General features: G+C 49.2%; 5 protein-coding genes and 1 non-coding gene across 7 annotated transcripts; 2 read left to right on the top strand and 4 right to left on the bottom strand.

Moving 5' to 3' along the window:
• Positions 1 to 10,675: 10,675 nt before the first annotated feature.
• Positions 10,676 to 12,124, bottom strand: LOC124517944 (zymogen granule membrane protein 16). The gene is made up of 3 exons (XM_047087699.1): positions 12,070 to 12,124; positions 11,753 to 11,885; positions 10,676 to 11,080 (listed from the first exon to the last, which is right to left on the bottom strand). Exons 1-3 carry the CDS (start codon positions 12,122 to 12,124, stop codon positions 10,765 to 10,767), a joined length of 504 nt encoding a protein of 167 aa, XP_046943655.1. The 3' UTR covers positions 10,676 to 10,764.
• A 10,787-nt stretch (positions 12,125 to 22,911) lies between these two features.
• TRNAK-CUU (transfer RNA lysine (anticodon CUU)) lies at positions 22,912 to 22,984 on the bottom strand. The gene has a single exon. It is a non-coding gene; the product is annotated as a tRNA-Lys (tRNA).
• A 1,698-nt stretch (positions 22,985 to 24,682) lies between these two features.
• Positions 24,683 to 27,392, top strand: CUNH16orf54 (chromosome unknown C16orf54 homolog). 2 transcript variants are annotated; one of them, XM_047087558.1, is made up of 2 exons: positions 24,683 to 24,749; positions 25,450 to 27,392. In XM_047087558.1, the coding sequence occupies exon 2, from the start codon at positions 25,450 to 25,452 to the stop codon at positions 26,122 to 26,124; it is 675 nt and encodes a 224-aa protein (XP_046943514.1). In that variant the 5' UTR covers positions 24,683 to 24,749; the 3' UTR covers positions 26,125 to 27,392. The 2 variants fall into 2 exon arrangements, with proteins under 2 accessions (XP_046943514.1, XP_046943515.1); XM_047087559.1 differs by lacking the exon at positions 24,683 to 24,749 and adding an exon at positions 24,756 to 24,979.
• Positions 27,393 to 41,041: 13,649 nt separating this feature from the next.
• Positions 41,042 to 56,537, bottom strand: QPRT (quinolinate phosphoribosyltransferase). Its single transcript, XM_047087698.1, has 4 exons — positions 56,441 to 56,537; positions 41,956 to 42,491; positions 41,523 to 41,654; positions 41,042 to 41,437 (listed from the first exon to the last, which is right to left on the bottom strand). Exons 1-4 carry the CDS (start codon positions 56,451 to 56,453, stop codon positions 41,219 to 41,221), a joined length of 900 nt encoding a protein of 299 aa, XP_046943654.1. The 5' UTR covers positions 56,454 to 56,537; the 3' UTR covers positions 41,042 to 41,218.
• On the top strand, positions 47,593 to 53,859 carry LOC124517810 (40S ribosomal protein S27-like). Its single transcript, XM_047087393.1, has 2 exons — positions 47,593 to 47,637; positions 53,620 to 53,859. Exons 1-2 carry the CDS (start codon positions 47,593 to 47,595, stop codon positions 53,857 to 53,859), a joined length of 285 nt encoding a protein of 94 aa, XP_046943349.1.
• Positions 56,538 to 60,551: 4,014 nt separating the features above from the next.
• SPN (sialophorin) lies at positions 60,552 to 63,299 on the bottom strand. Its single transcript, XM_047087476.1, has 2 exons — positions 63,211 to 63,299; positions 60,552 to 62,819 (listed from the first exon to the last, which is right to left on the bottom strand). The coding sequence occupies exon 2, from the start codon at positions 62,789 to 62,791 to the stop codon at positions 61,421 to 61,423; it is 1,371 nt and encodes a 456-aa protein (XP_046943432.1). The 5' UTR covers positions 62,792 to 62,819; positions 63,211 to 63,299; the 3' UTR covers positions 60,552 to 61,420.
• Positions 63,300 to 69,076: the final 5,777 nt, after the last annotated feature.

The raw sequence follows: 69,076 nt of genomic DNA, 5'->3' as shown, positions 1-69,076 counted from the left end.
TCTGTAGTTCTCCTTTTTAGTGGGATCTTTGGTTTTGGAAGCAAGGTAGTGCTGGCTTCATAGAAAGAGTTTGGAAGTTGTCCTTCCATTTCTATCTTTTTGGAACAGCTTCAAGAGAATAGGTCTTAACTCTTCTTTAAATGTTTGGTAGAATTCCCCTGGAAAGCCATCTGGCCCTGGACTCTTGTTTTTTGGGACATTTTTGATTTCTAATTCTGTTTTTGTTTTTTTTTTTTTTTTTTTCTGGTCATGAGTCTGTTCACATTTTCTATTTCTTCCTGTTTCAGTTTTGGTAGTGTATATGTTTCTAGGAATTTGTCCATTTCTTCCAGGTTGCCCATTTTATTGGTATATGATTGTTCATAATATTCTCTTATTATTGTTTTTATTTCTGCTGTGTTGGTTGTGATCTCTCCTCTTTCATTCTTGATTTTATTTATTTGGGTCCTTTCCTTTTTCTTTTTGACCCAACTGGCTAGTGGTTTATCAATTTTTAAAATTCTTTCAAAGAACCAGCTTCTGGTTTCATTGATTGGTTCTACTGGGTTTTTTGTTTTGTTTTTTGTTTTGGTTTCAATAGCATTTATTTCTGCTCTAACCTTTATTATTTCCTGTCTTCTGCTGGTTGTGGTTTTTATTTGCTGTTCTTTTTCCAGCTCCTTAAGGTGCAAGGTTAGGTTGTGTATCTGAGATCTTTCTTCCTTCTTTAGGAAAGCCTGGATATACTTTCTCTTATGACCACCTTTCCTGCATCCCAGAGGTTTTGGGTTGTGGTGTTCTCATTTTCATTGGCTTCCATGAACTTTTTAATTTCTTCTTTAACTTCTTGCTTAGCCCATTCATTCTTTAGTAGGATATTGTTTAGTCTCCAAGTATTTGTTACCCTTCTACATGTTTTCTTGTGGTTGATTTCGAGTTTCATAGCGTTGTGGTCTGAAAATATGCACAGTATAATCTCGATCTTTTTGTACTTGTTGAGGGCTGATTTGTGTCCCAGCATGTGGTCTATTCTGGAGAACGTTCCATGTGCACTGGAGAAGAATGTATATTCCACTGCTTTAGGATGAAATGTTCTGAATATATCTGTTATATCCATCTGGTCCAGCGTGTCATTCAAAGCTATTGTTTCCTGGTTGATTTTTTGATTAGGTGATCTGTCCATTGCTGTGAGTGGGATGTTGAAGTCTCCTACTATTATGGTATTACTATCAGTGAGGCCCTTTATGTTTGTGATTAATTGATTTATATATTTGGGTGCTCACACATTTGGCACATAAATGTTTACAGTTGTTAGGTCTTCTTGGTGGATAGACCCCTTATGTATGATATAATGCCCTTCTTCATCTCTTGATACAGTCTTTATTTTAAAGTCTAGATTGTCTGATATAAGTATGGCTACTCTGGCTTTCTTTTGTTGACCATTAGCATGATACATGGTTCTCCATCCCCTTACTTTCAATCTGAAGGTGTCTTTAGGTCTAAAGTGGGTCTCTTGTAAGCAGCATATAGATGGATCTTGTTTTCTTAATCCATTCTGTTACCCTGTGTCTTTTGATTGGAGCATTTAGTCCATTGACATTTAGAGTGAGTACTGAAAGATATGAATTTATTGCCATTATGTTGTTTGTGGAGTTGGAGTGTCTGGTGGTGTTCTCTGGTCCTTTCTAGTCTTTGCTGCTTTTGGTCTTTATTTATTTATTTGTGTTTTTTGTTTCATCTTTTCTCCCCTCAGAGAGTCCCCCTTAAAATTTCTTGCAGGGCTGGTTTAGTGGTCACAAACTCCTTTAATTTTTGTTTGTCTGGGAAACTTTTCATGTCTCCTTCTATTTTGAAAGACAGCCTTGCTGGATAAAGAATTCTTGGGTGCATATTTTTCCAATTCAGCACATTGACTCTATCCTGCCACTCCTTTCTGGCCTGCCAAGTTTCTGTGGATAGGTCTGCTGCAAACCTGATCTGTCTTCCCTTGTAGGTTAAGGACTCTTTTTCCCTTGCTGCTTTCATGATTCTCTCCTTGTCGGAGTATTTTGTGAATTTCACTCTGATATGCCTTGTTGATGGTCGGTTTTGTTGAATCTAATGGGGACCTCTGTGCTTCCTGGATTTTTATGTCTGTGTCTTTCCCCAGGTTAGGAAAGTTTCCCGCTATGATTTGCTCACATAACCCTTCTACCCCTATTTCTCTCCCTTCCTCTTCTGGGACCCCTATGATTCTGATGTTGTTCCTTTTTAATGAGTCACTGATTTCTCTAGTTCTTAAATTGTGCCCTTTTCCCTTAATCTCCCTCTTTTTCTCTGCTTCATTATTCTCCATAAGTTTGTCCTCTATGTCACAGATTCTCTGTTCTGTCTCATCCATCCTTGCTGCTGTGGCTTCCATTCGAGATTGCAGCTCAGTTATAGCATTTTTTATTTCATCCTGACTAGATTTTACTTCTTTTATCTTCCCAGAAAGGGATTCTAATCTATTTTCAACTCCAGCTAGTATTCTTATTATCATGATTCTAAATTCTGGTTCAGACAGCTTGCTTGTTTCTGTGTTGGATAAGTCCCTGGCTGTCTTTTCTTCCTGCTCTTTCTTTTGGGTTGAATTCCTTCGTTTCATCATTTTGAAGGGAGAAAAAGAATGAATGAGGTAAAAGAATAAAATTTTAAAAATACTAAAATTAAAAAATATTAAACTTAAAAAATTAAAAACGAAGACACACACACACACACAAAATCGAATAAATGATCCAAGATCCTAGGTGTGTTTTGGTAAGGGAGTTGAAAGGGGCTTGATAGATTAGAGAAAAAAGGGGAAAGGAAAAAAAAAGGAAATCATTTGAAAATTTGAAAAAATGAATACACTGAAGTAGACTAAAATGAAATGATGGAAGTAAAATAGAATTTGAAAAAAATACAGAAAATTAAAAAATATAGTAGAAAAATTAAAGAAAAATATTTTAATAAAAATTGAAAATAAATGATTTTTATTTTTTTTCTGTATTCAAGAAAAAGAAGCGAAAAAGAGAAGAAGAAAGGGAAAAAAAGAAAGAAAATTGAACAGATGGAATGGTGAGCAGACTGAAATACGACTGAAATTATTTCGTTTTCTCCTAGTAGTCAAACTATGAAGTACTTTATAGTCCGTAAACTAAGCAGTCTTCTGTTCCTGAAGAGCGAGGTTGGCCCAGTTGGGCGGAACTTAGTGTAATGGCTCCGTTCTCCACTAGATGGCACTGCTTAGCTTGCTGGGTGGACGGTTGTGGCGCTTGTAGGTGTATATGTGCATGCGCGGGAGTGGTGAAAATGGCGTCACCCAGTCACCCAGTCTCTAGTATCAGAACTCTGTTCTCCCTGATCAGCAATCACACACCCGTCCTTTGTATTCGGCTTCCATCCACTCCCCGCTTTTATGCAGTGGGTGACCAAGCCCCAGGCAGCACCTCCCTCCTGAGTTTTGTCTCTGATGCGGCTGTTTTTCTGGCCCCTTACTTCTGAGGGACTGGGGCTTTGACCCGTTCTGCCCCTCTGTGGAGGGCCTCACCAAACAATGGCCTGGTGCCGGCCACACTCAGGAACGTTTGAGAGACTGTGCTGCTGCCGATGCCCAGAGACTGCGGCCGGGTGCCAGCCTGCCCTAGAAAAAGTTCACACGATAGTGTAGCAGCAGCATTTCAGGGACTATGGAAAATCACAACACGTGTCTGGCACCAGGCTTTACCCCCAACAACCCTGCTCCAGTACCTGCGAATGTGGTTGTTTTCCCGGGTCCACTGGGGCCTTGCCTTTGGGGAACCACACAGGTGTCCTCCCAGCAGGGGAACCGCCTCTCCCATGTGGCCTGAAGAACCCCGGACGCCACTCTGCTCCTGGGGATTTGCCCTTCCCACCAGAGCACCGCCAGGTATCAGCTGCGGAGTTTCAGCCTCTGCACTCCCTCTGTTTGTAGAGTCTTAATGGAATTTAAACCCTCTCCTTTCTCCTTCTCCTTTTTTAGTTCATTCCCTGTGGCTGTTTACACTTTTCCACTTTTTCTCCAGCTGCTTTTGAGGGGGGTGCTTTTCACCTCCTCCCCCCACCCCCACGTCTCCATCCTCTCTCCACACACAAAAGTGGGTCCCTACCCTCCTTGGCTTCTCTACCTTCCAGTTCATCTCTCTGTGCTGCGTGCCTGCTGAATTCTGTGGTTCAGGTTGTGCACATTGTTGTGTTAAGCCTCAGGTCAGTTTTCTAGGTGTGCAGGATGGTTTAGTGTTGGTCTGGCTGTATTTCATGGATGCGAGACACACAAAAAACTTCCATGCTGTTCTGCCATCTTGGCTCCTCCCCACCATAGGTCCGAAAGGAAGTTTTTTTAAATGAAAAATGCATCAGTGTGCTGTGGGATGACCTCAAGTGGCCTAGTGTGTGAATGATTGGAGTTGAAGGAGAGGAGAGACAGAGAGATGGAAAAATATTTTAAGAACTAATGGCTGAATAATTTCCAAGCTTGATGAAAATTATAAACCTACAGATACAAGAAGCTCAACAAATCTCACCCACAGGAATCTCCACTGAGGCACTCCCAAAGGGGCACCTGGCTGGCTTCATCAGTAAATCACGCACCTCTTGGGCTTGGGGTTGTGAGTTCAAGCCCGAAGCCCCACATTGAGTATGGAGATTATTTAAAAACTAAAATCTTTAGGGGCGCCTGGGTGGGTGGCTCAGTTGGTTAAGTTCCAACTTTGGCTCAGGTCATGATGTCACAGTTCATGAGTTCAAGCCCCAAGTCCAGCTCCATGCTGATGGTGAGGAGCCTCCTTGGGATTGTCTCTCTCTCTCCTCCTCTCTCTGCCCTTTCCCTATGTTCTCCCTCTCTCAACAGTAAGTAACCTTTAAAATAAACAAAAGTAAATCTTTAACGGGGTTAAGATGGTTAAGTGTCCAACTCAGTGGTTAAGCATCCAACTCCTGATCTTAGCTCGGATCTTGATCTTGGGGTCGTGAGTTCAAGCTTTATGTTGGGCTCCGTGGTGGGCGTGAAGCTTACTTAAAATAAATACATAAGTAAATAAAATTTTAAAAAAAGCAAAGCCCAAATTCATAGATCCTGAGAACAGATTGGTGAGTGAAAGGGGTCAAAAGGTACAAAGTAGGGGCGCCTGGGTGGCGCAGTCGGTTGAGTGTCCGACTTCAGCCTGGTCACGATCTCACGGTCCGTGGGTTCGAGCCCCGCGTCGGGCTCTGGGCTGATGGCCCAGAGCCTGGAGCCTGTTTCCGATTCTGTGTCTCCCTCTCTCTCTGCCCCTCCCCCGTTCATGCTCTGTCTCGCTCTGTCCCAAAAAAAAAAAAAAAAAAGTTGAAAAAAAAAAGAAAAAAAAAAAAGGTACAAAGTAGAGTCATAAAATAAATAAGTCCTGAGGATGTAATGTACCGTGTGGTGCCTATAGTTAACAATATTGTAATCTATACTGGAAAGTTGCTAAGAGAGTAGATCTTAAAAGTTGTCATCACAAGAAAAGAAAACTGTGACTATGTATGAAGATGGATGTTAACTAGACTTCTTGTGGTAATCATTGTGCAATATACACAGATATCAAATCACCACATTACACATTTCAACTAATATAATGTTGTATGTCAATTACATCTCAATTCAAAAAAAGTGAAGGCAAAAAAGAGACATTTTCAGATTTACAAATGCTGAACCAAAAGACCCACACCCAATGAAATTGTAAAATGACATCCTTTGAGCAGCAGAAAAATAATCCTAGAAGAAATCTGGATTCACAAAAGGAATGAGGAGCATCAGAAATAGTAGAAATTGTAGGGGCGCCTGGGTGGCTCAGTCAGGCGTCCAACTCTTGGTTCCAGCTCAGGTCATGATCTCACGGCTCGTCAGTTTGAGCCCACATCAGGCTCCATGCTCACAGCACAGAGCCTGCCTGAGATTCTCTCTCTCCCTCTCTCTCTCTGCCCCTCCTCTGCTCTTCCTGTCTCTCAAAATAAATAAACTTAGATATAGGGGCACTTGGCTGGCTCAGTCAGTAGACCACGTGACTCTTGATCTCTGGGTTGTGAGACCGAGCCACACGTTGGATATGGAGATTATATAAAAATTTAAAAATTTAAAAAAATAGTAGAAAAATGGATATATATGTGTGTGTATATATATATATATATATATATGACTTATTTTCTTATTATTTAAGTAGCTTTCAAAGATAATTGATTTTTTTCAAATAAAAGAATAGTATACTGTGGAGGTTACAATATATATAAAAGTTAAATACATCACAATGATAGCATAGAGGCCAGGAGAGGTGAAATGGAAGTCTACAGTTGCAAGGTTTTTATACTATGTATGATGTGGTGTAATGCTTCTCAGAAGCAGACTGAGAGAGGTTAAAGCTGAATGCTATAAACCCTAAAGCAACTACACACACACACTGAAAGAGGTATAGCTCATAAGTCAACAAAGGAGAAAAAAAAGCATTAAAAAATACCTCCAACAACAGGCATAAGAAGGGACGCCGGGGTGGCTCAGTCAATTAAGCGTCTGACTTCAGCTCAGGTCATGCTCTCAAGTTCATGAGTTCAATCCCCATGTCTGGCTCTGTGCTGACAGCTCAGAGCCTGAAGCCCACTTAGGGTTCTGTCTCCCTCACTCTGCTCCTCCCCAACTCACGCTTGCTAGTGTGTGCACTCTCTCTCTGTCTCTCACTCTCTCTCTCTCTCAAAATAAACATACAATATTTAAATAAATAAATAACCTTAAAGTGGCACCTGGGTGGCCCCTTCGGTTAAGCATCCAAATTCAGCTCAGGTCATGATGTTGCGGTTCACGAGTTCAAGCCCTAGTCGGCTCTGTGCTGACAGCTGGAGCCTGCTTCGGATTCTGTCTTTCTCTTTCTCTCTCTCTCTGCTGCTCCTCCTCCTGTGCTCTTCCTTTCTCCCTCTCTCACAAAAATAAAGCATTTAAATAAATAAAATGAAATGAAATCTTAAAAGAAAAAAACTCTTTATGTATATATGTTCGTATGTCTCCTGCTGGCTTTCCTCTGGAAGAATGTGACTCATACAACAGGCAGGTTTACTTATGCAACCAAACAAGTCAAGGTTGGGTATTAATTCCCTCAAGGTTTGCTCCATACCCACTCCCTCTACAAACTAACCTGTACCTTCACTCATCTTCATTTTCTTCTTTCTTAAGGTTTCCTGCCCCAACAGCTACGTAAAACATCCCCCCAATCTCCTGCGAGACCTTGTTCCATCAGTTCCCTCCTCTTTCCTGAATCCTCAGCCTCTTCCTCCCTCTGACTCCTTCTTCGTCATATAAACATGCTCACGTCTCCCCTGTCTAGGAAAAAAACCCAATCTCTCTTTCCTTACATCCCCCATAACTGTGACTAGCCTATTTTCTGGCTTTCTGGAGCCAGACATCTTGGAATATTCAAGTCTTGCTGCCTGTATTTCCTCATTTCTCATTCATTCTTTAGCCAACTGCAGCCTGGTTTCAGCTTCCCCCAATCCCCCAAAGCTCTTTCGGGATTATTCATGACGGTCTGATTGCCAAAGGCAAAGAATCTCAAGTCCGTCTTTTTCTTGCTTAGGTGGCAATAACCGCTCCATGAAATTTCTCTCTTGCCCCTGAGTGCGTTCCCTCCCCGGCCCCTCCCGTCTCTTTTCTCTAACCAATTCCTCTTTGGTATTCTCCAGTCCTCTGACGCCAGCCTTCTTCTCATTTTATATGCCCACAGTTTCCCACGTGACTTCTTCCACATCCATCACTGGAAGTCCATTGTCTCTGTGCTTGTGACTCCTGAATCTAAGGCTTACCTGAAAGCTGTATCCAAGCCTTTATTGCTAAATAGTCCTCTGTGTAATGTTGGGTCTCCATCAGGATATGCCACAGATATGTCAAAATGCAACAGGTCCTTGGGGCAGCTGTCTGGCTCAGTCAGTTAAGCGTCTGACTCTTGATTTCGGCTCGGGTCATGATCTCAGGTTTGTGAGATCGAGCCTTGCATAAAGCTCTGCACTAGTGGCACGGACCCTGGTTGGGTCTCTCTCTCTCTCTGTCGCTTGCTTACCCGCTGCTGCACTCTCTTGCTCTCTTTCTCTCTCTTCCTCCCTCTCAAAATAAATAAGTATTATTTAAAAATGCAACAGGTCCAAAAGCTAATTTCTTCTCCTGTAGTCCTCATCTTGGAGAGGATCTCTCTCTTCCCAGTTGCCCATACTAGACATGATAGTTCTTCTAGACTCTCCTCTTTCACTCACCCTCATGTGTTCTTTTATCAAGTTTTTCTGAGTCTTCAAATCTCTCAAATCTCTCAAATCCCTCCCTCTCTTTTTTTCATCACATCACTGCCTTTGTTCAAACATCCATCATTTCTGATCTAGACCTAGTCTCTTAACTATTATCTCATCCTGCTTCACCATCAATCCATTTTCCCCACTTATACCAGAAAAGATGATTTTCGTATAAATCTTATCAATCCCCTGGGTGAAATCTTGGTTCAGTGGCTTCTTGTAGCCCATAAAATAAAGTTTCAACAGTTTAGCATGACATGCATGGTCCCTGCCTTTCCATGAGGCTTCATCTTTACCCAGTAGAACTTTGCATTTTAACTGTGCGATTGTGATTTTAATGTGTTCATATTTCTGCATAGGCTGTGGCCTGAGCCCAGTACTGTGCCCCTATCACACACGCACATGCGTACGCTCACACACACACACACACACACAGCCCTTCCTTCACCAAGTCTTCCCTTTGACTAGAGGAAAAGAAACAATTCTTCAGTGGTCTTTGTATTCCCAAGCACCTAGCAGAGAGCATTTGATAAACGTATGATTAGCTCAATTTAATAATTTTAGAACTTTATAAGGAAAGGAAAATTTTCTTTAAATAAAATCTTTTACAAAAGCCTAATATGTCGACTACACAAAAGCCGGGAATCCCATGACATCGTCCTCTTCTGCGGCAGCTGCCTGTCAGGTGCCAGCGACTTCACTGGCCCAGGGTGAGACCCGCTGGTGCAAAGCTGATCCTGAAGTTGACCAGGTATCTGATGTGTCAGATTCAGCCGCACAAGGGAACGAAGTCCTGACACGTGCTACCACGTGGATGATCCTTGAAAATACACTAAATGGGAGAAGCCAGACACAAAAGACCACACTGCTGTACAATTCCATCTACATGAAATGCCCGGAACAGGGAAATCCATAGAGACAGAAAGTAGATGGGTGGTTACGAGGGGCTGGGGGAGAGGAATGGGGAGCGACTGCTTAATGGGGATGGGATTTCTTTCTGAGCTGATGACGAAATTCTGGCATTAGTGGTGATGGTTGCACAATCTGTGGATACTAAAAACGACGGAAATGGCACACTTTAAAAGGTCGAATATTGGGGCACCCGGATGGCTCAGTCAGTGAAGTGGCTGACTCTGGGTTTCAGCTCAGGTTATGATCTCACGGTTGTGAGATCGAGCCCCGCTTTGGGCTCCGCACTGAGTGTGGAGGCTGTTTGGGATTCTCTCTGTCTCTGTCTCTCTTCTCTCTGCCCCTCCACCGCTCATGCTCTCTCTCAAATAAACTTAAATAAATAAATAAATAAATGGGTGAATTTTATGTACTTTATATCTCAAAACAAATTAATCTGACATGATACTCCATCCCATGGAATTCTTTGAGAGAAATAAAGGAATTGTTCTAAAAAGTATCTAGGCATGAGTTTGTTTCTGTAATGTTAATATTTCTTCCTCAAATTACATGTAAACAATGCTATCTTTGTCTCATTGGGAAGAGATGTGACTCTGGCATTCCCCATGATGTGAATAAATCTTTGGGGAGCAATGAGTGACTTCCCTCACCCCCAACCACCACCACCAAAAGGCAAAAACAAAACACTGTGGTAAGTTTAGGACTGGGCACTAGAGTCCCAAGAATTATTTCCAAAGCAACTTTATATCCTTGCTGAATCTATCCAACCACTCTGTTGCTTCCCCTGAATGGTAACCAACCCCCGACGTTCATGGAAACCCACCATGGACATCTATCCCTCTTGGAATGTCCATTTTTGAGGATGGTATTGGCAGAGTAGAAGCTGTTGAGGAGGTAGCGGCTTCCTAGGGAAAGAAGCCCAATTCTGAGCGAGCTGAGCTAAGCAGGGAGCATCAGTGCTTATGGGCAAAGGTGGGGAGGATCCAGGCTGGAGTAAGAGACAGATTTCTTGACACAAACGTGGGCCAAGCTTCGGGAGTCGGGTGGATTCTGAGAAAGCACGAAGGAAAATGGCCCAGGCCACCCAGAGACAGCAAGTGGGTTAATGCCAAGAGAGCCAGGTGACAGCCTTTTGGTGGGGAGACACTATCTCAAGGGAGACATGGTCTAGAGAGTTGGACATCTGGGGTTTGGGCAGTAAGTTAGGCTGCACTCTCAGGCTTGGAACCCCAGTTTGGATAAACTAGTGTCAGGAGCTATCCTTGAAAAAAAAAGAGTTGGAGCAAGACAGAATCTTTCCTCTTCTCGATAAACTATGAAGAAAAGCCCAAGACATTACACCTCTCTCTCTCCCTCCCACTCTTCACCAGAAAGACGTCCAACAGATAGCCAGAAAGGAGATTCACACATCCACAGCCAGAGTCAGGAGGCGGGTCCCAGCTGCACACACCCACATACACTCCAGCGTCAGCTATGTCCTTTTATTATTATTTTTATGGAACCCTGTAGGTGGGGTGGTGGTAAGGTAGTTCTCACAGCCCCACTGCAGTGCCTGGCCCAGGGCAAGGCTGCGGTTCAGCAACTGCCACAGTCGCTGGGATAGACGTCCCAGTGCAGGCCGATGGCATTGATGAGGGCACCAGATCGGCCGCTGATGAAGCGTAGCACGGTGTTGGGGTACAAGGGGGCAGCATTGAAACTCGTGCCTGTGTCTTTCCCAAAAGGCAGGTACCGGCCCTTGTCAGTCACGAAGACGAGCTTCCTCAGGTAGTACTTGTACTTGCCAGACACCTGGATCACTGACTCCCCGGGGTGCAGGAAAATCTCCTCCAGGTCTCCCTGGGTGCCACCCACATAGTCGCTCCACACCTTGCCATAGCGCACCTGGAGGCTGGGGGGAGGGAGGTGGTGAGGGAGGGAAGACTGAGCAGGGTGATTGGAATTCAGGACCTCTTGGCCTACAAGCTGAGAGACCTGCAAACTGGTGGCAGAGATGACAGGTCCTCTGCCAGTCCCAAGGTGTGTGAGGGATGAGGGAGCCCTTGAGGTCCTACTGGGAAATTCAACTCCTTTTGCCGACAGGCTCAGAGAGGATAAGTAGCTTGGCTGGAGCCCCCCGGACAGTGGTAGAGCTTCACTTTGAAATCTAGGTTCCGGCTGTGCCCCCAACCCCTACGTGAAAGAAGTAGATGGGCCTTTCTGGATGGCTTTCATGAGGGAAGAGACTCTGTTGCCCCAGGATCAGAAGGATACATGTTTTGGGGAGAGACATCAGCCAAGATGGAGGATGCCCAAGGGGATCTACACCTCAGGTGGGGCCAAAGTAGCCAGCTTCCCAGCGCCTCAGTGGCTGTGCTACAGATTTGCCCAAGACGTGCACGCTGGGGGGCTGTAGGGCTGTAGCAGCACTGGCCTCAGACCCCAGCCTCCTGATACCTTTCACATCCCAAGTTATGCCTGGGACTTGTTGACTGAAACAGATGTGACCCAAAGTGACTGAGAACTTTCCAGTGTGGTAAGATCGGAGAGGATCCCCAAACCACAGACACACAAAGAATCTTACCCTACGATGTAGTATCTGTTGACCCGGATACGGATGGCAGTGATGGGACCCTCCAGCTGGTAACCAGAATGGGAGAATCGCTCACCTCCACCACCTCCATACTCTCCATTGTAGGAGGAGGACCTAGCCTGAACTGGAGGGGACAGTAGGTGTCAGAAGGAGAGATCTCAAGAGCTCCAGTCCCTCCTCACCACTCCTACACCTCCCACAACTCAACGCCCACCACCCCAAGCCAGCCCCTGTGAGCCTTGGCCACTGGCAGAGCAGGAAGCTGTCTTTCATTGATGCTAATACTGGTCTCCTGGCCTCTCACTTACTGGCATTGGCTGAGGCTGATGCGCAGACAAGGGCAAGAAGAGTAATGGTCAACATTCTGGGGCTGGAGGGGAAAGAAAGGAGAATGTCAAGGTTCATTCACCCTGTTTCCTTTGGACTTCATTTACCCAGGCTTCCCTGGTTTAGACCTCCAATTGAGACTCGGCCCTCTTTGTCCCTCAACTCAGACCTAACTGACCCAGTCTTGGGCTCAGAAAGGATTGCCCCTAGTCTCTAGTCCTGCTCCTGGCAGGTACGATGTCCTTAACCCCTCTGTCCTCCCTGGTCTCGAGGATGCCAGCCCCTTGTTCCATCCTGAGTCAGAAGATCAATCCTAAGCCTCTGTCTGGACCAACCCATGTAAGTCCTGATCCCTCCTGGCACAAAGCAGGAAAAGAGTTTCAAAGAAGTGGAGGCCATCTCCAAACCATAGAGATGGTTGAGTTTACCAAACCAGGATTCTGAGCAAAACCTAACTGCAACCTGCCTGTGATACACGGGCCCGGCTTGGGGTATATCCGGGGCAGAGTTTAAATTCCTAGCTTCAGCCAGGTCTCAAATCAGAAGGAAAGGAGCATTTTAGGGGTTCGTCTTTGTGTCACCCAGGCAGTGAGGGTGATTATAGACGAGACTGTGCCAATACCAGCATCGGAACAGTTGAGAAACTGCACAACGAGTTTGGACCACAGCTCAAGATATCAGATTCCAGATGCCTGGTCTATTTGTCATAATTCTTTCTCCACTAACACAAATCTGGCTGTATCGATACCCCAAGCATCCCAGGTATCTCCAGTCTTTCCTCTGAGACTCAGATATCTTTGCACCTCCCTCAGATGCCCCAGGTACCTGTCACACAGGTCTCCCCTGCCACCCACTCCAGGCAGTCCAGCTCTGCTTGAATTCCCCCCTAACTCAAATCTAGCCAATCTTTCACCCCTTAGCCCAGGCCTCTGTCACCCCTCACCTGGCAGTTCCAGGTGCAAAATAACCCCTCTGAGACTTCCAGATCTTTTATATCAGGTCCAAGCCCTCCCCCTGCTCTTTATCGTGTGAACTTCACCTCCTGAGCAAACATGATCAGCCTCGTGGGGTCAGTTGTCAGAGTGGTGTCCTCTCTGGGCCAAGGCCCAGGTATCAGGATGGACAGGATAAACTTGAGGAAACAGTCACCAACGGAAGAGCCAGCAGCTTTGGGTGGCCAAAGTAACTAATTTCTTCTGGGTGTAGTCTAAGGTTTTCGCCCCCCTATTTGGGTGTTCTACAGGTGCTCCTACCTGCAATCTGTCATCTTTCAGGAGAAACATTGTCCTCATTGTCCTACATTTGAAATCTAAACTCTCGTGGGAAGGGATGATACACCCTATGCCCTGTACTTAGGAGTGTCTACTATTTTCCAGACAATTTTTTTTCTTCCTCTTTCCTGTTATTTTATATGAAAAAAATCCAAACATAGAGAAAAATTGAAAGAAATGTACAGTGAACACCCATATGCACACCACGTAGATTCTACCATGGTTAATATTTTGCTGTACTTGGCTTTTTTTTCCCCATCTATCCATCCTCAATCTGCCAGACTGTTTACAAAACCTTTCTGAGAAGGGTAATGTGTTGCTGCAGGTGGACAATGAACACCTGTCAATCTCCCTCCTGAGAGACAGGCAGTCAGGCCAATAGGCATGTGGGACGCTGAGGAAGTAACGGTACATGGTTCCTCCCTTGGGGGAAGTTGGGCTCAAGGCCCTCGGGGCTCCTGGGAGCCATGGCTGAATCTTCTGGGGGATAAAGCCCACACGGGGCAACAGCTCCTTCCCATAGGTTAGCTTGATGTCATAGATTTCTTCTCTTCTGAGGCTCTTCTCTTCCACCCAAGTCTCTAGGATGGACTCCTGAGTCCTACTTCTTGACTCCTCTAGGATTGGCTCTTTGACCCTCTGAGTCAGTGGGCCCTCCCAAGCAGAGAGATGGGTGGAGCCCAGGGAAGAGCTGGAGTCATTAGCCTTGGTGATTAATGACTAGTAGCTGGACACATAGAGTGTCCACCCTTCGTAGACCATCTAGGACTGAGGACTCCTCCCAGGAAAGCCAGGGAGCCCCAACCTAAGGAGCCGGAAATAGGACAAGGCTCTTGGCCTGGAGATTCTGGGAGCAAGGAGGGCAGCCAAGGTTGCATTGTTTGATCTCTGCTTCAAGTTCAAAACAAGCATGTCCTGGTGAGATAACTTCCTCATTCAGCTGTTTTGTTTTGTCTCTCTTGTCCTCTCTGGTTTTCTTTCTTTCCTACTTCTCTCTTTCCATTTGTCTTGATCTTTCCCCATCATCTCCTGCTCTAAGGGTTGTTCTTTGTATTCACTGTCTCCATACCTTTTCCCTTTTGCCTCTTCTCTCTGTCTCTTCTCCTCCCCCAAGCTCTCTCTCTAACTCTCTCCTCTGTCTCCTCTTACTACTGTCTGTCTTTTGTCTTCCTTATGAGGAGTATATCCCACAGGATGGAACCAAACACTGGATATCAAAGATGGCAGCTCAGGGGCGCCCAGATGGCTCAGGTGGTTGAGCATCTGACTTCATCGGCTGAGTTCATGATCTCACCGCTCGTGTGGTCAAGCCCAGCATCGGGCTTTGTGCTGACAGTTCAGAGCCTGGAGCCTGCTTTGGATTCTGTATCTCCCTTTCTGTTTCTCTGCCATCCCCCACTTGTATGCATGCTGTCTCTCTCAAAAATAAATAAGCATTTTTAAAAAACAGAAGTCACTGTTTCTTTGAGTCTATATTTCTGCATTTGGAACATGAGAAGTTAAAGGACTCGAGATCAACCAAAATCCTCAAGGACAGTGCTTTTTATTTATTTTTTTTTAATTTTTTTTAATGTTTATTTATTTTTGAGACAGGGAGAGACAGCATGAACGGGGGAGGGTCAGAGAGAGAGGGAGACACAGAATCCGAAACAGGCTCCAGGCTCCGAGCCGTCAGCACAGAGCTCGAACTCACGGACCGTGAGATCATGACCTGAGCCGAAGTCGGATGCCTAACCGACTGAGCCACCCAGGCGCCCCAGGACAGTGCTTTTTAAACTGTAGGTCTTAACTCACTAGTGGACCACAAAATCATTTTAACGGCTCAAGACCAACATATTTTTTAAGTTTATTATTTTTTTTGGTAATCTCTATACCCAACGTGGGGCTCGAACCTATGACCCCTAGAACAGCCAGGTGCCCCAAGACCAACATTTTTTTTTTAATTTCAAAGAGTCGGGGAGAGGGGTAGAGGGGAGAGAGAGAGAATCTTAAGCAAGCTCCATGCTTAGCGCAAAGCCAGACTCGGGGCTTAATCCCACGACCCTGAGATCATGACCTGAGCCAAAACCAAATCGGATGCTCAACCAACTGAGCCACCCAGGTGCCCCAAGACCAACACATTTGAAAAGTGAAATAGAGAAAGTAAGAGCATCACATGTAACAAGACTAAATACTATTTCCTAAAATACTGTTTCAGTCAAATACTCTATACTGCATGTACTGGCTCACAATATAAAAGGTTCTTCCCTATTCTGAACTGCTGTTAAAAAAAAAAAAATCCTTGAAAAAAAAACCTACCTCTTTCAAAGGGTAAGATTTTTATTTTTTTAATGTTTATTTTTGAAAGAGAGGGAGAGAGAGAGAGTGTGTTTGTGTGTGTGTGTGTGTGTGTGTGTGTGTGTATGAGTGGGGGAGGGGCAGAGAGCGAGGGGGACACAGAATCCGAAGCAGGCTCCAGGCTGTGAACAGTCAGCACAGAGCCCAACACGGGGTTCAAACTCACTGACCACCAGGTCATGATCTGAGCCAAAGTCAGACACTTAACCGACTGAGCCACCCAGGACCCCAGCAAGAGACTTGTCTTAAAGCTTGGTTCGTGCCCTTCCTCCATGATCCTCGAACTTCAGTTTGTTCATCTGCGATAGGAGATAATGAGTCTAACCAATTTGTGTCAAGCCCCTGGCACAGATCTAGCACACATAAGTACTGAGTAAATGTTTATTTTTTTCTCTGTCTTCAATTCTCACAAAATATGGTCTTTCTTTTTCATTTCTTTCAGATAAAGTTGATGAGGGCAGGCCTTGTCTTTCTCATCTGCAGTTAGCTTTATTTTTATGGTTTAGCTTAGTTCAGATCCTGGAGATCTTTGTCAAATGCATCATACAACTTGACACAAGAATTGTTTTAATGTTTATTTCTTTATTTTTGAGAGAGAGAGAGAGAGAGAGAACGAGTGGAGGAGGGGCAGAGAGAGAGGGAGACAGAGAATCAGAAGCAGGCTCCGCACTATCAGCACAGAGTCTGATTTGGGCTCGAATTCACAAACTGTGAGATCATGACCTGCGCCAAAGTCAGACACTTAACCGACTGAGCCACCCAGGCGCCCCCTTGCAAAAAGATTTTTTTTAAGTTTATGCTTTTTTTTTTTTTTTTAGTAATCTCCATACCCATCATGGGGCTTGAACTCCTGACCCTGAGATTAAGAGTCACATGCTTGTCCTACTGAGCCGGCCAAGCACCCCTCAAAGAAAGATATTTGTGTAGGTTGATTTGGACAACTAAAGTTAAAGTCACTTGGAAACCTGTTATATATATATGTATATACACATATTGTTGTTTATTTTTAAGACAGACGCGGGGTGGAGTGTTTGAGAGGTGCACAGACGGGGCAGGACTCAGAAGCTGGGTGCCTGGGGCAAGGTATTTCACTTCTCTCTGCTTCTGTTCTCGTCTGAAAACACACACATAAACAAAAAGGCGATAATTTTGCCTACCTCCTCAGGTTGCTGTGGTTATGATATAGTTAATGGAAGTAAAGTTCCACAACACTGCCTGATGCCAAGGAGTTCTTTGTTTCTCATCGTCTAAGGAGTGGCTCCATCCTGTGGAAATAAGAAAATCATAAAATTCCTAAATACCCCTCATGTTTTCCTAGCCTTCCATACATTTTCCTAGCCTTCCATACATTTGCTAACATCGTGAGGTTTGGTTTTCCGCCCCCGCCCCCCAATTGAATATATTGCAAGCAAACTAAAGGTGTGTGTCCGCCTGAGGCCAGACTTGCTGATTTTAGTACTTCTCAACTCTGGCCTTATCATATCAAGGTTATGAGGATGTCACGTGTCTTCTCTGGTATCATCACCTCATCATGTCTACGCATCTTATAAAAGAGTAAGGGCAAAATGGTCAAGTAACCGGAGAATACGGATACACAGGCCAAGGTAGCTTGAACTGAACATCAAAAGCACCTACTGAGGGCCCTGGGAAAAGGGAAATGAAGTGTCCTGCCCCGGAGGGGCTCACACTCTCCTGAAGGGCAAACCTAATCAAGCTGGTCTTCAGAGTGCAGGGAAGGAGCATAGCTGGGTGCATAGGGATTCAGTCAAACCCAGAGGAGGGGACAAGGATCCTGGCTGTGGCCAGGAAGTGTGGTCACAGATGGCAGAATTGCACAGTGAAAAGAGAGAAGCGGGCTGAGGCCTGGCTTTGCCGCTTTCCCCTGGCAAATTAAAGTCTCTGAATCTCAGTTTCCCCATTGCAAAAGGAAGGATAAGATCCACTTCAAGGGTTGCTTTACAGGATTAAATGAGACATAGCAACGTGCTTAGGGGCGCTTGGCTGGCTCAGTTGGTGAAGCATCTGACTCTTGATCTCTGGGTTTGTCACTTCGAGCCTGATGTTGGGTATAGAGATTACTTAACAAGGAAAGAAAAGAAAAGAGAGAGAAGAGAAGAAAAGAGAAGAGAAGAGGGGTTAGTAAATTGCTAGGCACTGCTCCTTGGCCAGGAGCAGTAGCTTAGGAGGAATAGAGACATTGGAACAAAGTAGGAAGATCAGCACAGAGGACGAAGTAAGTGGGCCACACCATCCTTCACTGAGGGAAGAAAGTACCAGGGCAGACAGGGCCCACAGGACTGGAGGAAGCCAGTGAGAATCCCCAGGCAAGCCATGAACAGAACCAAGAGTGAGCATGGCCAACCCCACTCTCAGAGGCTGAGAATGAACAAGGCAGAGAGCTCCTGCCTGAAGGCCTCAGCTTTCTGCACAAGAGAAAGTGTATCCGCGCTGATGGTTAGAGTCGAGGTTGGGCAAAGCTGGTAGGGAAGGGAGAGAGAGAGAGAGCGTTGCCCAGATCCACATGACAGCATGACTGAGGGACCAGGTGGAGGTGGGGGCACTACACGTGGTCAGTTGTGTGATTTTCTCCAATGTGGCTCACCAACCTGTTAACAGGACAAAAGGAAAGTAGTTGTACTGGTTCCAGGCAGAAGCTTTATGAGGAAGGTGTGTGTGTGTGGGGGGACAAGGCTGGCAAATGCCAGGAAGAGAGTGGTTGGAACAATACAGCACAAAGTCAAGGTTATAGAGGAAGTGGAGTGAGATTGGGGAGGGCTGGTCAGGAGGGGACTCCAGGATGTGGGCTCCAGGAAAAGAAGTACAATGGGATGGACCAGCAGGTGGAGTGGGAGAAGAGGGAGGGAGGCTCAGAGCCCGGGGGAATCTGATGGTTGGTATAGAACAATCTTGAGTGGTAACAAGATTTCAGGTGGGTGAACAGATGTGAAGGGACAGATCCTTTAGGGCCTTTCAAAGATGAGCAACAATGCTAGACCAAGATGGAAGGGGACAGAAGTGCTGAATGCCTACTTTAAGAGGTGCTTTATATAAACTAATATTACCCTCCAACAACCCTTCAAGTTGGGAATTCATGAAAAAATGGAAATCGAATAGATTGCCAAGGGTCTCAACAGCTGTGGAGCCAGGAACCTCAGATTTAATCCCAGGGCTGCCTGGTTCCAAAGCCCGGATTCTTTCCACCTTCCCCGATTTCCCCACACAGGTGGCACTTGGGACCTTTCTAATTCATTCTTATCATTTTTTAAAGTTTATTTATTTAAATCATCTCTAATACCCAACGTGGGGCTTGAACTCACGACCCTGAGATCAAGACTTGCATGTTCCTCTGACTGAGCCAGCCAGGCACCCCCAATCTTATCATTTTTCACAGCTCTCGAGGTTGGAATCTCTGACTCTTGGGATCCTGAGCAGCCGGTAGGTGCCACCCAGCAGGCCCTGAGCAGTGATAAAAAGCTCCTGGGCTCAGCCCTGTGTTTATCCCCTGTCTGGCAGCAAGATAGCTCCGGGTGAGGGCTGGGACTCTCAGCAGGGTGGACCCCACTGCAGAGGGGGTGAGGGTGAAGGGAAGAACAACCGGAAGTGCCTGGACCTTTCTGTTGAAACTCTGAAGGCGTTTCTTATGACTGACCTGCTCAGTAAGTCATTCATTCAGCAGCAGGAGGTTGGAGACGGTCAGATCTGGGTTCCGATTCAGCTCTGGGACTTGAGTTGTGTGACTTTGGATGACAACAACCAACTTTCTCAGTTGACCCAGATTTAAAGTGTTTTCTGGGATGTGGAACTTCAAGTGCTAAAACCAGGACGGTCCCGGGTGCCTGGCTGGTTCATCAGTAGACCATGTGGCTCTCGATCTTGGGGTCATGAGTTCAAGCCCCACGTGGGGCATAGAGCTTACATTTTAAAATGAATGAATGAATGAATGAATGAAAATAAGGATGGCCCCAGGCACAATGGGAATGGTTGGTCACCCCGGTTGGGCTACTCAATCCTCCTAAGTCTCAGTTTCCAAGTATAAAATGTGGTCATAGGCCGTCTGCTTCTCTGCTCCTCACCACCTGGGGTTGTGCCTTTCAGAGAACACAAGAGCAGAGAACACGAGTTAATTCCATCTGGCCAGGAGATGTTGGCTGACAGGTTGGCTGTATGCTTCTTCATCCACTGAAGCCGCTGAAGCCTCCTTCTGAAGTGCAAAGCAACTTTTTTTTTAATGTCTATTTTTGAGAGAGACAGAGTGTGAGCAGGGGAGGGGCAGAGAGAGAGGGAGACACAGAATCCGGAGCAGGCTCCAGGCTCTGAGCTGTCAGCACAGAGCCCAACATGGGGCTCAAACTCACAGAACACAAGATCATGACCTGAGCTGAAGTCAGACACTTAATCCACTGAGCCACCCACGCGCCCCTGCAAAGCAACGTTTTACTGACATTCTGCTTGGAGACCTCAGACTGTAGCTCATGTTGTGACATGGACTCCAAGTCATGAGCTCCTCTACTTGCCCCCCCTCCCCTACTGTTCCTGGCTACTCCCTCTTGTCGCCAGGGGAGCGTGGCAAGATCCGAGCACACCATGCTCCGCAGGCAGGGGTGAGACAAGGGTTGGGTGTGCGTGGATGAAGGCAGCTTGAAACACAAAACCTAGAACTCTGGTCACAGTATCATTGCATAAGAAGAGGTCTTTAGGCTTCAGCCAGGACAGGTGGCATGAGCATGGAAGGACCGCAGCCATCTTCTTGAAGGGTTGTCTTCCCTCATGCCTGTTGACGGTCGATTCTCCTCTTGCCTGAGGTTGGTGGCCTCCACACGTTTCCTAGAAGCCAAGTGCATGGCGGACCCAACACGGTGCAGGAAGAAGTTGTGGAACCGTTGCTGCTGTCGGAGGGTGGGCCCGGAGCAGAGAGTAAGGAGAGGTGGATGAACTCAGCAGTTGTAAATTTGGTCACCCACACTTCCTCAAAAAGGTGAACACAGTGTTGCCATCCGACTGTGAGGTCTGACTCCCAGCTATAGACCCAAGAGAAACTGAAAACATATCCACACAAAAACCTATACATGACTGTCCACAGCAGCATTACTTGCAATAACCAAGAAGCAGAAACAATCCACGTGTCCCTCGACTGATGGATGGATAAAAATGTAGTATAGCCATACACTAAAATATTCAGCTTTTGTACAAAAAAAAGAATGAAGTACTGGGGCGCCTGGGTGGCTCAGCTGGTTGAGTGCCTGGCTCGTGGCTTCAACTCGGGTCATGATCTCATGGTTTGTGGGATCGAGGCCCGTGTCTGGCTCTGTGCTGACAGTGTGGAGCCTGCTTGGGATTCTCTCTCTCCTCTCTCTTTGTATCTCCCCCAACAGTCTCTCTCTCAACACAAATAAACATTAAAAAAAAAAAAAGGAAGAATGAGGTACTGATTCATTAAGCATGGATGAACCCTGAAAACATTATGTGAAGTGAAAGGTGCCAGGCACAAAGGGCTGCAGGTTATGTGATTTCATTTATATGAAATGTCCAGAAGAGGCAAATGCATAGGCACAGAAAACAGACAGTTGTTGGGGCACCTGGTGGCTCAGTCAGTTGAGCATCCAACGTCAGCTCGGGTCATGATCTGGTGGCTCACGGGTTGGAGACCCACATCCAGCTTTGCGCTGACAGCGTGAAGCCTGCTTTGGATTCTCTGTCTCCCTCTCTCTCTGCCCCTCGCCTGCTCCGTCTCTCTCTTTCTCTTTCTCTTTCTCTCTCTCTTTCAAAAATAAACATTTAGAAATATTTTGAAAAAAGAAAACAGTGTTGCCAAGGTCTGGGGGAGGAGGGAATGAGGAGTGACCACTAGTGGGTACAGGGTTTCTTTCTGGGGTGATGAAAATGTCCTGAAATTAGATAGTGGTGATGGTTGTGCAATCTTATGAATATATTAAAACTCACTACTACTGTACTGGGTGAACTTCATAGCATGTGAAGTTCAATAGAAATAATAATAAACGAAGTTTGGCCACTGAGTCCTGTGCATGTAGAAAGTACGGCAGTGGAGTGATGCCTTTGGGCTCCTGTTGATACCCTTTGGCATTGGGATGGGGTGTTAGAAGATGGGTGGGTTTGGATGGGGATGAGTCTCCCGCACCCAGGCTACAAGTGGAACCTCCAATTGGATCACCAGTGGTTAACTGCCCATGGAGGTAATAAAACTCTTGTGATGAGTGGGGCTGTGACAGCCAAGTATGTTGTGGAGGGGATGAAGCTTAACATTTTCTTGAGACCACCCATCTCCACCAGAATCAGACTAAGAACCTTCATACGGGCAGGCCCATTTCGTGTAGGAATTGGGAAAAGATGTGGCAGCCCCTTGGGCCCTCCTTTCTCCTGGGAACATCTGGTGGGCGGCCATGTATCACAGAGTGCGGGGTCAGATGCTGGCTACAGAAAGCCTCAGTATAGAATGGACCTCAGTGACTTTCCAAGTGGCATCATGGCAGAGAAAAGGGACCCATGTGCCATTCACAAGTGGCCATGTGGGAAGTCACCCCTACACATACTTAGCTTCCTTGAGATCGTTCTGGTCCCCTTACCTTCTTTTTTTACTTATTCGTTTTTTAAGTTTATTTATTTATTTTGAGAGAGAGTGGAGAGAGAGAGAGAGAGAGAGAGAGAGGGAAAACAAGTGGTGGAGGGGCAGAGAGAGAGAATTCCAAGCAGTCTCCACACTGTCAGTGAGGAGCCCGATGCGGGGCTCAAACTCACGAACTGTGAGATCATGACCTGAGCCAAAGTCAGATGCTCAAGCGACCAAGCCACCTAGGTACCCCAGGTCCCTTTATCTTCTGATGGGGCCTGTGAGCTTTGGCTGCAGAGAACTGTTAAGGTATACAGGTGGCTAGATTGGACAGGGGAATCTAAGCAGAAGTGAAGGAAGGCATCCCAAGCAGGCTCCACTTGTTGGCACAAAGCCAAATACGGGGCTCATGAACCATGAGATTATGACCTGAGCCAAAATCAAGAGTTGGATGCCTAACCAACTGAGCCACCCAGGCACCCTCCAAAAATGTTAAGCTATTTTTTAAGTGGTAAGAGATAGTTAAGAATCAAAAACATCCCATTTGGATTCCAGATCATGTCGGATCTTCCTGGTTTTAATAATGTTTACCCTTCTAGTGTTTTGTTTTGTTTAAATTTTAAATTTAAATTCTATTTTAGTAGGTTCCACCCCCAGCATGAGGCTTGAACTCACAACCCTGAGATTAAGAGTCACATGCTCTACCGACTGAGCCAGCCAGGTGCCCTTAGTGTTTTTTTAAGGGATCACTAATTAAAACAGAACATACATAATTTTCAGATTTTATTTACTTATTTATTTAGACTTAAAGTTTTTTATTGTTGTAAATACATGCAACAAAATTTATTATATTAACCTTTTTTTAACTTTATTTATATATTTTGAGAGAGACAGTGTGTGCAAGCAAGTGGGGGAGGGGAGAGGGAGAGGGAGAGAGAGAATCCCAAGCTTGGGGCTTGAACCCATGAACCAGGAGATCATGACCTGAGCCGAATCAAGAGTCAGATGCTTCACCGAATGAGCCACCCAGGTGTTCCCTTAACCTTTTTTTTTAAGTTTATTTTTTTAGTAATCTCCACACTCAACGTGGGGTTTGAACTCATGACCCCAAGGTCAAAAGTAACATGCTCTTCCGACTGAGTCAGGCAGGCGCCCCAATCTTAACCATTTTTTGTGTCCATCTCAGTGGTATCAAGTTCAGGTTTTATTTTTTATTTTATTTTATTTTTTAATGCTTATTTATTTTTGAGAGAGAGAGTAGGGGAGGGACAGAGAGAGACAGGGGGGACACAGAATCTGAAACAGGCTCCAGGCTCCGAGCTGTCAGTACAGAGCCCAATGTGGGGCTCAAACCCACAAACCGTGAGATCATGACCTGAGTTGAAGTTGGATGCTCAACCGACGGAGCCACCCAGGCGCCCCAAGTTCCAGTTTTATTTTAAGGCTTATGATCTCATCGAATTATAATCACATCAGGTTTCGGCATATGTCGTAAAGCCAGGAGCCTTGGGACTCTCCATTTCCACCTACCCCCATCCCATGCCACATTTGGTGCTCCTTCTGGCCCTTTCCTCAAAACCACCGGGACAGACCAATGTGAGTCAGGCTGCCCTTGTGACCATCTTGTAAGACACTAACATTGCAACATATTTTTGTAGCATTTCTCATGAAATGGCTGTCATTTTGCAAAAGCAAATATTAATACCTGGTAAGGATTGTGTTCAGGTTGCTTGCCAGACCAGGAATTTATACCTATGCTTCTCCGGTCCCTCCCGTATACATGGGTTGTGTGACTTTGGGTACAACGTCGCCCGTGTGCGGGGCCTGCTTGTCATCTGTCAGCGAGCGAGTGGAACTAGACAATCTCCGAAGGGATCCGAGTGGCTGAACAACACTCCCTCCTCACTCCTTGCTCCCAGGTTCCTCTGAGCCTCACCCCAGGAGAAGGGAGGCCGGAGGGCAAATGTTCAGGGTCTTGGAGACAGGATTCTCCCGGGAGGCCTACTTTGTTGGTGCCCACGCCTCACCTCACAGATGGCTTCCAACCAAAACTGAGGCTAACTGGCCTAAAGACGAAGAGATGCATATTCATGAAAAGTATGGGGAAGGCTGGGTCAAGCAGGAGGGGGCTGGATGGCAGGGGCGGGTTCGGAGGGGTGCAGTGGGCAGGCCAGGGCCAGGGCCACCCCTCGAGATCAGGCCGAGCGAGGGGCCTGGGGCCTGGCTATGGGGTGAGACGGAGTTCAACACAACCACTGCCCATTCCGGCCCCACCTCTCGCCAGGAAACGCCTCCCCACCACATTGACCACATCCCCCCAGGTTGCCTTGGAAACACTCCCCAGGGGCAAGAGGAGTTGGGGCACTGTTGCCCAGCAACAGGTGGTGCCCTCCCTTCCGGCCTCGTCTGAGGCAACTGCCTGACACCCTGCACAAGGAGGAGTGCTCTGAAGGGAGAGCCAGGAGCCCTGGGGCCGCCCTGAGTTAAGGTGAGGCGTGGTGAGGGCCCCTGCAGGTGGCGGACCTGGGGGGCAGAGAGAAGCAGGCAGAGTCAAACCAGGGAGGCACGTTTGGCCAGGCCCGGGGCCAGAGCCGGAGAGGAGAGGCGGGGACAGGTGCAGAGGTGGCGCCGGGACCTGGCAGGACAGCAAGCTCAGTGGAACCTGCAGAGAGCAAGACCAAATCCAAGGAGAGTCGTGAGGGCCCAGGAGCACCCAAGGTGCCAGCCAAGCGGTGGGAGGGGGCGCACAGGCAGGGTGGGAGTCGGGAGGGGAGCTTCTCGTTTCTGCACCCACCACTTCCTCTGAGGCCCAAGCAAGACGTGGGGGGAGCCTAGACAGCAGGAAGGAATCTCTGGGGGCCCTTACAGTTTTGTCGGAGGCACCCCGGGGTCTGGGTGGCGGGCGTAGGGGTGGGGGACAGGGCGTCTGGAAGCAGGTTCAGGAGCCAGAGCAGGAGGGCCGGCTGCCGACCAAGGTGGGATCCTGGCTCTCCAACCTTCTGCCTATCTCTCGCCGTTCTGGGCCCTCTTTGTTCCTCTGTCTGCCGGGGTCTGTTTCCCAGGCCGGATGCAGAGCCGCTCGGGCCTCCCTCTCCTCATTCTTGTTTGGACACACGCTGCCTCTCTCTTCCTATAGGTTGTGCTGACCTTGTCTCATGTGCTTCCTCTCCTGACCCCTGTCTCTTCAGATGCCTTCAACTCCAGAGCAGCCCTCTGGGCATGTGGAGGGACTCCCTGAGTCGGAGCTGGTTACATGGCCCCCGCTGCCCTGTGGGCCCTGCATCCCCATCATGCTGGCCCTGGCCTCCCTCGCCGCCCTCTTCCTCGTAACGACAGCTGTGTTGGCCGAACGCCTCTTCCGCCGCTCTCTGCACCCAGACCCCAGCAACCGTGCACCCACCCTGGTCTGGCGCCCCGGAGGAGAACTGTGGATCGAGCCCAGGGGCACCCCCCGAGAGCGCTCAGAAGACTGGTATGGCTCTGCGGTCCCCTTGCTGATGGATGGGGCCCCAGACCCTCCCATCTCTGGAGGCACCTTGGAGGCCCGAGCCACAGCCCCACCTGCCCCTATAGCCCCACTCTCCCCTCCCAGCTCCTTGGGCCTCCAGAGCCCACCCAGGGCCCCAGTCCGCAGCACCTTCTGGGGGCCCCAGGCCTTAGAGGAGAGGCCTTATGCTCCGGGCCTGGTGAGCTGGGCTGAGCCTGAACAGAGGCCAGAGGCCAGCATGCACCTGGGGAGCCCCCAGACCCAGAGGCAGCGGCTAGGGAGCTCTGATCTGGAGTGGGGCCTCCAACCTCGGGTCACCCTGGAGCAGATCTCTGCTTTCTGGAGGCGTGAAGGTCGGACCAGCGTGGGGTTCTGATTCCCCAGGGCCTGGAGGACTGGCCTCTCCGAGACACTGAGGAAGGCCTTACCTCAGAGGGTCTCTCTGAGGCCTTAAGACCCTGAGGCTCCAGCCTAAGAGCCCAAGTTCATACTTGGGCCCACAGGGAAGAACACCCCTCCCAAGGCCTTTTACATCTGGATTTCAATTCCCTGGATCTGGGGTTGGGCAGGCACCGCATGGACAGAGCCTGTGCTGCAGGGGAAGCCCAGAAGTATCTCTCTGGCTGCCCAGGGTCGCGGCACAGACAATTGGAGGTGGGGCCGACTACGGGCCAGAAGTCGCCAAAATCATGTTCTAGATTAACAAAGATCTCAAGCTACCAAACAGGTAGGAAATAGGATCATCACAGAAGCTTCCACCTTCATTGTGCACCTAAGATGCCAACATCGGCACGCAGGGGTCCTGTGGCTGCCGAAGAACAGACTGAGTGTAGATGGCCAGGGTCAGTCCTGCCAGCAGGAGAGGACAGGAAGCCAGCCTCCCAGAGCCACGGATCATGCCTCCAGGAAAACACAGACAGAGGTCAAGGCCAGGCAAAGGAGCATCTTATTACATCCAAACTGTAGCTTTGACCCCCAACTTGCCACAGGAAACTTGGGCAGCCAAATTGGAGAAGCCCCTCCTTGCCTCCAGCTAGGACCTCGAGTCAAGGGAGGTCAGGGGGCAGCCGTCCCATTAAGGTTGAACATGGCAGCCCGCTGACTCTGACCCCTCTGGGGTGAGGGAGGCCCGCCGAAGCGATCGGAGTTTGATCCAATGTGGAAAGGAACACTGTCCCTGGGGAAGAGCAGCTCCCAGTGTGCGGCCTCTGGCCATCCTCCCTCCCAGCTTGCTGGATCAATCCAGACAGATTTGCCCCATGACAGGCTTATTTATAATGCCTCACCCGGTAGAAATGGAGCCCAGAGATGTCCTTGATTCCACAGCCATCTGTATCAGCTGGCCGCCCCCTGGGAGGAGAGCCAGGAGCTGGGGAAAAGAAAAGGAGCTGCACTCCCGGCACGGGGAGGGAAGGGGGGCCCGATTTCCCAAACTTCAGTCACGAATGTTAGGATTTTTGCCTTATCACTTTACCACCTGTACTATTATTTACTTCATATTTTTCCTTAAGATGATTTCCTATTTGCTGAATAAATTTATTTTAGAAGGAACACTTTTTTGTATCACTTCTGCAAATGGAAAACCAGTTATCACGTGCCATAAATAGAAAGTAAAACATGAAAATAAATACAAGGTTAAACAAAGATATTACGTTCTAAGTAGATATTGTTCCCTCCCTGCTAGTAGCATTCATTGACCCAGAGGTCTGCTCTTTTTTTTTTAATTTTTTATTTTAATTTCTTAATGTTTATTTATTTTTGAGACAGAGACAGAGACAGAGGGTGAGTGGGGGAGGGACCGAGAGAGAGGGAAACACAGAGTCCAAAGCAGCCTGCAGGCTCTAAGCTGTCAGCACAGAGCTCGATGTGGGGATCGAACTCACAACTGTGAGATCATGACCTGAGCCAAAGTTGGATGCTCAACTGACTGAGCCACCCACGGGCCCCATGTTGTTTCTATGTTAAAAGAAAAGAGAATTGATGGGTCAGCAAGTGTTAAGAAAGTGTTAGACATTCGAGTACCATCCTGAGACATTCCCCCCGGAAGTACTGAGACAGACTGAGAGTTCTGCACGGGGAGCAGCCACCCTGCGCTATTTGATGGCCAGGAACCTCCCAAGTTCACACGCAGGAAATGCTGCTGGGCAGGGACCTGTAGTCAGCCCCTCCTTCCTGCTCAGGAGGGCCTGGACCTCCCGCTCGCTCTTTGGGTGCCAGAAGTCAAAGTCACACCGGAGCACCGTCTCTGAGCCAGGCCCTGGGGGTGGAGGCGTCAGCCCGGCCCCGGCCCCGGCTCTCAAGGAGCTCAGACTCTCTGGTGACAGGAGCAGGGGTTGAAGGAGGTGACATAAGATAGGGACACATAACTGACACAAGATAGAGATCAGAGCCCCCCTCCCATCTCGGTCACTCAGGAGCTGGATAAGGCTGTCACTTCTCATTGTCGCCATCAGCTGACGGGACTGGGTTGTGGGGACTCTGCCCACAGGAGCAAACACACAGCCCACCAGGGAAACAAAACAGACATACAGTGTTCAGAGCTTAGATGCTGGCCTGCCAAGCGCTCGGCAGAGGCAGGGCTCCGGCTCTCCATCTGGCTTGGCCGCCCACTCGCTCGGAGACTTCAGAAAAGTGATTTTTACGTTGCTGGGACTCACATTCTTTTTCTGTACGAGAAAGTCGAAAGGTGAACAGGATGCCCTACGGGAACTTTTCTAGCTGTGACCTCTAAGGATGCTATAAAATGAAAAAGGGGTGGGGTGCCTGAGTGGCTCAGTCGATTAAGTCCGACTTCGGCTCAGGTCACGATCTCGACGTTTGTGAGTCACGATCAGGTTCTTGGGTTCGAACCCTGCATCAGGCTCTCTGCTGTCGGCTGAGAACCTGCTTCAGATCCTCTGTCTCCCTCTCTCTGATCCTCCCCCACCCTCTGTCTCTCTGTCTCCCTCTCAAAAACAAATAAACTTAAAAAAAAAAAAATGAGAGAGCGGTGTGTGCCCGCAGTGCTGAATGTGATCTTCCTGATGTAGAGCCCAGAGTCCCCTTCCATTCCCGAACCCAGACCAGGGGCCACATGTTACTAGCAGCCCCCAAAAATGAACAGATGACTGAGGGGTGGATTAACAGAGGAGTTAGTTTTACCCTTTCTCCTTTCTGTTGTTTTTTTTTTTTTTAAATTTTTTTTTTCAACGTTTATTTATTTTTGGGACAGAGAGAGACAGAGCACGAGCAGGGGAGGGGCAGAGAGAGAGGGAGACACAGAATCGGAAACAGGCTCCAGGCTCCGAGCCATCAGCCCAGAGCCCGACGCGGGGCTCGAACTCACGGACCGCGAGATCGTGACCTGGCTGAAGTCGGACGCTTAACCGACTGCGCCACCCAGGCGCCCCTCTGTTGTTGTTTTTAAGTTTATTTGTTTATTTGTGTTTTTTGTTTTTTTTTGTTTTTTGTTTTTTTTTTTGAGAACGAGAGAGCGCTTGTGCACAAGCGGGGGAAGGGCAGAGAGAAGGAGAGACCGAATCCCAAGCAGGCTCCGCTCCATCAGAGCCCGATTTGGGGCTCAAACTCACGACCGGTGGGATAAGGACCCGAGCGGAGATCAAGAGTCTGACGCTTAATTACTGAGCCACCCAGGAGCCCCACTGCTTTCTCTGTTTTAAACCTCTCTGCCGCTTATTTTTAACACCTGTTAATTACTTTCGCGCATTGAGTCCTTCTTTCAAGTCTTCCGGTGCTTAAAATATACTCACTGCACCGTCCTTTGCTTGATGGTTCTGTTGTCTGGAGCTCGAGGGTACTTACTCTCATCCATGACAGATGGCTTCCTCTTGTGCTAATTTGGGGCTGTGAACTCAGAGTCAGCAGGGCCTTACCTATGCTTCGAAGGTATTACGAACCCTGAGCTATGTTATTTGTTCATTTTATCAGTGCTGACGATTCAATTTATCATTTTATGCAGATGGTGATCCAGGTAAGGACAAGCCACTGGTAATGGATTCTCAGGAGAGATTTTCTATTGCCATCAGATCTCGGTGAATCAGATGGTTCTTTTATACTCGCTAAGCTGATGGAAATGGAAAGATTTTTTTTTTTCTAGTCTACTCTTTTGGTTTTTTAAAGTTTACTCATTTATTTTGAGAGGGAGAGCGCAGGTGAGGGAGGAGCGGAGAGAGAGGGAGAGAGAGAGGATCCCGAGCAGGCCTCAATGCCAGCGCAGAGCCTGACTCAGGGCTCGAACCCACGAACCGTGGGACCCAGAGTCACGACCTGAGCCAGAGTTGAACACGCTCAACCGACTGAGCCACCCAGCTGCTCCATTTCTAGTCTGTTCTTTCACTGAAGGTGTCTCCCTTTAAGGGGTTGAGCTTTAAATTAGGGTCTCGGTTTTCAATGCCCCGAGGCCAGGCCTCATCTCCAATCTCCAGGCGGGTATAAAACCCAAGCCCCTGCATTGCCAAGATCTGCACAACCACACAGCCCCCTCACAGCTCTGGTTTTCAATTTCCTCTTTGTGGGCGGGGATTCCCCTTACTAAACGCAGTTAAGCATTTTAAAGGATGTTTACTTGATTTTATGCTGAATTTCTAAACGCGTCAAGGTGGGCATGTGTTTGTCAGGTTATACCGTTCCCAATATCACAAAGCCCAGACTATTTCCTCTGTGAACAACTTCAAATCTCTTCCACCATAAAACAACCAACCAATCCAGCCTCTCATTCTCCATCCTTCACCACACGTTGCCTCCCACCTCCCTCCCGCACAGTCGAACTTTCAGAAAGAGCTGTCTGTCCTAACTGCCTACATTTTCTCCTCTCCGGAGCGCCTGCGCCCTGCTGCAGGCTCCCACCTGCTTCCAGCACTCTGGAGAGGCCGCTTTCACCAAAATCACGGCCTGCATATTTCAATGAAAGGGCACTGGATACGCTCCCGTCGGCAGCGTTAGACATTTTGATTCTTTTCCTGACACATTTTTCTTCGCTTGGCTTCTGTGACTCCACACACAATCTGATCTCCCTTCCCTCCCTCTGGCCATCCTCTCTGGCCTTTGTGTGGTCTGTGTTCTTCGGAGGTCAGTCCTGGACTGCTTTTGATGTCTGACGCACTTCCCCTGGGCAATCTGTCTCATACTTGAGAGTCCCTGACTCTCCACCTCCAACGGCGGCAGGTATGGTCCATGTTCTGCCATTATTCCCAACTCCTAGTAACAGCGGTGGAGAGACAGAACGATCAACTAAAGGATTATCTTAGAACCACTCCACAGCTATCCCTGGGTACAGAGTCAGTATTCATCCCCAGGATAAAACCAGAAAGAAAGAGGGACGCCTGGGTGGCTCAGTTGGTTAAATGTCCGACTTCAGCTCGGGTCATGATCTTGCGGTTTGTGAGTTTGAGCCCCACATCGCGCTCATAGGTGACCACGTGGACCAGGGGACAGAGGTGGGAAGGGATCATATGCCTGTCTGTAGGACAGCAGCCACTAGGCTCTACTAATCATGTCTGTCTTGATTTTCCAGCAGAAGCTAGAATCCAGATTTTTAGGTAAAAATCAAGCAAAATGTTGGTCACTTTATATAGATATAGATTTAGATGTAGATAGATCAGGGTTTCTTGTTCTCCTTCCCCCCACCCAGGTGACACTTGGCGTGTCTGGAGACATTTTTGGCTGTAACATCGAGGGGGATACTACTGGTACCTAGCGGATAGAGACCAAAGAGGCTGCTGAATATCCCACAGCATGCAGGAAAGTCTCCCCCCACCAAGAATTATCTGGGTCAAAAGTCAATACTGTGAAGGTGGGGAAACCCCTGATTTAAGACCATCTGGGAACAGGCTGCCACGCCTCATACCACCAAAGCCAAATGAAGCAAGGCTGTGGGCCACGTGTGATTCATGACCCATCAGCTGGAGATCACTTTTTAAAAATTGTTTAAATTTCTTCTTTCTATAGAGAAAGAGAGAGAGCACATTGGTGGGGAAGAAGGGCAGAGGGAGAGAGGGAGACTCTTAAGCAGCTCCATGCTCAGTGTGGAGCCCAGCGTGGGTCTGGGCTTGAGGTTGTGAGTTCAAGCTTTATGTTGGGCTCCGTGCAGGGCATAAAGCCTACTGAAGAAGAAGAAGAAGAAGAAGAAGAAGAAGAAGAAGAAGAAGAAGAAGGCAAAGCCCAAATTCATAGATCCAGACAACAGATTGGTTTTGGCAGAGGTGGGGTGTGGGGGGTAGGCAAAGTGGGTGAAGGGGGTCAAAGGTACAAACTTACAGTCACAAAATAAATAAGTCCTGATGATGTAATGTACCACGTGGTGCCTATAGTTAACAATACTGTAATCTATGCTGGAAAGTTGCTAAGAGAGTAGATCTTAAAAGTTGTCATCACAAGAAAAGAAAACTGTGACTAGGTGTGGGGATGGATGTTAACTAGACTTCTTGTGGTAATCATTTTGCAATATACACAGATATCGAATCATCACATTATACACTTCAACTAATATAATGTTCTATGTCAATTACATCTCAATTCAAAAAAAAAAGTGAAGGCAAAAAAAGAGACATTTTCAGATTTACAAAAGCTGAACCAGAAGACCCACACTCAATGAAATTGTAAAATGACATCCTTTGAGCAGCAGAAAAATAATCCTAGAAGAAATATGGTTTTACAAAAGGAATGAGAAGCACCAGAAATAGTAGAAATTGTAGGGGCGCCTGAGTGGCTCAGTTGGTTAGGCGTCCAACTCTTGGTTCCAGCTCAGGTCATGATCTCACAGTTTGTGAGTTCAAGCCCTGCCTCAGGCTCCCTGCTCACAGCGCAAAGCCTGCCTGGTATTCTCTCTCTCCCTCTCTCTCTCTCTGCCCCTCCTCCACTCTCTCTGTCTCTCAAAATAAATAAACTTAGATGTAGGGGCATCTGGTTGGCTCAGTCAGTAGACCATGAGACTCTGGATCTCTGGGTTGTGAGATCAAGCCCCACATTGGATATAGAGATTACATAAAATTTTTTTTTAATCTTAAAAAAGTAAATAGTAGACATATGGATACACACACACACGCACGCACATATATGACTTATTTTCTTATTATTTAAGTGCCTTTCAAGGATAATTGATTTTCTCAACAAAAAGAATAATATATTGTGGGGGGTTGAATATATATAAAAGTTAAATACATGACAATGATAGCATAAAGGCCAAGAGGGGAGAAATGGAAGTCTATAGTTGTAAGGTTTTTATAATATATATGATGTGGTGTATGCCCATCAAAAGCAGACTGATGAATGTTAAAGATGAATGCTATAAACCCTAAAGCAACCACACACACACACACAAGCAAAGAGTTATAGCTCAACAAAGGAGGGGGAAAAACATTTTAAAAAATACCTCCAACAAAAAGCATAAGAAGGGACACCTGGGTGGCTCAGTCGGTTAAGCATCTGACTTCGGGTTGGGTCATGATCTCACAATTCATGAGTTCAAGCCCTGCGTCGGGCTCTGTGCTAACAGTTCAGAACCTGGAGCCTGCTTTGGATTCTGTGTCTCCCTCTGTCTCTGCCCCACCCCTGCTTGCTCTCGGTCCCTGTCTTTCTTGAAAAGAAACATTAAAGGGGCGCCTGGGTGGCGCAGTCGGTTAAGCGTCCGACTTCAGCCAGGTCACGATCTCGCGGTCCGTGAGTTCGAGCCCCGCGTCGGGCTCTGTGCTGACTGCTCAGAGCCTGGAGCCTGTTTCCGATTCTGTGTCTCCCTCTCTCTCTGCCCCTCCCCTGTTCATGCTTTGTCTCTCTCTGTCCCAAAAATAAATAAACGTTGAAAAAAAAAAAAAAAACTCAGGATTCCTGAATTTGAAAAAAAAAAAAAAGAAAAGAAAAGAAACATTAAAAACATGTTTTAAAGGCAACAAAAGAGGAAAAGGGGAACAAAGAACAAATAAAAAACAAGTAGCAAGACGATAGATTCAATTCTAACCATATCAATGATTACATTAAACATAAATAGTCCAGGCTAGATTGGAAAGGACACCACTTTACACCCACTAGGGTGGCTAGAACAAAAAAGGCAGATAACAAGAAGTGTTGGTGAGGATGTGGAGAAATTGGAACTCTTGTACATTGCTAGTGGGTATGTAAAATGATGGCCCAACAGCTTTAGAAAGCAGTTTGACAAGTGCCTGAAAAAGTTAAACATTGGGGCGCCCGGGTGGCTCAGTTGGTCAAACGTTGGACACTTGATCTCAGCTCGGGTCTTGATGTCAGGGTCATGAATTCAGTCCTTCATGCTGGGCATGGAGCCTACTTAAAACAACAACAGCAGGGGCGCCTGGGTGGCGCAGTCGGTTAAGCGTCCGACTTCAGCCAGGTCACGATCTCGCAGTCTGTGAGTTCAAGCCCCGCGTCGGGCTCTGGGCTGATGGCTCAGAGCCTGGAGCCTGTTTCCGATTCTGTGTCTCCCTCTCTCTCTGCCCCTCCCCCATTCATGCTCTGTCTCTCTCTGTCCCAAAAATAAATAAACGTTGAAAAAAAAAATTTAAAACAACAACAGCAACAAGAAAGTTTAACACGATCCAGAAATTCTCTGGGTGTATATACCCAAGAGAAATTGAAAACATAAGTTTACACACAAAAAAAACCTGCCCATGAATCTTCACAGCAGCATTATTCATAGTAGCCAAAAAAGTGGAAGCAAGACATATGTGCATCAATGGTGAATGAATAAACAAAATGTGGTCTACTCACAAAATGAAATACTATTCAGCCACAAAAGGAAATGAATTACTGATGTGTGCTACAATGTGCATGAACCTTGGAAATACGCCAGGTGAAATAAGTCAGACACAAAGGGCCATATACTGTATGATTCTGTTTACATGAAATGTCCAGAAGAGGAAAATCCACAGAGACAGAAAGTAGAATAAAGGTTGCCAGTGGATGAGGGAATGGGGAATGGGTATTATACAGTGGAAATTATACAGTGGGGATGGTTCCACAACTCCATAAATATACTAAACACCACTGGATGGAACATTTTGAAAGGGTGAATTTTATGGGATCAAATTACATTCTCAATTTTCAAAAGTTAATACATCAAGAAGACGGGATTAGATCTGTTATTTAAAGTTGTATGGGGCCTCTGAGTGGCTTAGTCATTTGAACGTCCAACTCTTGGTTTGGGCTCAGGTCATTATCTCACGGTTTGTGGGTTTGAGCCTCGCGTTGGGCTCTGCGCTGACAGGGTGGAGCCCGCTTGAAATTCCCTCTCTCCTCCCCCCTCTTTCCCTGTCCCTCCCCTGCTTTCATGTGCACACACTCTCTCTTTCTCTAAAAATAAGTGAACTTCAGAGGCACCTGGGTGGCTCAGTCGGTTGGGTGACCAACTCTTGATTTCAACTCGTCATGATTTCATGGTTCATGAGTTTGAGCCCCACACCAGGCTCTGCGCTGACAGTGGGAACCTGCTTGGGATTCTCTCTCTCCCTCTATCTCTCTGTCCCTCCCATGAGTGCTCCTTCTCTCTCTCAAAGTAAATAAATAAACTTAAAAAAAAAAAAAACTTTACAAAGGGGTACTTGGGTGGCTCAGTCAGTTAAGCATCCGACTTCAGCTCAGGTCATGATCTCTCAGTTCGAGGGTTCGAGCCCCACGTCAGGCTCTGTGTTGACAGCTCACAGCCTGGAACCTGCTTCGGATTCTGTGTCTCCCTCTCTCTCTGCCCCTCCCCTGCTTATACTTTGTCTCTCCCTCTCTCTCAAAAATAAATAAACATAAACATTTTTTAAAAATAGCAAAACTAACAAAAATAAAGAAAAGTGTGTATAAGCTAAATTCTTTCTCCTTCACACAAGGAGTCCATAGAGCTTTAAAAACTATAAAGGATCATCTTTACAATTCAAGAGAGCCACCAGAAGAATTAAAAACTTCTTAAAAGTGGTTCTCTCCAGGGGCGCCTGGGTGGCGCAGCCGGTTAAGCGTCCGACTTCAGCCAGGTCACGATCTCACGGTCCGTGGGTTCGAGCCCCGCGTCGGGCTCTGGGCTGATGGCCCAGAGCCTGGAGCCTGTTTCCGATTCTGTGTCTCCCTCTCTCTCTGCCCCTCCCCCGTTCATGCTCTGTCTCTCTCTGTCCCCAAAAAAATAAATAAACGTTGAAAAAAAATTAGAAAAAAAAAGTGGTTCTCTCCAGGGAATGGGAGTGCATAGAGATTTTCACTTCTTCATTTTATACCATGGTAACTGAATTAATTAACAAGTGAAAAATAAAGGTGAGGATAAATTAACTGTTGGTTCTCCTTTAATTATTGTATGCAGAGCTTCCCTGAATTGTTGCCACAGACAGGTCATGGAAAACAGTTTTCTTGCACCTTCTCTGTCTTCCCCAATACACTTTTCATTCATTAGAATTCATTAGATTGGAATTAAAAAAAAAATTCAAGTCTTGGTTTAGCCCCCGAAATCATCCGTCTATTTGGGTAGTTACTTTACCACAAATACAAAACTGTGTCCAGTACAATCCTTTACCTAAAAAACTGCCAGATCTCAATAAATTCCCCGTCCGGCTCGCAACGTTCGAGAAAACAAAGCAAATCGTGCAAAAACTAAAAATGACATAGTTTGGGTTCTCGGTGAGATTACAGTTAAGGGGCTTTTATTGTTGTTTGTTCATATGGGAAGAACGATTTTTTTTTTTCAACGTTTATTTATTTTTGCGACAGAGAGAGACAGAGCATGAACGGGGGAGGGGCAGAGAGAGAGGGAGACACAGAATCGGAAACAGGCTCCAGGCTCTGAGCCATCAGCCCAGAGCCCGACGCGGGGCTCGAACTCACGGACGGCGAGATCGTGACCTGGCTGAAGTCGGACGCTTAACCGACTGCGCCACCCAGGCGCCCCAAGGGAAGAACGGTTTTTATCCAGCCTTTAGGAAATCAGCATTGTCCTTCACATACTGGTACATTATTCGAACAAAACTGCTCTCCTTTGGCTAAAAAGCAACCAAATATCAAGAAGCAAGTGGCTTGCGGGGTAGCTCTTCGTTGGTACTGTCTAAGGCTTTGGAATCTCTCAGCTGAATTGCTGGGAGAGAGGAAAAGAGGTTACCCGGCAACCCACCAAATAGAGATATGTTTGAGGATCTCTGCTTCTGATCATTTTCCAGGAGCGCTGTACTGGATTCCAGTGGTCTAAACAGCGCTACAGGGGCGCCTGGGTGGCACAGTCGGTTAAGCGTCCGACTTCGGCCAGGTCACGATCTCGCGGTCGGTGAGTTCGAGCCCCACGTCAGGCTCTGGGCTGATGGCTCAGAGCCTGGAGCCTGTTTCCGATTCTGTGTCTCCCTCTCTCTCTGCCCCTCCCCCGTTCATGCTCTGTCTCTCTCTGTCCCAAAAAAAATAAATAAATGTTGAAAAAAAATAAATTAAAAAAAATAAAAAAATAAAAATAAATAAACAGCGGTACATACCTGAAATGAAGAAAACCCTCATCATCTGGCATAAATCTGAGGTGTACAGGGATCAATGGAGACGTTATTCACAGCCTTACGGTCAGATTCCCTTCAGTACTTTGTAGTTTGGTTTTACAAGCTGAGCTACTTAGGGCCTCAGAACGCAGGTCTTAAAATGTTGCCAAGTAACTGCCAAAATGATCTATTACTCGGGAAGTGATTGGAACAGAGTCCACAGGTACTGAAATATTTATGGAATTTTACCTACTATATTGTCTTGAAGGGCTGGCGATAAATTAATATACGTGTCCACACCGCATAATGCCACAGTGGGATCTTTTAAAGATCCGAAGTTGAATTGCTTTCAGATACGGTTTGGTTTGCTAATAATGTCCTGCCGTTTTTAAATGCCTTCAGTTTTTAACTGGCCTTGGCACGCTAAAACTCATGCCCACTGAGTTCACTGACTCTGTCAGCCTGGTGTGACCTCTTTGCCTTCCCCGGCCCCGGCCCCCGCTGGACTCGATGCCCCAGTTGGCGGGTGGAGGGCTGGGAACAGGGACGAGGCCATGGAAGCAGGGTGGATGGGTTGGTGAGTGAATAACACTTGGGTAACCTCTGGAGTCCACAGGGCCTTATAAAATCGCTGAGAGGCCTTGAGCGGTTGGATGGAGATGTGGTCAGGGGAGTAAGCTGGGGAAGTGGGTGGAAGAAGGAACTGTGGCACACCTCTCCTCCGTTTCCATCCTTGAGCAGCTGCACTGTGTATTCATAGCCTCCTTGGCCGTATCTTTGGAGCCCGGAAAGGAAGATGGAAGCAGAGAAAGGAAAGGTGGTGTGATCGCAGTGCCCTCTGGTGGTCAAGAGGGGACTCGACATGTGGTATTCTTAGGTACAAATATTTTCATTGTCTAGTCTCCACCTCACTCCCACCCCCCCGCCGCGTCCCCCCCGCACCCCCCTGATAGAATATAAACTCCACTAGGGCAGGGATTTTTGTCTGTTTGCTCATTGTTGTATATCCACCGTCTCGAATTGTGCCTGGTACCATAGTAGGTGTTGAATACATATTTATTGAATGAGTGGCTGACGGATTTCAAACCCGGCTCCGCCACTTTATTGATGTACGACCCTGAGCAGCTCTCTTAACTTCATAAATCCTCAGCTTCCTCACGGGTAAAATAGAGATGCTCACCCCCACCCCTCACGAGCACTGAGGGAAAGAGTACCCGGGCTGAGCAACGGCACTCAGGCAATGGGTGTTCCCGCCCACCCACCAGCCAGCGTTGATGGTGCATTATATGCTGACTGCAGCACCCGATTTGATGGGCACACTCGCCATGATGAGCATGGGTCTTACTGGGCATGGGCAGCTTGGGAGAAATCATCCAAACCCAATCCCAGGCTGGCCAGGCAAGAAGGAAGTGTACCCGATAGACAGGGTGATATCAGGTGAGGTGTGAGATTTCTCTCCTCCCAATCCTGCCCCCCCCCGGCTCCTTCCACCCCACCCCCCAACTCCCACAGCCACACCCAACTCTTCCTACTGCCACGAACCCATGGGGCTCCATCTGCCCTCTGAGCCTTTGCGCATGCTGTTCCCTCTGACCGCAGTCCCTTCTCTCCACCCGCATTGCCACAACCCACATTCAGAGCTCTGAGGGGCTGCATCCGCCTCCTCCTGGGCTCCCTGCAGCCACTGCAGCCCCCTCGAACGCATCTTTGTGCCACAGACTCGGTCTAAACTGCAAATGTGCTTATCTCACTTTCCAGCTTCGGTCTGATTGTTCTCGGGACAGAGTCCAAGTCCTCTGACCTACCATCTCGTGGTCTGGACCCAGCCCAGCTCCTAGCCATCTCGCCTCTCTTGATCCCATCTTCAAATCTTCCACCAAACAATCCAAGTCATTTCCCACCTCTGAGCCTTTGCCCTTGCCCTCCCCTCTGCCTGGAAATCCACTCCCTGGCAAGGAAGGCATGTTTTTGCCTGCTCAGGATCCATTTCCTTTTCCTCTGGTAATGGAATCCTCTCCCAGCTCTCCGATCTGGAGGTGCCTGTAGGGCTGACCCATTTCTGCCTTCAAGGCAGCCTGAGACTCAGCCTGGTAGATTTCTTTTTTCTGTCTTAATTGGGATTTGGTGGGCGCCGTTGGCCGCCGCCCACTCAGCTTTGTCTTATTCCAGCTTCTCCCAAGTATTTTATCAGCTTAGGTCCCGGAGGCTTTGAGTTTGAGATTCCTGGTACATTTCTCCCTTCTGCCTCTGTCAGGCACTGATTCCCTCCTGGACCCCAAGTGTTTTGCCTTCCCATTCCCAGCGCATCCAGGAATCCTGACTTCCTTATTTTGATACTCAGAAGTGCCCCCCATCCCCCCAGTTCTATCGGTGTTCAGTTATGCCTCTCCGGGTCTGGGGATCTGAGGCTCAGAGATCTAAATTCTTCCAGAGCTGGGAAGTCTGCCTAGCGGAGCATGACTGTTTTCCCTGGAGAAAGGACAGGAGGACCCAGGGGTGGAAGTGTGTATTAAAGAGAACAGGTGCGGCCCCAGGTGGCACGACTGGGCTGTGTCCTGTGAGAACGGTCCCTTCAGACCAGGGCATCACCAAAGGCAGCAGCTTACCACTTCCGCCCGGCATCTTTGCTAGATTATTCTCCACTCTGTGCTCTCAGCCTGGCCACAGCAGGCACTCAGTGCATAATTAGTGTGTGAATGATGGTCTTGGCTTGTCTGGGGCTTTCACATCTGAGATGAGCTCATTGTTTTCTTGATCTGCTCCCTTCCCAGCAAGGGGTCTCCAGCACTGACAGGGGGGAAGGGGTAGGTTACCTCCCTCAAGGCAGACTGGGACCCCCCAGGCTTTCCCTGGGGAAGGGGCTTTGTGGACAAGCTGTTTTTCTTTCCTCCTGGCAAAGGGCAGAGAAGACAGTAGGTTCTAGGAGGGAAGAGGTGGCTCCAGAAGGGAGCCCTTCTGGAAAGTCACCTCAGGAGCCGCTTTGCCCTGAGGGACCCCTCATGTCCTTTCCTGCCCGAAGGGTTAGAGAGAGGCGAGCTCCCCGGGCTTGAAGTGAGGGTACAGTAGCCAAACAAGTGAGTGATACCTCAGGTGTGTGAGTGTGTTTGGGAAGCTGGATTTAGATCCTCTGCTTAGACCCCTGAGTCTTGACTTAGCAGGAAAAGTTGATGTCTGAACATGGGACTTCCACCTGCCCCATCCCTCCTCCCTCAGGTGACCTCTGCTCTGGCCCCAGCTGCCCACCTTCCTTTCCCAGCTGATGATAGTGCTATGGGACCAGAACCTAAAAGACCCTCGGCACCCAATGGCGACACACATCTAGGTTGGAAACCCTGGAAGTGAATGGTCAGGTTCTCACCTCCTTCAAGGAGGTGGTAACAGGAGTCAGAGGAGAGAGGGAACATACTGAATACCCAGTACAACACGGGCATCGACCCAGTGGAATGTTCTAGCTGAATACCAGACCTGATGCCATATACCCTCAAATATAAACTGCCATTGACCTTAAAACACACACGCTATTACTGGAAAAGAGACTTGTCAATTACACTACGACCAATGTTTTCTTATCATGTACCAGTTCTTTCTGGTATTTGCTAAAAGAGCTGTCTGGGACTTATTTCAAACATAGATTGTTATCATGTTTTATCTACAAGCTGCATGCTAGGGCCATGATGCATGGCTATGTGATTACTGACGCCTGGCTGATGGTGACCACTAGACGCCATTGGTTAAAGACGCACTTTGACGCGGGAGAAGGTAGTATGTGAAAAAAGGCCTATCTCAGAATCAACAGACTATGGGAATTTCTAAGAGTTCCTGAACACTTCTTATGTGTTAATTATCACCCAAAGAAATCCATAAGGTTGATCATTTATCAGACCCATTTTACAGATGAGCAGAGGTGAAATCAGCCCCTCCACCCCTACATAGGCAGAGCCAGACGTCAGCCCAGGCTAACGCCCCGATAGTCCTGTACTGCAGACTCGAGGGGCCCAAGAAACTGTGATTCCCCTGCCAGGGGCGCCCTCTTTGGCTTTAGGTCCGGTAGGCGTGGCACACTGGAGTGGTGCCTTCCGCAAACAGCTTGAGGGAGAAATCCAGGGCCGGGGCAGCCTGGGTCAGCATCCCCAGGGAGATGATGTCAATGTGGGGCCCGCAGAACTGAGGCAGGTTGGCCAGGGTGATGCCCCCGCTGGCCTCCACGCCCACACTCGGGAAGCGGGCCTTCAGCGCAGCGGCCGTGGCGTGCAGTTCCTGCGGGACACAAACACAAGCCGGGGTGGGGGGAGGTGAGAGCGCCGGACGGCGGCCCCTTCCCGGGAAGCAGACCCCACCTTACCTCGGGCCTGAAGTTGTCCAGCAGGACGAGGTCTGCGCCTGCCTCGGCCGCCTCCACAGCCTCCCGCAGACTGCCCACCTCGACCTCCACCTTCAGGGCGAAGTCGGCCACCTGCCGGGCGCCTCGAACCGCCTGTCCGGCAGAGGGGGCAGAGGGGACGGGAGGGTGAGGGCGAGGACAGGGGCACTTGACACGGGGCACAGTGAGCTGGGCCTGGCGTTGGAAGGGCCCCGGGGGGATAACAAGCTTGGGTTCATGAGAACGTCTGGCATCAGGATGGCTTCTTTTACATGGGGGGGGGGGGGACCGCGTGAGGGGTCTAGCAGACCCCCCCAACCCCCCAGGGCGTGGTCGGGGAGTCTCAGGTAGAGGGGAAGGGCTGCGGCCAGGGAGGTGGGAGCTGGGCCGGGCAGGGGCCGGGCCGGACACGCACCTTTCCCACACCACCGGCTGCCAGGATGTGGTTGTCCTTCACCATCACCAGCCCTCCCAGGTCGTATCGGTGGGCGGCGGCCCCGCCCACCAGGAGCCCGTACTTCTCCACCAGCCGGAAGCCTGGCGTGGTCTTCCTCGTGCCCGCCACGTGCCCGGCCCAGCCGGCCCCCCGCGCGGCCTCCACTGCCGCGGCCGCGGCGCTGGCCACCCCGCTGCAGCGGGCCAGCGTGTTCAAGGCCACCCGCTCCCCCAGCAGCAGGCAGTGGGCGGGGCCCCGGACCTCGGCCACCTGGGCCACGGGCGCCAGCTTGGAGCCCTCGGGGAGGAGCCAGGAGACCTGGCAGTTGACTTGGGCGAAGATGGCATCGAAGAAAGGCCTCCCGGCCAGTACCCCAGGGGACTTGGCCCACAGCGCCGCCTGCGCGGGGGCTGCCCCCGTCACCAAGGCTGCGTGGTTGGGACCTGGGCAGTCCTCTCGGAGCCAGCTGTCTGCCAGGGCGGCCAGAGTGGCGGGGGACAGCAGCAGCGCCAGGCCTGGGAAGGAAAGACAGAGGACAGGTTATGCTTTGGCCCCCTCTCCCGTAGTCAGGGGTGGTTGTCAAAACATGTAAGGACCAGTGGGGCGCCTGGCTGGCTCGGTCCAGGGAGCCTGTGGCTCTTGATCTCCCGGTTTCCAGTTGGAGCCCAGTGCTAGGTGTAGAGATTACTTAAAAATAAAACCTTAGGGGGGGAAAGAACTTTCAACAACCAGCTACACTGGGGACTAGCCAATCAGGACGAAGACGTGGGGGTCCTGGAAGAGGGGTTTGTGGGCAGGACAAGGTTGTCCCATTAAGGAAATAAAAATACAGGGCACCTAGTTAAATTTCTGACAAACATCAAGTTTGTTTTTAAATTTTTAAAATTTTTTTACTTTTAATGTTTATTTATTTTTGAGAGAGAGAGAGACAGAGTGTGAGCGGTGGGGGGGGGGGGGGGGGGCACAGAATGCAAAGCAGGCTCCAGGCTCTGAGCTGTCAGTACAGAGCCCGATGCAGGGCTTGAACCCACGAACCGTGAGATCATGGCCTGAGCCGAAGTCGGACACTTAACTGACTGAGCCACCCAGGTGCCCCTGTTTTTAACTTTTTAAAAAAATTTTTGAGAGAGAAAGACAGAGAATGAGCAGGGGAGGGGCAGAGAGAGGGGGAGTCACAGAATCCAGAGCAGGCTCCAGGCTCTGAGCTGTCAGCAGAGAGCCCCATGCAGGGCTCGAACCCACGAACCGTGAGATCATGAACCTGAGCCCAAGTTGCGCACTTAACCAACTAAGCCACCCAGGTGCCCCCCCTTTTTTTAGTATAAATATATCCTACGTGATATTTAGAACATACTTACACTTAAAATTTATCCGATTATCTGAAATTCAAGTTTAACTGAGTGGCCTGTATTTTATGTGTCAAACCTAGTGCTAGATCAACAGCTATTTATCAACTGGAAGAGAAGGCACCTAAAAGTCACCGGCAGCCTTTCCAGTCTGCCTGGCATAGGAGGATTAGTTGTGAGTGGAAGCTTCCAGCAGAATGTGTGTGCTCCACAGCACCAAGGGTTTTCCAGCTGGAAGCTCGGCTTTTTACAGATGTGGAGACTGGGGAGAGGCAGGTCGGCTGAGGTCACACAGCAAATTGGTGGCAGGGTCAGACCAACCGGGCCCCTCTGCCTTTGCTCTCTTGCTTGTAGACTCCTCCCACGCCTGATGTTTCCACAAACTGTCCTCTCTCTAGAGATGGGGGCGGTACAAGGAGGAAGGTGCAGGGGAAAATTGCGTTTGAGCCCTTGCTCTATGAGGCACAGCTTCAGGAGTGTGGGTGAGTCCTTTCTCTGTAAAAAAAAGTTGCGGACAAGGTGGTAGTTCCCGCCAGCGTGTAGCCGCTAACGGGCCCCTCATGTCTGTTGAATGAGTGGGTGACGGCAGAGGCCGAGCTCAGACACGGTGCGACATCGCCATCTGTCGGCCAGGAGGAGACCTGAAGCCTCCTGTGCTCGAGCCAAGGACAGAACTCGTGGCCCCTCTAGGGGAGGGGGGAGAAGGCTGGATAGCACGTTGCAGGGTTTTGTTTTGCTTCCTCATTTTGCTCCAAGTCGAAGACCAGGCATTCTGGTTTGCTCTACTCTCAGAATAAGGCCCTTCTTGCCCAGCCTTTCTCCCCCAACGCCAAGCACCCAATCTGCACGCCGCGCCCCCCACCCCCTACCCTCACTCTCAGTGATTGCACCTGGCCCTTCTGTCCCACACTCTGCCCCATGTGGCTTCCATTCCTCCCTCAGAACCGTCTGTGCCCTGGCAGGTGCTGGGAGCCGACAGTAAAACCGACAAAGACATGGTTCCCATCTCCACCGTTCACCGTCCAGCCAGGGGACATAGGGCAGAGACGCGGAAGCTCCCACTCCATCCATACCAGATGCTGTGGTGTTTGCTTTTTAAAGTGAATCTGAATCCATCACCCGGTGAGTATATGGTAAACAAGCTGTGAGACTCCCCTGCAGGGTAATTCTCCTGGGCAACAAAGAAAGGAACCGAGCACACACACACACACACACACACACACACACACGACAGGGACACGTTTCCAATGTATTCTAAGTAAAGGAGTCAGATTCTAAAGGCTACATGGTATTTGAGTTCATCCACATGACATTCTGGAAAAGGCAAAAACCACAGCAAGAGAACAGACTGGTGGTTTCCTGAGGCGGGGTGGGGGAGGGGCGGGCCACAAAGGAGCAGCCCCCCCCCCCAGGGCAGTGGGTGGGGGGGTTTGGATAGGACTGAACTATATTTTGTCTCTGATGGTGGCTGCACCACTGATGCGTTTGCCAAGACTCATAGAACTAAGCATAAAACAGGGTGAATTTTGCTCTCTGTAATGATACCTCATTAAACCTGACTTGAAGACAAGAAAAAAGTACGTCACTCTCCTGCTTAGATCCTCGCTTTCGTTGTGTCAGTTCCAGCTGACCCTTCTCTCCGTTGTTTTCATTGAGTCTTTTTTTTTAATGTTTATTTTTTATTTTTGACAGAGAGAGAGAGACAGAGCATGAGCAGGGGAGGGGTAGAGAGAGAGGGAGACACAGAATCCAAAACAGGCTCCAGGCTCCGAGCCATCAGCACAGAGCCCAGTGCGGGGCTTGAACTCACAGACCGCGAGATCGTGACCTGAGCCGAAGTCGGACGCTTAACCAACTGAGCCACCCAGGCACCCCCGTTTTCATTTACTTTTTTGACAAGTCCTTATTGAACACCTGCTCTGCACCAAGGAGTAATTTCTGGGTGACAGAATGGGCAGCTCTTCCTCTTAGCTTTTGGGCCTCAGCCTATGTTGTTCCAAGCCTGTGCCTCTGCCTGGAAGTCCCTTCCCTTCTTCCCCTCACCCCAAACTCCTCCTCCACCTCTACACCTCTTTCAGGTCTTCTCTGGGGCATCAGTTCCTCGGCAGGGGCGCTCGCACACCTCCTAAATCAGGCCACATGCGCAGTCGACTCCTTGTTCTTCATCCACGCTCTACTGTTGTCTCTCTAGGGACAAAAGTGTGTCCATCCAGAGAGTTCTCTGCTCTGTCTCAAGTGCCTAACACACCAAACCATACAAATGTGCCGCTTTTACAGGTCAAAGATGGTCACGTATTGGCGATTTCATGTTATTTGGCTTCACACTAGGTGTTCAATGATATTCATCCAAGTAGAGAGGCCGCCCAGTTCGAGGAACCAGACTGGGGCCATAAGGCCTGTGTTCCAATACTGCCCCAGCCGCCTCCAGCTGAGTTATCTTGGGCAAGTGACTGAACATCTCCAGGGCCTCAAGGGTGCCTCCTTTGTGACAGGGATAACAAAAATAATCGCCTCACAGGGTTGTATGGAAATTAAGTGGGTTAATATTTGCAAAACCCTCGGGAACACTGTCTGGCACATAGCAGATGTGTTTGCCAAAGGGTGGCTGAACATTTACCAAGGGTCGTGGGAGCAAAGATGAAGAAATGACTAAGTGTCCAGGAGGAAGGGGGAGGTGGTTTTAGTGGCCTTGAAGGATGAGTAATGTTTTCCAGGCAGAGTTACAAGGTAGGGAGGGGGTGGGGAGACATTTCAGGCTGAAAAAGCAGGTGTTCAAGGCTCAAAAGTAAGAAAAGAGAGAAAGTTTATAAGGGAGGACTTCGGGGAAGAAAAGGGATGGCCAGAGTGAAGAAGGACTGAATTATTTAGCTCAGCAATTTGGACAGAACTTAGGGGCCATCACGGAATTTTAAGCAAGAGAATTACTATTTTTTTTAAAGGTTTCATTTTTAAGTAATCTCTACACCCATCATGGGGCCTGAACTCGCAACCCTGAGATCAAGAGTCACATGCTCCAAGCGGCACCTGGGTGGCTCAGTCGGTTAAGTGTCTGACTTCAGCTCATGTCATGATCTCACTGTCCGTGAGTTCGAGCCCCTCGCTCTCTGCCCCTCCCCCACTCACACTCTGTCTCTCAAAAATGAATAAACATTAAAAAAAAATTAAGGACGGGCTAGGTGGCTCAGTCGCTTGAGCGTCTGAGCGGCTCAGGTCATGATCTCGCGGTTGACGAGTTCAAGCCCCACATCGGGCTCTGTGCTGACAGTTCAGAACCTGGAGCCTGCTTTGGATTCGATGTCTCCCTCTCTCTCTGCCCCTCCCCGCTCATGCTCTGTCTCTGTCTCAAAAATAAATATAAACATTAAAAAAAATTTTTTTTTTAATTAGAGAGTCGCATGCTCTAGCAACTGAGCCAGACAGGTGCCCCAAGCAAGAAAATTATAGAATTATGATTTTGTTCTAGAAGAATAACTTCATCCACCAACTGGAGACCGGTTGGGAGGCAAAAGGAGGCTGAGGCGATTGGCCAGACAAAAAAAAGAGACGAAGCCCCGAACTTGGGCAGGAACCATAGGAATAGCAAACAGGGGCAAACGTGAAAGCTGTAGGAGCCACCAGAATTAGCAGCTCATGAGATGCAGAAGCCTTGCGTTTCTGCCGTGAGTAGCTGAAAACTGACATAAGGAGAAGTTCAGGGTGGAGGATGGGGACAGCAGAAACCAGCAGCCCGCGTGCCCGCCGTGGACACCGCACTTCTCTCAGGCTCTCTCCTCGGAAACCCACCACAGGGAATTATTACCATTTTACAAGTACAGACGCTGGATGTCAAGGAGCGTCGTGCCCTGGTGCCACAGCGTATAAATAAGCAGCAGAGCTGGGGGGAAAGAGTGGCTTCGGCTTTGCAGATGTTAAGGTTGCGCTGCCAGCAGGAAAACGTGCGTGGCCGTGTCCTGATGGTGGGACCTGGAGTTCGGAGAGACACTGGGTGAGGAACGGGGATTTTGGAGCCACCAGCAGACATGGGTGATGACTAAGCATAGCAACGCGTAAGATCATCAGGTCAGGTAAGAAGAGGAGGGCTCTGGGAAGCACCAGTATTTAAAAAGAGAAGTGGCACCAGGAGGGAGTGGGCGTCTGGAGCCGAGGGTTTCAAGAAGTAGGACGTGAGCAGAAGCAAATAGAAGGAAGGCTGCAAATGGGCATAAGACTTAGCAGCTGGGAGGCCATTGCCAGAGCAGTCTTAGCACTGGGTAGTGGGGGCAGAAGCCACATGGTCATGGTCAAGGAGTACATGGGAGGAGAGGAAGTGGTGGCGGTGGGTGTGACCACTCTACTTGGCAGAAGCTGAGAGAGCAGGGGGCCCTGCTCCCCGGGGAGCTTTTCAGACAGTCTGCTGCTCAGCCCCAGCCCAGACCAACCGAATCAGAATCTTTCTAGGTGGGTCCCAGGCATCCAAGTTTTGGAAGAGCTTCCCCTGTGACTCAGATGCACACAAGGGCTAAGAACCCATGCTCCAAGGCACCTGACTGGATTGGTCAGTAGAACAAGTGAGCCTGGATCTTGGGGTCATGAGTTCCAGCCCCATGTTGGGTGTAGAGATTATTTAAAAAAAAAAAAAAAAAAAGAACCTATGCTCACTTGTGCTCACACAAGTCCACACCTCCTGCCTTCATTTATATGAAATGTCCAGAAAAGGCAAATCAAAGAGACAGACATCAGAATAGTGGTTGTCGGGGGTTGGGAATGAACTCTAAATGGCATAGGGTTGGAAGGATGGCAATGACCTGTGGGCACGGGTGCCTGGGTGGCTCAGTCAGTGAAGCATCTGACTCTTAAGCATCTGACTTGATCTCAGGGTCGTGAGTTCAAGCCCCACATTGGGCTCCGTGCTGGCTGGGGAGCCTACTTAAAAAAAAAAAAAAAAAAGGCAGGCAACACCTTGCACCCCAGTGAACTCTGGGCACTGAAAATCAGGAAGAAAGACAACTAGATACTGGGCGTTCCTGACGGGAGAGCACATCACCACCCAGCAATACTCTTGCCCAAATAGCCAACCCAGAGTAAGATCAGACTTCTAGATGCAACCACCAATTTACAAGAAAACCAGAGGACAAAGGAACATGTTAAACTCTACCATGGGAATACAGCCAGCAAAATTCAGACCACAGGAAACTCTACCAGAGGACAGTCTAATTTTTCCAACAAATACAGTGCAAGAAAAAGAAAAGGTTAAAAGAATCTTAAAACAGGGGTGCCTGGCCGGCTCAGTCAGTAGAGCATTGATCTCAGGGTCGTGAGTTTGAGTCTTATGTTGGGTATAGAGATTACTTAAAACTAAAATCTGTAAGGGCACCTGTGTGGCTCAGTCGGTTAAGTGTCTGACTCTTGGTTTGGGCTCAGGTCATGATCTCATGATTTGTGGGATCGAGCCCCTGACAGCGTGGAGCCTGCTTGGGATTCTCTCTCTCCTCTCTCTCTCTCTCTCTCTGCCCCTCCCTCTGCTCACGTGCTGGCAAACAAAATTCTCTCTCAAAATAAACATTTTTAGGGGTGCCCGGGTGGTTCAGTCAGTTGAGTGTCTGACTTCAGCTCAGGTCATGATCTCACAGCTTGTGAGTTCGAGCCCCACGTCGGGCTCTGTGCTGACAGCTCAGAGCCTGGAGTCTGCTTCGGATTCTGTGTCTCCCTCTCTCTCTGCCCCTAACCCACTCACATTCTGTCTCTGTCTCTCTCAAAAATAAATAAACATTAAGAAAAATTAAAAAAAATAAACATTTTTAAAAACTAAAATAAAATGTAAAAAAAGTTTTTTAAAGAATCTTAAAACACATGCCAATCAAATTTGGACTGAAAATTTGGACACCGACTGGATGTTTGATAACATTAAGGACTTTTTTTTTAAGTTTATTTGTTTTCAAAGAGACAGAGAGCACAAGCTGGGGAGAGGGGCAGGGAGAGAGGGACAGAGAATCCCAAGCAGGACTCGACCCCACAAACCATGAGATCATGGCCTGAGCTGAAATCAAGAGTCTGATGCTGAACCAACGAGCCACCCAGGCGCCCCACATTAAGGATCTTTTTTTTTAACTTCGTTGTAAAGAAAAGTTAGTTGTGATAATTGTATTGTGGTTGCAATAAAAAGAAACATCCTTATGTTTTCTTAGAAAATACACGGCAAGATGTTCATGTATGAAAAGACTGGAGAGCCGGCTTTACTTTAAGGTAATCCTGAAAGGTAGAAAGTAGAAATGGTGTGGCTAGAGCTGGGCTGGCCAAAAGTTGGTGGTTGTTGAGGCTTGCATGATGGGTACATGAGGGTTCATCATCTTTTTCTGTTTATTTTTGTTTGAAAAATCTTTATAATGAAAAAAGTTAGGAAGGAAGGTAGGAAGGAAGGAGAAGGAAAAAAGAAAGAGAGGAAGGGAAAAAAGAGAGAGAAAGGGGAAGAGAGGACCGTCATTTGACATAGGGTCAAGGAAAGTTGTGGGTTGTTTTGTTTTGTTTTGTTTTGTTTTGAAGTGGGCTTCACGCCCAGCACAGACCCCAATGTCCGACTTGATTGAACTCACAAACGTGAGATCAGGACTTGAGCTTGATCGAGAGCTGGATGCTTAACCAACGGAGCCACCCAGGCGCCCCAAGGAAAGTTTTTTTAGGATGGGTAAGGCAGTCCTGCTCAACCTTGGCTGCACAATGGAATCATCTGGGGAGCTCTGCAAAATGCTGATGCCTTGGCTGCCCTCCCCCCACCCCAAGATTCTAACTGCAATGTGGTAACATAATTTCAATTTGTCGTAGAGCTGAGAGCTTCAGAAGTGCAGGAAAAGAATCATCTCTACCATGGGTCAGTGCCTGCAGGCCTGGCACGTTGTCACAAGTCCTACCCCCAGTTCCTCAAGCTCGAGCTCCCTCATATTTACAGGTGGAGATCTGAGACTCAGAAATGTAGAGGAAACTACCTACAGAGCAGAGCCAGGAAATGATAAAGCAGGACAATGACCAGGGTGGACCCAGGTCTCCCCTCTCCAGGCCGGGTGCTTTGGGACCCCCACGAAGCCTCCACCAGCAGGGGTTACTCTCTCGGAGCCTTTGAGATCCATTGTTCGTGGTGCGAATCGCTGAGTGAGAATGTTACAGGCTCCGTGTTCCTGTTCCGTTTGTGAAAAATAAACAAATACCTCTGGTTTGCTTCAGCCTCCCCACCCCATGCATTTCCAACAAAAGGGATTCCTGAGGGAAGCAGCTGTTACTGAAAGGAACTTCAGAGAAGGGAGAGCTGTTTTGGCAACTGCCGGGGAGAGCTGGCCTAGAAACTGCCACCCAGAGGGCGGCTGTCACGCCCTGTCCCGCCTTCTATCCTTGCGGTTGTCATAGGTAAAAGTCCTCTCAAGGTGCCCAGACTTCAGAGATCATAGTTTTATCCTGTGGGATGTAACTTAGATCTCTTCATTGGCTGTCCAGAATTTCATTAAAATTGGCATCTCGGGGCACCTGGGTGGCTCAGTAGGTTAAGCGTCTGACTTTGGCTCAGGTCATGATCTCGTGGTTCCATGACTCCAAGTCCCACATCGGGCTCTCTGCTGTCAACGTGGAGGCTGCCTAGGATCCTGTCTCCTTCGCTCTGCCCTTCCCCCGCTCAAGCATGGGCTCTCTCTCTCTCAAAAATAAGTAAACATTAAAAAATTAATGGGAATGCAAGCTGGTGCAGCCACTCTGGAAAACAGTACGGAGGTTCCTCAAAAAACTAAAAATAGAACTACCCTACGACCCAGCAATGGCACTACTAGGCATTTATCCAAGGGATACAGGGGTGCTGTTTCGAACGGGCACATGCACCCCCATGTTTATAGCAGCACCATCGACAACAGCCAAAGGATGGAAAGAGCCCAAATGGCCATCGATGGATGAATGGATAAAGATGATGTGGTATATATATACAACGGAGTATTACTCGGCAATCAAAAAGAATGAAATCTTGCCATTTGCAACTGATCTCACATGATCTCAGTGGATGGAACTGGAGGGTATTATGCTAAGTGAAATTAGTCAGAGAAAGACAAACATCGTATGACTTCACTCATGGGAGGACTTTAAGAGACAAAACAGATGAACATAAGGGAAGGGAAACAAAAATAATATAAAAACAGGGAAGCAGACAGAACAGAAGAGACTCATAAATATGGAGAACAAACTGAGGGTTACTGGAGGGGTTGTGGGAAGGGGGATGGGCTAAATGGGTAAGGAGCACTAAGGAATCTACTCCTGAAACCCTTGTTGCACAATATGCTAGCTAATTTGGATGTAAATTTAAAATTAAAAATAAATACATAAGTACATAAATACATAAAATTTTTTTTAAGAATTTTTTTTTCAACGTTTATTTATTTTTGGGACAGAGAGAGACAGAGCATGAACGGGGGAGGGGCAGAGAGAGAGGGAGACACAGAATCGGAAACAGGCTCCAGGCTCTGAGCCATCAGCCCAGAGCCTGACGCGGGGCTCGAACTCACGGACCGCGAGATCGTGACCTGGCTGAAGTCAGACGCTTAACCGACTGTGCCACCCAGGCGCCCCCATAAATACATAAAATTTAAAAAAACTGGCATCCCTGTTCCTGAGGGGATGCAAAGCATCATGGCATATTTCTTGCCTGCACTTCCTTCCTCCCTCCCTTCCCACTTCCTTCCTTCCTTTCTCCCTCCCTTCCTTCCTTCCTGAAGTTTTATTTATCTAAGTGATCTCTACACCCAACATGGGGCTCGAACTCATGACAAGAGTCGTGTACTCTTCCGACTGAGCCAGCCAGGCATCCCTCTTGCACCTTTTTTCTTTACAAATCATGTAAAAAGATACAGAGAAAGTGATGACCCTGGCAGAATATATGAAGATTTTTTCCCCCATGGGCACTTTTGCTGTTCTTGTCTGGACGGTGGACTGATTCTTACTGTGCTTCTGTGTGGCCCTAAGTGGATGGTGGCTCCTGGCCGTGAGGGACGAGGCCAAAATGAGAACTTCCACACCTTCCTCTTTCCTTCGGTCGTTTAACTTGCTCCTGTGAACACACCCAAGATGAGTGTAACAAGTGTGTTCTTATTTTTGTGTGTGACGATGTGGACTGTGTCGGCAGCTATGGGGGTGGTATGTGTTCCACCTAAACCCAAGTCAGGGGACTCCTGGGTGGCTCAGTCGGTTAAGCGCCCAACTCTTGATTTCGGCTCAGGTCATGATCTCACGGTTCGTGGGTTCAAGCCCTGGGTCGGGCTCTGTGATGACAGCACGGAGCCTGCTTGACATTCTCTGTCTCTCCTTCTCTCTCTGCCCCTCCCCTGCTCTGTCTCTCTCAAAATAAATAAATACTACAAAAAAAAAAAAAAGGATGGGGGTGCCTAGCTGGCTCAGTCGGTGAAGCACACAACTCTTGATCTCGAGGTTGTGAGTTTGAGCCCCATGTTGGGGGTAAAAATTACTTAAATAAAATAAAACAACAGCTAACACTTCCACAGTCCTTCTGAAGCACTGTGCCAAGCATCTTACATGTATATATAGACATATTCAATCCTCACAACGACCCTTTGAGATAGGTCCCATTATTTCCTCCATTTTACAGTTGCGGAAACTGAGGCACTGAAGGGGCAAGTAGCACCCAAAGTTCACAAATTTCACACAGCTGGGAATGGGGAGTCAGGATCATAAACTCAGGCAGGATGGCTCCAGAGTCCCCTCACTTACCCCACCTCACCACACACTGCCATAATCTAGCACAAAATTATATTTTGAAATTGCCATATGTTTATCACGTCAACATTCAGAGCTCTGCAAACCACGCCCACGGTTCCAGGGCTCTTCCCTACTGACCTCGGAACATCCTGGATCAGGGCGTCAGAAACACCAGGGTGGGGGCGGGGGGGGGGGGCGCCTGGGTGGCTCAGTCGGTTAAGTATCAACTCTTGGTTTCGGTTTAGGTCATGATCGCATGGTTCCTGAGATCAAGTCTCGAGTTGGATTCCAGGCTGACAGTGTGGCGCCTGCTTGGGATTCTCTCTTTCCTTCTCTCTTCTCTCCCCATCCCCAATTCACGCGCGCGTGCATGCGTGCGTGCGTGCACGTGAGTGTGCTCTCTCTCTCTCTCTCTCTAAATAAAATAACAAAAAAGAAACACCTGGGTTGGAATCTTACTCGCCACCTACACGCTGAGGGAACTGAGGCAATCTAATAACTTCTCTGAGGGTCAATTTCATGCAGAAATCACAGGTTTTCCGGAGGCGAAGATCCGCCCACAAGAACATGCCCCTCGAAGGACCTCCTGCCCCCGTCCCCGGAAGAGGAGGAGAGGAAGCCCAAGAAGCAGCGCCTGGCGCAGAGCCCCAACTCCAACTTCACGGGCGTGAGGTGCCCAGGATGCTACAAAATCATGACCATGTTCAGCCACGTGCAGACCGTGGTGCTGTCTGGGGGCTGCTCCACCGTCCTGTGCCAGCCGACAGAAGGACAAGCAAGGCTCACGGAAGGATGCTCCTTCAGATGGAAGCAGCACTAAAAGCCCCGAGTCAACATGAGTGGGGAACCATCCCAACAAACAGCTTTAGGATTAAAAAAAAAAAAAAAAAAAAAAAGGAAAGAAAGAAAGAAGAGAAAAGAGAAGAAATCACAGGGCTGCAGGGAGGAGGGGGTGAAGCAACTGACAAAGAGTGCCTGAGCCGATGCCTGGCCAGATGGCTCTGAACCCATGTATGTGTGTGACCCTGGCAGCTTCGTTCTTCCATCTATTTATTTGTTGATCCATTTGTCCAACGCCAGATGGAGACAGAGGCTGGTGAGCACAGCAGTTTCTAGATAAAGTTCTTTTCTTATCTCCTTCTCTCCCTAGAAAGAGAAATTACCTCCAAATAGGGCCACATGGGACCGCCCACCGCACAAGTGGGAAACCGATCTACAGAATTTCAGAGTGACCCAAGAGTGGAGAGCTGAACCGCAGGAAGGGGCCAGACCAAGCAGGCCTTGAATGACAGAAAAGAGTTCGGGTTTTGTTCAACGGGCAATGGGAAAAGCACTTAAAACTTTCGATCGGAAGTCACTTTGACGTTTAAATATTTACATTGTGCCTAGAGTTCTCGAAAGATGCAAGATGGGAGGCTGTTGCCACAGCCTGGGCAAGGAACATCGAGCCGGGAAGTGTATGTGAGAAGTGTCTCCCCCAAGGCTGTAAGGAAAGAACACAGCACCAGCACCCTGCGCCCAGACTGGCCCGCTCTGGCCCGCCCTGCTCACACTTTGGCCGAGTCTGACTTCTCCATCTTTGCCCACCAGCCTGCCACCTGCTTCTGCCCCAACTCTGTCCTTGCCCTCCCTTTCCCCCGTGTCCCCAGCTTTTGATTCACCCTTTTAATTTGCCTGCTCCCTCCTGGCTTAATTTCCACGGGGCATTGGTCCCCGCCAACCCTTCTGACTTGGCCCAGAGGTCCACCAACATCACCAGAGTGAAGGCACTGAAACAAAGGAAGCCTCCACCAGGCTCCTCCCCCAGAGGGAGGTGGGAACAGAAAAGGAAGAGGTTCAGGTGACACTGGTGAAGGCAAGTCATAGGACGCGGCAGCTGCCTGGATTTTGGGGTGCGAGGGAGGATGGGCAGAGATGACCCTGAGGTCAAGTAGGAGGATGGTGAGGTAAGGACAGAAATGGAGCCGACGCGGGGCGCCCGGGTGGCTCAGTCGGTTAAGCGTCCAACTTTGGCTCGGGTCACGATCTCGCGAGTTTGTGAGTTTGAGCCCCGCATCGGGTGCTGTGCTGACAGCTCAGAGTCTGGAGCCTGTTTCGGATTCTGTGTCTCCCTCTCTCTCTGCCCCTCCCCTGCTCATGCTCTGTCTCTCTCTCTCTCTCTCTCTGTCTCTCTCTCTCTCTCCCAAAAATAAATAAAAACATTTTAAAAAATTAAAAAAAGAAAGAAATGGAGCTGATGTCGGGGGAGGTCTTTGAGTCTGACACGCCAGGGAGATGTCCAGGTGCAAATGGACCCCCAAGGCTTCCAAAGATGGGACCAGGATCTGGGAGGGCTCAGAGCTGGACAGACACACATGGGGAATCAACACCATCACCGGCATAACGACATCAAGTGATTTCTGTGTAGCTGGCACAATGAGTATTATCTCATTTAATCCGAACCACAACCCAAGCGAAGGCAGTGTTTTCACTTCATCAATGAGGAAACTGAGGCACAGTGAGTGGAAGCGTCCCGGTTCTGTCCGAGGTCACACAGTTAGCATGTGGCAGGGATAGGACTTGAACCCAGGCTCTGACTCCGAGGTCATTTCTAAGCCAAAAGCTGGCTCCACAGCCAACCCAGAGGTGCCAGGTGTGTGGGGCCAGCGGATACCTCAGACCAGGGGAGGCAGGTCAGAGCCGGAGAGAAACAGCCCAGGGTGGGGAAAGAGAAAATGCAGAGAGCTCAGGAAGGGCCCTCCTGTCTTCCAGGCACTGGCCAGATACCTTCCAGGAGTCTGTCGTTTGTGAGCTGGGAACTCTCATTGTCATTTTACAGATGCAAAGAAATGAGGATCTGAGAAGTCAGGTGACCTGCCCAACGTCACACAGCCTGTTCCTGGTGAAGCCCAGATTCAAACAGGAGCCTTTGGACTCCAGAGCCTGGCCCGTACCCTCGTGCACACGGCCTCCTTAGCGACGGCACCCCCACCCCAGGCAGAGTCACTGGGCTCCAGCCCCCTCCCCCACCCGGCTGCACAAAGGACCGGACTTTGCTCCCCTCCTCCCCCCGCCAGCTATGTAGGGGCAAAGTCCAGAGCTGCTCGCGAAAGCGGCCTCCTCCAGACCACCCTGACCTTTCCTTTCCGGGGGCTCCGGCCCCTTTCTGCCCCTTTCTTCCCCAGAACTCGTTGGGGAACCAGAGAAAGAGAAATGAGGGTAAGAAGTAGACTCCTGGAGACAGAAGAAGAGCTTGGGGTTCAGAGAGGTTGGGGGCAGAGAGTAGTGGGGAGGGAGGAGAATAGGGGGCAGGCGCAGTTGAAGGGGGTAAGAGACTGAGATGTGTTGGGATGGGGAGGGAGGCAGGATAGGGGACATGGTGAGACAGGGACGGGGAAGCCAGGCCTGGGAGCCTCCTCTACCTTCAGGGTCCATGACCGCTTGAAGCTGCAGGACCGGCGGCGTGCACTGCTCAGTTCCCCTTCTCCTCGGAGGCCGGAGGGGGTGGGACTGACAGAGGAAGAAGGAAGGGGCTGGTCCAGCCAGCCCTTCCCAGATTCTCTGGGGCTCCCTCCCTCCTCCCCTCTGCCAGGACCCCTGGGGCGGTACACACCTTCTCCTTCTCCTTCCACTTTCGGCTGGACTGGGAGAGCTCTTGCCTAACTCAAGTCCTCACCCCGTTCCCTCCACACACCCAGCCTTCCCCAGGCCGTGAGGCTGCTGGTGACAGCTGGAAAGCTTCTTTGATGGGTGCCCTGGAAAAATCGCGGGCTTGGGTCCTAGGTTCAGATCCCAATTCTCCATTAGTTCTAAAATCTGATTTTCTGAATAAGTGTATTTCTCACTTGACCTATTTTTCCCCCCTGAGGCCAGACCCCCACTATTTCCAACTTGAACTAGAATAACGCTCTCACCTTGGGCCGCACTCCCTTCAGGCCATCCTCCTGGATGCCCGGTTTACCCAAAAGACAGACCCAAGCTTGCCACAGGTGTACTTGAAATCGTCATTTTTTCATTCACGAATTCATTTATCCCTCCATTCAGTAAACACATATCAGGTAGCTGCTGTGCCGGGCCCTGGACCCTGGAATCACAAAGATGACACGTGGACTTGGAGGGGCTACACTCTAATGAGTGAGGGACACCGTCACACAGTTACAGCCCGGGTGTCGTGCGGTCACACGAGGTGCCGTGGAAGAAATACCATGTCTGTTGGGGATGGAAGCAGCAAGGGCGGCCTCACAAAGGCGGTGACATTTGAGCTGAATCTTGACGGTTGAGGAGTTTGGCGCGAAATCAAGCTGTGTGCGTCATGGGGCAGGCCGGGAGTGGGCTGGCTTCGTGCAGTCTTGAGTAGGTGGCTGTCTTCAGGACCAGCCCTCCTGGGATGGCTCTGGCCCATAGTCAGCTAGGCTATCCAGAGGCCACAAGCTGGCCAGGCAGGGACTGAGCACCCTGGGAAACTGAGGCACACAGGCACCCATTTGCAGCTCATTGTCCCCGGCAAGGAGATTGTCTTCAAAGTACCCTGGGTTTCCTTTGTCTAAAAGCTCTACCCCGAACCTCCCTAGAGCACAACAGCCACCCACTGTGTAGGATACCCTCGTAGAGTTTGAAAGTTTTCTCTCTACGTTTGGCTGGAGTCTGCTCCTGCAAATACTTTGGGAATCTTAGAATCTTCTGGTTATATTCCTCTCTGGTCTTGCTAACAATCCAGGCTTAATCTGCTTCCTGGCACAGTCACTGAGCTTGGGGCTCAGAGCTGGGGTCTTTCTCATTCCCTCAGCCCAAGGGCTTAGATGACTCAGAACCGACAGGTGTCACCTCTACTTGTATCCCACCCATCACAGGTTCCGCCTGCCGAACTGAACATGGTCCAGGGTCAGAAATAGGGATGCAGAGGACATTTAGGTGTAAATATCCTTTTTCAGAAATGAAATGTCCTCAGGAGCATGCATGGGGGCCCTTTCTCCTGTCTGCAAAAATGAATTGCATTAATAGATTTCTCAAGACTTTCTCTAAATCCTTTTACCACCTGGAAATGTCATTTTGTATGACACAGCTTTATTTGTAACCATAATCTTGAGTGCACTTTTGAGAACAAAATGGAAATGTATTTGAAAATATAAGACGAGGAGTGTCTGGGTGGCTCAGTCAGTTAGGCGTCCGACTCTTGATCTCGGCTCAGGTCATGATCTCACGGTTCGTGGGATCGAGCCCCACAGCGGGCTGTTGGCTCTGACAGCATGGAGCCTGCTTGGGATTCTCTCTCTCTCTCCCTTGCTCTCTGCACCTCTCCTGCTCATGCTCATGCACACTCTCTCTCTCTCCAAATAAAAAAAACTTTAAAAATTTAAAGAAAAAAGAAAATATAAGATGAAGTATAGTACATCGTGTGTGTGTGTGTGTGTGTGTGTGTGTGTGTGTGTGTGTGAATCCTGTTATTAAGAAACTGGAATGTGCTGGTAATTAACTTGTTACTGTCTGGACAAAATAAATATTTTTAACATTTTGAACTACACCCTCAAGCACACATCAAGAAAAACACATGGCCTATTCAGGGACCTACAAGGAATGTGATGTGGCTGGAGGGCATAGAGTCACTGATGTGACCAGTCAGGGCCAGATGTCGAAGGGGTCTTATCTTCAAGCTAAGGTTCTGTCTTGACCTCATTAGGAGGGAATCTGAACCCTTGTAGAAGAGTCATTGGGAGCATCATGGGCAGAGGGTAGAAGAGGTTATGGTCAAGAAACCCAAAGAGAAGTCTGGGCAGGACCCAGGCAAGGTGTGTTGGGGCCTGGGGGAAGGAAAGGCTCTAAGGGACCATGGACGCAGAGTCAGGGGGACTTGGTACCCAAGAGGCAAAGACAGGAAGAAGTGGGGTTTGATGATGGGTCTGAGAGGCCCTGGAAGAGTCTAGAACAGACTTAGGTTTGGTGACCTCCCCATTGCTTTCAGAACTGAATCCAAACTCCCTAGTCCTTCACAGTGGGGCTCCAACCCTCCCTTCCCACCTCATGTCCTTGAACCAGACACCCCATCCCCCCAGCGAATACCTTCTTGGTACTATTTTTTTCTAATCGTAAAAGTGATAGGTATTTATTACATAAAACTGGGAAAATACAGAAAAGTAGAAACAAAGTAACAATCATTCGTAAACCTCTCACCTGACAGATAACCACAACGAACATTTGGGATATTTCCTTCAAGTTCTTTTTTTTTTTTTCCACAAACGTCCATGTTTTTGCATTTTCATTACAAACCTAGATTCATACGTATTTACAGATTAGTAACTAGCTCTTTGTTCCCCGGTGACATTATATTATAGACGTTTTATTGCATAGTTTTGGAGCACATGGTGTAATAAGCCATTTACAAACATTTTCGTACTCGATATGTTTGGCCCTTTCATTACCACACTTGATAGATAATTCTCTCTTTTGTTTCTCTCCCCACCCCACCCCGGCCCCCTTTTGGTCTTATAGTATCTGCTGCACCCATTCCAACGTGCGCCATGAAACTAGTCACACGGCCCTTATGGCAACTTTGCGTTTACTGCCCCCTCTGCTGAGGGGGCCTTTCCCCCCTTTCCAGCCTGGCAAACACCTTCCACCCAGCCATGGCGGCATGACTGGCGAGGGCTGCATTCGTCCCAGCTCAGCCTGTCCCCAGTCCAAGCACAGGTGGCACAAGCCACGGTGGCCAAGTGGACCCATGGTCACTTTCTACCCCCATCTTCCGTGGCCACTTTCTGCCCCTTCTGCCCCTCCCCTCCCCGAACCACAGGAACAGATGCACCCCTGAGCTGTTCCCCTCCCCTCCAGGTCAGGCCACGGGCAGTCACACACTCAACTTCCCAAGGGCCTTTCTGTGGGTCAACCTGTCTCCTCTCAGCCACTGCACCCTCTGACTCAACAACTTCCTCTTTGCAAATTTCCTCTTTGTCCTGGGGAAATACCAACTATCTCTGGCGCCCTGTGGCCCCTTGGGCTCTGGCCTGGGGTGGGGTCTTCTCCCCGCTCCCAACCATCCCATCCCAGAACCCATCCCAGAACCACAGGGGAAGCTCCCATGTCTATGGGCCTGTCAGTCTCACGGACTTGTCTCGGAGAAGGGAAGGAGCCCGCCCCCAGTGGAAGAGGAGATACAAACACATTAAACGAGGGCCGCCTGGCTGGCTCAGTCAGTTGAGTGTTCTCGACTCTTGATTTCGGCTCAGGTCACGATCGATCTCACAATCTCACCCTCCCCGCGTTTGAGGCCTGCACTGGGCTAGTGCAGGGCCTGCTTGGGATTCTCCCCCTCTCCCTCCGTCTCTGCCTCCTGCACTCTCTCTCTCTCTCTCTCTCTCTCTCTCTCAAATAATTAAAATTTTAAAATCCACATTAAACAGGTAACAGCAACACCCTCCCCGCCCCCCCCCCACCTCAGCCCTCCTCTCCCCTGCCTTGGGAGCAAGCCAGCTGGAGTAGGGGGAGGCTCTGGGCACGGGAAACAGCGGCTGAGCTGAAGAACCACACTCAGGTCACACATGCAGTCTATCAAGCCCCACGCTCTTTATTGGGCTACAGACACGGCTAAATCTTCTGCCGCCTCCACCCCACCTGAACCAAGATGAGGACACAGACGTTCTCAGGGGCTCCTCGGATTGGCAGCTCCCGTCCCCTCCACACGCCGGCCCTACTCACCGCCACCTGCACAAACGTGGCCAAGGCCTGGCCTCTTGCACGCAAGCTGCGCCCGTGACAGGACACACGCGGGTGCCAGGGTTTCTGGAGGACTACACCCGCCAGGAAACTTTTCTCACCTCTGCCCCTGGGAGGAGAAGGAGCTGCCGCCTCAATCCACAGGTAGGGGGTGGGGAGTGTGGGCCAGGCACCAGCCTAGGATCCGAGAGCACATCTAGGTGACGCCCCCCAGTCCCTGCTCTGATGGCCAGTGGCCGGGGACGGAGCACTGCGCAGTGTCAAAGCAGGTTCGTGGGCTGAGCCGGTAGGACTGTCCTAATCTATGGGGCCAAAAGCACTTTCCAGAGCAATCCTCGGCGAGAGTTTGCTGGGTTGTCCCCATCTTCCTTCCTAGACTCCCGTGTCCCTGGGGAGTCCCCTGAGAAGGCATTGGCCAAGGAAGTTTGGCATTGTGGAGACTCAGCAGCTGATTTCAAGGACAAAAACGTGGAGAAGAGGGTGATGAGGACCAGTTGGGATTGATGAGCAAAGTCTGTTGGTTCCGGGGGTGTGGGTGCCGCCTGGGAGACCTGGGGTTGAGAAGCCGGATGAGGGCTCGGGATGAACATACAGGGTGAGGACCCAGACGATGCTGCGTGACAAGGAAGCTGGAGGCGATGATACGAGGGAAGGTGGTGAAGGCCGGGAGCCATTCTGACCCGCGCTCCTGTTTTTCACAAGCACTGAGGGGCCTCCACATCCCCGGCCTCTGGCCCCTGGGAAGCAGGGGCCTCCACAGCCTCATCCTTGCTGCCCACCAGCGGCTCCTCCTCCCCATTTAGGACGGGGGGCGGCCTGGCCTTCAGCTCCTCCAGCTCCAAGGAGCCCGGTTGCGACTTGCGTCTATCGAAGAAAGTGGTGAGTGTGGGCCGCTGGCCAGACGCTTCCCCCTCGGAGACCCCGGGGCCCTTCCCGCCCCCAGACCCGCCTGCTGCTGCTGTCAGGGCCTCCTCGTCAGACACCTGGGCCGGCCCAGCCCAGGCATCTACCACCCCGTTGCGCTTTCCTCCCCTGCTTAGTATCAGGGCCCCTGTCCTCCTCTTCTGCCGCCGGCGCCACAGCAGGAGTAGGGTCACAAGGATCGTGAACACCACCAGGGCCACAACCACAGCCACCAGCAGGGTGCCATTTTTCTTGGGAACTAATGAGGGATGCCTACTGCCTGTGCCTGTAGAAATGGGGGTTGTTTTTGCCGAGGAGGTGGGGAAGCCCCTGGGCCCCTTAGGGCTCGCCAGAAAGCCAGTTGACATGGTGAGAGGGGTTACACTGGCTACATCAGAGGTCTTCAGAGAGCCAGTTGCCATGGTGGCAGAGGGTCCCCTGGCGACATCAGAGGTCTCCGGAGGGCCAGTGGCCATGGTGGCGGAGGGTCCCCAGGTGACATCAGAGGTCTCCGCAGGGCCAGTGGCCATGGTGGCGGAGGGTCCCCAGGTGACATCAGAGGTCTCCGGAGGGCCAGTCGCCATGGTGACGGAGGGTCCCCAGGTGACATCAGAGGTCTCCGGAGGGCCAGTCGCCATGGTGGCGGAGGGCCCCCTCGTGACATCAGAGGTCTCTGGAGAGCCAGTCGCCATGGTGGCGGAGGGCCCCCTGGTGACATCAGAGGTCTCCAGAGAGCCGGTTACCGTGGTTCCATCAGTCATAATGTGAAGTTCCAGAAAGTCTTCTAGTGATTGAGCATTAGTTTCCAGGTTTGATGACTTCTTGGTGGCAACTTCCCCAGAGACCGATGGCTCAGGTACATGGAGGTCACCACCGGCAGTAGTGGAAGCCCCGAGAAAGAACACCTCATTGTCTGTATAGGAAGCTGAAGAAGGTGGGGAGATCTGGGGCCCGGTGCCGTTGCTCTCCTCGCGGACTCTGGCTGTTGCAGGACTGGGGGTCACTACGCTGAGGTCTGGGGGCTCAGAGAAAGTTGGGGTCAAAGAAGCAGAGGGTCTTGTGGGTGCAGACATCCCCAAAGTGGTCGCGATGTCCACAAGCTCTGGGTTCGTCTCTTGGGTCCAGACGCCCCCAAAGAGGAGGAGAAGCAGGATCATTCCCATGGCCACAGGCGTGAGCAGGAGCGGAGACCTGAGGGAGGGGAAGCTGGAGAAATACCAACACACAAAGCGCTGAGGGGGAGAACCTGGCCGGGCCCTCCTCCCCGTCTGCCCACTTCCCTGCTAACTGCCAGGCCTAACTTGCGGCTTAACGGCTTTTTCCACCCTTGCTTTTACTATTATCAGAAAGAACAAGGGCACAGATGCTGGCCGCTCTGCCGTCAGCCCTGATCCGCGGGCTCCCTGAGCCCTGGCTGCTCGTGCTCCAGCGATGGCCAGCCCCCTGGCCCTCCCTGACCCCATTCAGCCCCGGTGGCTCCTGATCTTTTCCTGTCATCTACCAGGCCCTTTTCAAGCCACAGCACATCTCCCGCGGCCGCGAAGTCTCCCGCCCCGCCAGGCCGCGCCCCATACCAGCTCACTTGATGAGGGCACAGGGCTGGGACCAGACCACTCCAACTCCTCCTGAGGCTGGGGCAGGACTGGGCAGATGGGCCCCAGGGGGAAAGGAAGTGGCCCTGGCTCCACCCACCCCACCCCGGCATCCTGCCCCACCCGCCCTGCTCCCACAGCTGCTGTGTGATGACAGCTCCATCACTCGCTCTTGCTGGGGTCTGAGATGATGCCAGGGGCTCTGGGGTCTTGGCTGAGGCAAGTGGGGTCGTGGCGGGTGCCGGGGGGAGGTCTGGAACGGGGACCTCGCTGGGGGCCGGGACGGCGAGGGGTGAGGCTGGCAGAGGGATAAGGGTCAGAGCCGGTGTGATGCGAAGCCGTGCTCTAGAACAGGGGGTGCGGAGGAGGACATGAGAGGGGAGGGTGGCTTCCTTTGCATTTGTGGTTCCCAAGTTGTTAGGCCCAAACCCAGGGTAGCACCCTTTCCTGCCCCCGAGAGCAGGGTAGCACCCTTTCCTGCCCTGAGAGCTCCCCGGAACTACCAGGGTAAGAAGCCTCGGCTCTGGCTGGGGGGGGGCCGCGAAAGCCTTTGCAGGCCGCGTGCAGTCCCGATGGGCTCTGGATGACATCTCAAGACTGGTGGCTTGGGGGGCCACCACGCGGGGTCCCAGTTGTGGGGTGCTTAACTAGACCAAGGTGGTTACGAAGCACTCATTCATCATGATTTTATTTGGGGGGAAACTAATAAAGATGTGGGAAGCTATATGGAAAACAGTCTGGAAAAACATCTACCGAGGCATTAACCAAGTTTCTTTGGATAGGTATGAGTAGGGGGTTCTTTATTTTCTTCTTTTGATAGTTGCTGTTTTCTGAATTTCCTCTGTTTTCTTTTTCCTACTCCTCCTTCTTTTTGTGTGTGTATACACATATTTTTTCACTTCTTTTATTTATTTATTTATTTTTTTATTTCTGTTTCTCTCTTCTAATTTGTAAGCTTTGACTTTCTGCATGAGTGTGATTTTGGCTTTTTGCCTTTCTTTAAAAGAAAAAAAAAAATCAAAACCAGAGGTGCCTGGGTGGCTCAGTCGGTTAAACATCCGACCGGCTCAGGTCGTGATCTCCCGGTTCACAAGTTGGAACCCCGCATCGGGCTTTGTACTGACAGCTCAGAACCTGGAGCCTGCTTTAGATTCTGCGTCTCTCTCACCTTCTGCCCCTCTCCCACTCGTGCTCTCTCTCTCTCTCTCTCTCTCAAAAATAAATATTTTAAAAAATCAAACCACGTTTACTTTTATTTATTTATTTATTTATTTATTTATTTATTTTTTGAGAGAGAGAGCATGCATGAGCAGGGTAGACAGGCAGAGAAAGAGAGAATCCCAAGCCGACTCCACTTCTCAGCACGGAGCCCTACATGGAACTCAATTCGATGACCCTGGGACCTGACCCAAAATCAAGAGTCAGACGCTCAGCTGACTAAGCCACCCAGGTGACCCCAAACTGATTTTTGTGTTGTAAAAGTATATGTATACTTTTGTGTATGTAAAAGTATATGTACGTGATAAGTGATTGAACAGGTCCGTGTGAAGGCCTGGAGTTATACGCCACGCACAAGCTAAGGAGTTCGTCTGACACAGATACATGAGACACCTGGGTCCCAGACAGGGGAATCCATCACTCACAGCAGAGCAGGCAGGAGCATAATGTTTGCATCAGTTCCCCTCGCCCCCACGTCCCACAAGGGTGACACACAGGGGCTTGCCCTGCCGCTAAGGAACTCTGAGCTTGGGGCCTTTCCCCCTGTTTGAGCAGGTGGTAAGCAAGCCTGCTCTTCAGGGCAACATTACTGTGTCCCTCAGTCACTCAGCCCAGAGAACAGCCCCAAGAAATGGCCCGGATGTAGAGCAGCTGGGACCTGTGTTCTTGGCATGCGAGCAGGAGTGTGCGGGGATGCTCAGCGCCCTGGCGGATTGCCTCCCCTGACAGTCAGGAGAGTGTAAGGAGGAAAAGCTCCAAACCCTGCCACCAGATAAACGTTCAGAGCAAAGTTGTGCGTTACATCTGTGCTTACGCAAGCATATATGCATGTATTTCATTATATTACATCTTATTCTACATACTGTTCTGCGCTTAACTGAACAGAAGAAGGAAGGAAAGAAGAGGAAAAAAAAGAAGAAAAAAGCCATTCCATTGTCAGACATTTAGGTTATTTTAACATTTTACTACGGCAAATAGAAAGGTACAAACAATTGGCTGAGAAGTAATTGGAGGTTAAATTTTTTTAAGTCGATTTATTTATCTTAGAGAGCACAAGAAGGGAGGGGCAGGCAGAGAGGGAGACAGAATCCCAAGCAGACTCTGCACGGTCAGCGCAGAGCCTGACACGGGGGGCTCAAACTCACGAACCGTGAGACCATGACCTGAGCCGAAACCAAGAGTTGGTCGCTTAACCTACAGAGCCACCCAGGCGCCCAGGTTAAAATTTCTTTCTTTCTTTTTTTTTTAATTCTAAAAAGTCAACCAAAATATTTGTAAGACTACACAGAGATTCCCAGTTTCCCAATCTTTAAAACAATTACTGAAGCACAATGCATTTTTGACAAAATGTCATTTCAACCAAATTGCTGCTGACAAAGTTGGATGTTCCCCAGGCTCTATGCGGGGCCCCAGTTCCGGGGAGAGACGAGAGAACCGGGCTGGGCCCGGGCTCTAGCCTGAAGCGCTCAAGAAACAGGGACCTATCTGCACAGACTGTAGACCCTGGGGTGGAGGGAGAGATCATGAAAATGTGAAAAAGACATCACAGAAGGGCATTACTTCGAAAATTCTGGTAGCAGCACTCTGCCAGGTACAGAACCAAAGGTTCTCTGTGCATGGTCCCAGCTGCTCCTCACAGCAAGCCCATTTTACAGGTGAGAAGGCCAAGTACAGAGAGATTAAGTGACCTGTCCTAGAACAGGCCAGGCTCAGTGCCAAGCACTTCACATTTACATAGTATTTACTCTTCACAACAGTCCTGTGAGATACTGATCATCACCCCTAATTCTGCAGGTGGAGAAACTAAGAAACAGAACAGTTCAGAGACTTGTCAAGGCTCAGGCAACCAGCAAGGGCTAGAGATGAGCTTCAAAACCAGGTTGGTCTAAGGACCCAAGGCCAAGGATAAGGATCTCCCAGGTAGTACCAGGGTCGGAAATTTAATTACTGGGCTACATGCAGAGACATGTTTGTGTATAAATGATTCAAATAATAGAAGACCTGCTAAAATAAGGGCTAGAGTCAGCCTTGGGAAGCGCCTAGGAAAACTTCAGAGAAGCAATGTCTTCAAAAGCGGAAAGGAATGGGGACTCCGCTCCTTCCTTTATACCCTACATCTAATGTGTCTGTACATCCTGCAATCTCTACCTTCAAAATGGGGCCAGCACCTGAAACCCAGATCTTGGCTCCTAAATACCTCTCTCCTTGGAAAGGAACCAGGGCTCCTAAGAAAATGGCTGATTCCAAAGCCGGGGCAGGGAAAGCACAAGGTAAGCCTGGAATATCTTGTTGCATCAGGAAGTAAGGACATGCTCAAAGAATGATAGGAACGGGTCAAAGGGACAAGGAACTAGCTTGAAGGAGTTTCCCTGGGGCCAAAGCAGAGACACCTCGAGCATCAAAATGAATAAGTGTAGTGATCGATTAATGCACTGAATAAAGAAAGAACCCATGAGTTCATATGGCTCCTGAAACTACCAGAAAGACAGAGTGAAGGGGGAAGGGAGGAAGATGGGAGAGAGGAGGGAGAGTGGTAGGAAAGCTTTTCCAGTAGGAAAAGCTACTGGATCATTGTAGAAGGAATGTAGAGTTTTAAAATGACCAATCTACAGCCACCATATAACTGATTCAAGTAAGAATGAACTGTGGAGTAAAATTGGGGCAGCAGGGGCGGGGTGCATATATGATATTTTTACAGGCTTAAAATATCTCCCCACCAGATATACACATTACGAAGGAAAATTAGCAACTTCACGGTGGAGAGATCAAGCAGACATCATCTTAACCGAATGATCGCACTTTTTTTTTTAAGATTTTATTTTCAAGTAATCTCTACACCCAATGCGGGGCTGAAACTCACAACCCCAAGATCAAAAGTCACTGCTTCACTGACTGAGCTAGCTAGGTGCTCCAACCAAGTGATCAAACTTAACATCACCAGTCATGGGGCAAACCAACATTGGGAGGCTCCAGATATGGTGCACTGAGAAGGACACAAAATCACATCTGTGGTAGTCCCAGCAACAATGCAGAACCTGATTGTTAAGAGACATCAGGCAAGGGGTGCCTGGCTGGCTTGGTCAGTTGAGCGTTCAACTCTTGATTTCAGTTCAGGTCATGATCCCAAGGTCATGAGCCCAAGGTCATGAGCCCCACATCCAGCTCCGCTCTGAGCATGGAGTCTGATTGGAATCCTCAATCTCCCTCCCTCTGCCCCTCTCCCCTGCTCATGTTCTCTCTCTCTCTCTCTCTCTCTCTCTCCCTCTCAAATTTTATGTATATATATATATATATATATATGGCAAATCAAATTGAGGGACATTTTATAAAATAACAGGCCTGTACTCTTCAAAAATGTCAGCATTGGGAAGGACAAAGAAAGCCTGAAACATTCTTCCAGATCTTGAAAGAGTGAAGAGGGGCGCCTGGGTGGCACAGTCGGTTAAGCGTCCGACTTCAGCCAGGTCACGATCTCGCGGTCCGTGAGTTCGAGCCCCGCGTCGGGCTCTGGGCTGATGGCTCAGAGCCTGGAGCCTGTTTCCGATTCTGTGTCTCCCTCTCTCTCTGCCCCTCCCCCGTTCATGCTCTGTCTCTCTCTGTCCCAAAAATAAATAAATGTTGAAAGAGTGAAGAGATGTGACAACAAAATGCATTATGGATTGGACCCCGGAATCAGGGGGAAAAGTTGCTATCAAAGACACCATGGGAACAGTTGGCAAATCTGACTGCAGCCTGTAGAGTAGACGGTAATATTGAATTCACATTCACTTTCCTGAACTTGATAAGTACATGCTGGTTACAACAGAGAATGTTCTAGTTTGCAGAAAATACATCGTCGAAGCACATAGGAGTGAAGGTGCACAATGCAGCAACTTCCTCTTAAAAGATTACACACATTGGGGCGCCTGGGTGGCTTAGTTGGTTAAGCATCCAACTTCGGCTCAGGTCATGATCTCACAGTTTGTGAGTTTGAGCCCCGCGTTGGACTCTGTGCTGACAGCTCGGAGCCTGGAGCCTGCTTCGGATTCTGTGTTTCCCTCTCTATCTGCCGCTCCCCAACTTGCGCTCTATGTCTCTCAAAAAAATAAGTAAATGTAAAAAATGAAAATAAAACAAAAAATTTTAATAAAAAAATTAAAAAAACGATTCCACACAAATAACAGTAATAACAATAAACGTAATAATGGAGGAGATAAAAATGAAGCGTATGTGTCAAAATGTTCACAGATAGTGGAGAAGCTCCTGGGTTGGTGAGCTGTGGGGATTCGAGGAGAGCCGTGCGCTCCCAGAAGGCACAGAAGCTCCACCCCCTTCCTCATTGATGCCCTGTGCACCTCTTCCATGGGGCTGTTCCTATATTCTCATATATTTTAACATTTTCCTAGGCCATCATTTCCCTCATTTGTTTAGCACCTGCCCTGAGATTTGAGAAGACAACTATGGAATAAAAAAGCGAGAAAGAATGTCTTCCAAATCTTAATTCTCTACTCAGTTACTCATAAGAGAAAGAAGTCTTTTTTTTTTTAATGTTTATTTTATTTTTCACACACACACACACACACACAGTGCGAATGGGGGACGGGGAGGGGAAGGGGAAGAGGGAGACACAGAATCCAAAGCAGGCTCCAGGCTCTGAGC

The sequence above is a fragment of the Lynx rufus genome, unplaced genomic scaffold, assembly GCF_022079265.1.
Source record: "Lynx rufus isolate CCGP_SWC_20201006 ecotype Redwood Valley unplaced genomic scaffold, mLynRuf1.p SCAF_23, whole genome shotgun sequence".
NCBI classification, from domain to species: Eukaryota; Metazoa; Chordata; class Mammalia; order Carnivora; family Felidae; genus Lynx; species Lynx rufus.
The sequence above is the reverse complement of the archived record's forward strand: the minus strand, read 5'-3'. Positions and strand labels throughout refer to the sequence as shown.

Coding starts and splice junctions, on each gene's coding strand:
- LOC124517810 (XM_047087393.1), top strand. CDS start 47,593: ATGGTCATGGTCAAGGAGTACATGGGAGGAGAGGAAGTGGTGGCG. Junction 47,638..53,619: donor GAGGAGAGGAAGTGGTGGCG/GTGGGTGTGACC, acceptor TGCCCCTCGAAG/GACCTCCTGCCCCCGTCCCC.
- SPN (XM_047087476.1), bottom strand. CDS start 62,791: ATGGGAATGATCCTGCTTCTCCTCCTCTTTGGGGGCGTCTGGACCCAA.
- CUNH16orf54 (XM_047087558.1), top strand. CDS start 25,450: ATGCCTTCAACTCCAGAGCAGCCCTCTGGGCATGTGGAGGGACTCCCT.
- QPRT (XM_047087698.1), bottom strand. Junction 41,655..41,955: donor CAGCCGGTGGTGTGGGAAAG/GTGCGTGTCCGG, acceptor TCTGCCGGACAG/GCGGTTCGAGGCGCCCGGCA. Junction 41,438..41,522: donor TGGACAACTTCAGGCCCGAG/GTAAGGTGGGGT, acceptor TGTGTCCCGCAG/GAACTGCACGCCACGGCCGC.
- LOC124517944 (XM_047087699.1), bottom strand. CDS start 12,124: ATGTTGACCATTACTCTTCTTGCCCTTGTCTGCGCATCAGCCTCAGCC. Junction 11,886..12,069: donor ATCAGCCTCAGCCAATGCCA/GTAAGTGAGAGG, acceptor TGTCCCCTCCAG/TTCAGGCTAGGTCCTCCTCC. Junction 11,081..11,752: donor AACAGATACTACATCGTAGG/GTAAGATTCTTT, acceptor CCCTCCCCCCAG/CCTCCAGGTGCGCTATGGCA.